The 72,089-nt window shown below is 47.2% G+C and overlaps 1 protein-coding gene across 4 annotated transcripts; it reads right to left on the bottom strand.

Moving 5' to 3' along the window:
• Positions 1-25,127: 25,127 nt before the first annotated feature.
• On the bottom strand, positions 25,128-64,935 carry LOC132833949 (sialic acid-binding Ig-like lectin 13). Of its 4 annotated transcripts, none has more exons than XM_060852637.1 (10): positions 64,831-64,935; positions 52,156-52,223; positions 47,824-48,189; positions 42,163-42,531; positions 41,075-41,368; positions 39,048-39,329; positions 38,212-38,308; positions 35,589-35,673; positions 34,830-34,919; positions 25,128-30,018 (listed from the first exon to the last, which is right to left on the bottom strand). In XM_060852637.1, exons 2-10 carry the CDS (start codon positions 52,193-52,195, stop codon positions 29,911-29,913), a joined length of 1,731 nt encoding a protein of 576 aa, XP_060708620.1. In that variant the 5' UTR covers positions 52,196-52,223; positions 64,831-64,935; the 3' UTR covers positions 25,128-29,910. The 4 variants fall into 4 exon arrangements, with proteins under 4 accessions (XP_060708620.1, XP_060708621.1, XP_060708619.1 ...); XM_060852638.1 differs by lacking the exon at positions 64,831-64,935 and adding an exon at positions 58,403-58,484; XM_060852636.1 differs by lacking the exon at positions 64,831-64,935 and adding an exon at positions 52,930-53,016.
• Positions 64,936-72,089: the final 7,154 nt, after the last annotated feature.

Genomic DNA, 72,089 nt, shown 5'->3' with positions numbered 1-72,089 from the left:
TTAAAAAAAATGAAACTGAAAACCTTCTCTTTAAGTGACATCATGGCATCTGATGAGTTTTAACATTTAAAAACAGAGGTGAGCGGTTCCATAGGTTAGGAAAATAAACTACTATGGCATCCAATAAAACAGAAATTCAGAACCAACTGGAAGCAGCAGTCATGGTGGGCGGCACGGTGGCACAGTGGTTAGCACTGCTGCCTCACAGCGCCAGGGACCTGGGTTCAATTCCCGACTCAGGCGAGTGACTGTGTGGAGTTTGCACATTCTCCCCGTGTCTGCGTGGGTTTCCTCCGGGTGCTCCGGTTTCCTCCCACAGTCCAAAGATGTGCGGGTCAGGTGAATTGGCCATGCTAAATTGCCCATAGTGTTAGGTAAAGGGATAAATGTAGTGGTATGGGTGGGTTGCGCTTCGGCGGGTCTGTATGGACTTGTTGGGCCAAAGGGCCTGTTTCCACACTAAGTAATCTAATCAGGTAGTGTGCAAGTTTATTCATCCAGCAGGGGTCAATGACAAATGTGCTGTTGATAGCAGCAGTACTGGGGGAAAAAAGTAACTGGACTTTGTTAACTATGGTGTAATTTCAATTTCAAATAAAACAATTAAATGTCAACTAATGTTCATGTAAAAATGGTCCACTGCTATCCTGCACCTATGGTCTTATTGTTTCATCTTTGCGATTAGTCATAAAACCCCAACACCGTCCTGCAGGGAAGGAAATATACTGGAACATATACAAGTTCAAACTCACAACAATGGGATCAATTCTTAACTGCTAGGCCATTTCAGCAGGCAAAGTCACTCAGTAGTATCAAACTATTAAGACATGTCAGAAAAGGACCAGTCAGAGTACCGGACATCAATCTCAGCTAAAGTACTCCTCACCAAGACCAAGTAATGTGTACCAAAATTGGAAGAGATATTTTACAGAGCTGTCACTCAACAGGCTACTTCAAGTCATTGTACCTTATGGAAGCTATCCCAGACACCACCTGAGGTCCCCAAGGTGGTAGCACAGTGGTATACAGTCAGGAGGAAGTTACCTTTGGAGTCCTCAACATTGACTCTGAACTCTATGATGTCTTATGACAGCAGGTCAAAAATGGGCAAGGATAGCTCTTATTCATTAACATTAACTACTCTCACTCGGCTGATGAGTTAATATTGCTCCATGTGAAACACCACTGAGGGTGTCTAGTGATTGGAACCAGGTGGATCTTATTAACTAAAAGATCCTTGATTTGGGCCAATCAGGGAGCCTGGCTCACAGATATAAACTCGGGATTGAGCAGTGTCAAGGTTCCCCCCATATGTAAATAAAGGGGGACTGGGTGATAGGATATCAGCCTCTGTGGTGTCATTTCAAAATGTGTGCACTCCCTGAGTTAAAAAAATAAACTAGGGATTGCCCTTTGATGTGAAAGGCACTCAGGTGTTTCCTTTCTTCCTGATGGTGGAAATTGAATAAAGATTCATGCACTTTGTGTCTCACACCTGCACACACACACACACACACACACACACCATGAGTGCTGCGGGAAAAAATAAGCGCTATCTCAGTTAGGCGGGAGTGTGGGGGTTAATAAAAAAGAGAAAAGAAAAGAAAAAAAAGAGGAGTGTCAGGGCACTGCTTGTCACTGGCCACTTGGGTGTTTTCCCGGTTAGGAGTTGGACCAGTGGCAGTGTGTGCCTGTGGAAGAAGGAAGAAGGAGAAAGAGAAGAACAAGAAGGAGGTGGAGGAAGGAGGTGAGAGCTGTGTGTTCTGGGCCTAGCTTTGGAGCTGCAGTGGGGCCCACTCCCGCTGCTGGTCTCTGGGACCCCGCCTGGGCCTGCCTCCACCACCGCAGCCTGGGACTCGCCTGAGGCCCCTTTCCCACAACCTCCACCACTGGTGTGACCTGAGGCCTACCTCCACTACTGCAGCCTGGGACTCGCCTGAAGCCCCCTCCCCACAACCTCCACCACTGCTGCAACCTGCGGCCTACCTCCACCGCCGCTGCCTGGGACTTACCTGGAAGTCCCTCCCCAACCGAGGGCCAGCCTGGGGACTCGACAGAGGCTGCCTCAACTGCTGTCGCCTGAGGCCTGCCTCCACCACCGCAGCGTGGGACTCGCCTGAGGCCACTCCCCACAACCTCCACCACTGCTGCGACCCGAGGCCCACCTCCACCGCTGCTGCCCAGGACTCAATTTTGGGGCTGCCTGGGACTTGTCTTGGGGAACCCCCCCAACAGGCCTGCCCCCAACACTGCAATTGAGGGCCTGCTGAGGACTTGCCTGAGCCCTGCCTAGGACTCGCCTCGGGTGACTGGCCTCGGGCACCTCCCCAAGGACTCCACCGCTACTACTACCAGAGGCCCACCTCCACTGCTGCTGCCGGGGGCCGACGGAGTATGGCGAGCCCGAAAGTCGCAGGGCCCAGCCAGACCTACGCCGGGGTAGCTGCTGCCTTAGGCTCGGCTGGCCCAACCCTGGCCGCAACCGCATCACCTTCAGGCACCTGACCAAATGCCTGGGGGTAAAGGCCTATCCCCATCCCAATATGACCATCGAGGCCTACAGCAAAGCCATGGCTAGTGTGGTCGGCCCACTGGCCATCGTCGCTGCGGCCCGCATGTACGGGAAGGCCGTATTCTCTCAGGACCGAGCAGGCGGTCCACCTGGCCGTGGAGAGGGGGCTCACTGTGGGCGGGACACATTTGCCAGTCGACCCTTTGGAGGTCACGGCCCAGAGGGTTGTAATCTCCAACGTCCCGCCCTTTATTGCCAGCGAGCTCCTTCTTCCCCACCTCAACACCTTGGGGGAGATCCGGTCAGGTGTTCAACCGTTCCTGCTCGGTCTTAAGGACTCCGCCCTCCGTCACGTATACTTCTTCCAACGCCAGGTGTTTATTTGCCTGGCCCGGGAGGAGGTCACGGAGGGCTCGTTCACTGTCCTCCACGAGGGCGCGGCATACCGCGCCTTCTGGATGGCGGACGGTGTGCGGTGCCACCTGTGCCGCGAGGTGGGGTATATTAGAAAGAACTGCCCCACCCAGAAGGCTGCCCAGCCCACACCAACGGCTGCGGGTGGTGCCGCCGCACCCACTCCCCCTCCCCCAAAGTCAACATCAAAAGCCCCAGCACCAGGGGCTAAGCCGGAGGCTCCCAATGCCTCAGCCTCTGGCAGGGAGGGGGGTGAGCATCCGACCGGACAGAAGGCGCTCAGGAAGATGCAACGCGTCAAGCCCGCCCACGGGGAGATTCCCCTTCCCCCTTCCCCCTGCGGCCGTGCCAGCGTCGCCCTGGCGCGGGAACCCGGACCCCCAAACCCGTATCTCATCCCAGTCCCATTGACCCTGACCCCAACCCCAACCCCGACCCCGACCTCGACCCCGTTACAGAAACACCTGGGGCTTCAACCCCTCTTCCGGAAACCGAGCCCCGCCCCACCCCACCCCACCCCACCCAGCCACCCCCTGGCACTAACCTGGGGGGAACCACCGCTGCTCTACTTCCTGCAGCCACCGTGTCTCTGGGTCCCGGAGAGGGAACTGGGCCCCTGCCCTGCCTGCCAGCCATCACCTGATAAACCAGGGGCGGGGCAGGGCAGGAAGTGACACGGCTGACCCTCCCCACCCTGGCCACGCCCCCTGCCTTCCCCCAGCCAATCGTATTCCAGGAAAGGCTGGGGGGGCGTGACCTCGGGCCACATGACCACCAGGGCGGGGAGGGGAAGACCCATAAATTCCCCCCTGTCTCTCTGGGGAAGAGGTGCCGGCCCTTGGAGGGGGGGGAAGGAATCCCATCAGCGCGCCGGCGGCGCTTCCCCTCTCCAGGGCATGAGCCGACTGTGCCTCCCCACTGTCCTGCACCATGGCTCGACCTGCCCAAAACCCCAGGGCGACAGCCGGGCCTTCCACCGCCATAACTCCTCCAGCCCCTGGGGAGGATTTTAACAACAGCACGGGCCATGGTGCAGACGACCCCCCTCCCTTTATCTTTTTTTAAAAAAACAACATTTGTTTGTTTTTCTTTTCTTTTTTTCTTTTTTCTCTTTTTTTCTGCTTATTATTTTTATCCCCAGCACCCATGGTGTGTGTGTGTGTGCAGCTGTGAGACACAGTGAGAGACAAGGTGTACAAATCTTTATTCAATTTCCACCACCAGGAAAAGTAGGAAAAACACCCGAGTGGCCTGTGACAAGCAGTGCCCTTCACATCAAAGGGCAATGCTGTGTGATCAAAACAGTGAAGGGGAGGGCAAGGACTAAATTAAAATAGAGTTGGAGGGGGAAATGATGCACTCCACTCCCTGCGGCGCCCACCTCTCCCTGAACAACTCCAGGGTGTTGGTCGACACCGCATGCTCCTTCTCCAAGGACACCCGGGCCCTAACGTAACCACGGAAGAGGGGCAGGCAGTTAACCCTAACGACCCCCTCCACGGCCCGCTGCCTGGACCTGTTTATGGCCAGTTTGGCCAGGCCCAGGAGCAGACCCACGAGGAGGTCTTCAGACCTGCCCTCCCTCCTCCGCACCGGGTGCCCGAAGATCAGGAGTGTGGGACTGAAGTGCAACCAAAAGCAGAGGAGGAGGTTTTTTAGAAAATCAAAAAGGGAGTGCAAACGCCCACACCCAACATACACATGGTCCACGGACTCCACAGCATCACAGAACAAGCAGTTGGGCTGGGAGTCCGTGAACCACCGCAATCTGCGGTTGCAGGGGACTGCTGCGTGCAGCACCCTCCACCCCAGATCCCCGAGAGAAAGGGGGAGGACTCCAGCGTAGAGGGCCCTCCACTGGGGATCCCCACTGCCCGGTGGCAAATGGGCACGCCAGGGCGTGTCCGGGCGGTGGATGAGGGAGAAGAGGTGGACGGTGTGCAGCAGCAGTCGATATAGGGCACGCCTTTTAACGTCCTTGAACGGGACAAAATTAAAATTTCGGAGGTGGCTCAGGTTGTGGGGCACAGGCTCCCGCGGGAAGTACGGGACCTTGGGGCCGATGTGAAATTCCGTCCGGGCAGGGGTGAGTGTGGACAGGATCCCACCACACACCTGAGCGTCCTCCAACTGGTGCACTACGTCGGGTCCGAGCACCGCCGTTTTAAGGCGTCGGATGCCGGTGGCCAGATCCCCCTTTATTCACTGCTGGGTCGTCAAGCTGTGGAGGCGAGGAAGGTGTCATCCTCGCTCCTCTCTCCCAGACTGTTTTTCCGGGAGCCTTGGCCCTGGGGGAGGACCTTTTCCCCGAGGAGCCGGGCGTCCCGGTGTTGGGAGAGGAGCGGGACCCCGAGCCTCTGCCGCCCGGCGACCCGAACTCGGGGCGTTCCGGGAAGGGGTGCGCCGAGGAAGGTACTGAAGGTGACCCTGGGGGTGGGATCACTGGAGGTTTGAGGCCAGTTGGCGGTGCCGGACCAGCCCCCATTCTCTCGGTGGGGGAGGGGTCGGTGACCGAAGGCGACCTCCCAGAGGAGGGTTCCGGATCGGTGGCGGACACCGGGGACGGCGCGGAGTCAGTCTCCAGCGACATTTTCAAGTCCCAGGTGCCCCCCACGATTTCCCCCTCATCCCCCTCGAGGAACTCCGGGAATTTGTCGAGGAAACTCGGAGTCGCCGGGATAGAGCCCAACTGGCACTCGACCGCTGGAGCTCCTTCGAAAGAGTCTACTGGTCGGCCCACGCTGCGCGCCAGGCGCCCGGGCTTGCCGTCAATGAGCGAAAGCGAGTCAGGAACTTCCTGGGAGCACTCCTGGTGAGGGCGAGGGACTTCTGTGCCCCTCTCTCGTCCTCCCAGTAAATATGTACATAGTTTTTGTTAACTGTTTACTGGTGGTGGTTGCACTATACTTCCGACATGGAGACAACTATAGCCAGCCTCAACATCAACGGCAGCAGGGAGTCACAGCGCAGATTCCAGACCCACTTGGTCCTTCGGGACGGGAGGTATGCGGTGTGCTTCCTGCGAGAAACCCACACTACCCCGGGAGACGAAGCCACCTGGCTCCTGGAGTGGCGAGGGGGGGTCTACATGAGTCACCTCACCCGCAGATCTGGCGGGGTGGCTATCCTGTTGGCCCCGCATTTTCAGCCGGAGATCTTGGGGGTCAGGGAGCCAGTGCCAGGCCGTTTGCTTCACCTGACGGTTCGGCTGGGGGGCGCGGTGCTTCACTTGGTGAACGTCTACGCTCCCCTGGCCGGGCCGAGGCAAGCGAGCTTCTTCGAAGAAGTGTCCGCTCATCTCGCTTCCATCGACGAGAACCAGTGCGTCGTCCTCGGGGGAGATTTTAACTGCGTCCTCGAGGACAGGGACCACGGCGGTGCCTGCACGAGTTCGACGTTGGGGAGAAGGTTGGGGGACTTGATCAAGTCCTTGGACCTGGTGGACGTCCGGCGGAATCTCCATCCTGACTCCATCGCCTTCACCTTCGTGAGGCCTGGGGTCGGAGCGTCCAGAATCGACCGCCTGTACGTTTCGCGGGCGTACGCCTCCTGTTTTCCGAAGGCCTCCACGCGGCAGGTGTCGTGCACGGACAATCACCTGGTGTGGGCGGAACTCCTTCCGTTCGGCGCCAGGTTGGGCTCCGCGTACTGGCACTTTAACAACCTGCTGCTGGAGGACGAGCGGTTCCGGGACTCGTTTCGTCGTTTCTGGGCCGGCTGGAGAAGGAAGCGGGGAAGCTTCCCCTCCCTGAGGCTATGGTGGGACGTGGGCAAGGCTCACGCCCGCGTCTTCTGTCAGGAGTACGAGAGGGGGTCGACAAAGAGGCGGAAATCCAGGATCGGGGAGTTGGAGAGGGAGATGCTCGACCTGGAGTCACGCCTCGGTCAGCCCGACGCGGACCCGGCCCTGCGCGGGGTGTACGAAGAGAAGAAGGCCGCGCTCCGGGACCTGCAGCTCGTCGGGGCTCGGGGCGCGTACGTGAGGTCGCGGCTCCAGCTCCTCCAGGACCTGGACCGCGGCTCCCCCTTCTTCTACTCGCTGGAAAAAAGGCGCGGCACCCGTCAGCAGCTCCTTGTGCTGCTGGCCGACGACGGGTCCCTCGTCTCGGATCCGGAGGGTATCAGGGCCCACGTCCGATCCTATTACACGGCCCTGTTCTCTCCGGATCCGTCCAGCGAGGATGCTCGCAGAGTTCTGTGGGAGGACCTGCCGCAGCTCAGCCCGGAGGACGCCGGAAGGCTCGACGCTCCCGTCACCTTAGAGGAGCTGACCGGCGCCCTCGACCGGCTCTCGAGGGGCAAATCCCCGGGGCTGGACGGGCTGACTGTGGAGTTCTTCAGGGCGTTCTGGGACGTCCTGGGGAGCGACTACGCACAGGTCCTGGGGGAGTGTCTAAATGCCGGAGAGCTGCTCCTTTCTTGGCGCAGGGCGGTCATCGTCCTGCTGCCAAAGAAGGGGGACCTTCGTTCCTTGAAGAACTGGCGTCCGGTCTCCCTCCTCAGCACGGACAACAAAATTTTTGCCAGGGTATTGTCTTCTCGCCTGGCTTCCGTGCTGGCCCACATGATTCACCCGGACCAGTCCTACACGGTCCCGGGCCGGAGGATACAAGACAACGTCCATCTGGTCCGGGACCTGATCCATTTCTGTCGACGGGCTGGTCTGCCGAGCGCCTTCCTGTCTCTCGACCAGGAGAAGGCGTTCGACAGGGTCGATCACGAGTACCTGCTCGGGACTCTGCGGGCGTTCGGGTTCGGGACGCAGTTCGTCGCCCGGATCCGACTTTTGTACGCCGCCGCAGAGTGTCTGGTTAAAGTTAACGGGTCCCTGACGGCGCCCCTTCGCTTCGGGAGAGGAGTGCGTCAAGGCTGCCCCCTGTCCGGCCAGCTGTATTCCCTGTGCGTGGAGCCTTTCCTGCGCCTCTTGCGGAGGAGGTTGTCGGGGCTGGTTCTGCGCGGCGCGGGCGCGGGGGTGGTCCTCTCGGCCTACGCCGACGACGTGCTCCTCACTTTCACCGACCCGGCTGACCTGGGGAGGATGCGCGAGTGCCAGGCCGTGTACTCGGCGGCGTCTTCCGCCAGGATCAACTGGGCCAAATGTTCCGGGCTACTGGTGGGTCCGTGGCGGGTGGACTCCCTGCCGGAGGAGTTTCGGGGGTTCAGCTGGAGTACCACCCATCTCCTCTACCTGGGGGTCTACCTCAGCCCGACCGAGGAATCCTGGCCGGCCAACTGGCAGGAGCTGGAGGCCAAAGTCTCGGCTCGCCTAGGCCGCTGGACAGGACTGCTCCGAGTGCTATCTTACAGGAGCCGAGTGCTGGTCATAAACCAGCTGGTGGCCGCCATGCTGTGGTACCGGCTGGTCACTTTGGTCCCTCCTCCTGGCTTTGTCGCTGACATCCAGAGAACGTTGGTCGACTTCTTCTGGGACAAAAAGATGCACTGGGTCGCTGCGCAGGTTCTGAGTCTCCCCATTGAGGAGGGCGGTCAGTCGCTGGTGTGCGTCCGCACCCAGGTCGCGACCTTCCGCCTTCAGACCTTGCAGCGATACCTTTACGTCGAGCCTCCTCCTAGGTGGTGCGCCCTGGCGACGTATTTTTTCCGCCAGGTGCGTAACCTCAACTACGACACGCAGCTCTTGTTCGTCGACCGTGACGGTTTGGAGGTCGCCCTCAAGGTGCTGCCTGTCTTTTACCAGGACCTGATCACTGTCTGGAACATGGTCGAATCGCGTCGCGCCTACCCTCCGGCAGGAGTAGCGGCTGTCGTCAGGGAGCCGTTGCTCAGGAATCCGCACCTCCGTGCTCGCGGGTTCGAGTGGCTGTCGGAGGGGAGGGCCGTGGCGGCGAGGGTGACCAGGGTCGGGGACGTGCTGGGTGCCGGGGGGCTGGGCTGGACGTTGCCGCAAGACATAGCGAGCAGGGCAGCGGTAGACGTCCGGTACGTGGCCACCGGCATCCGACGCCTTAAAACGGCGGTGCTCGGACCCGACGTAGTGCACCAGTTGGAGGACGCTCAGGTGTGCGGTGGGATCCCGTCCGCGCTCACCCCTGCCCGGACGGAATTTCACATCGGCCCCAGGGTCCCGTACTTCCCGCGGGAGCCTGTGCCCCACAACCTGAGCCGCCTCCGTAATTTTAGTTTTGTCCCGTTCAAGGACGTTAAAAGGCGGGTCCTGTACAGACTGCTGCTGCACACCGTCCACCTCTTCTCCCTCATCCACCGCCCGGACACGCCCTGGCGTGCCCATTTGCCACCGGGCGGTGGGGATCCCCAGTGGAGGGCTCTCTACGCAGGAGTCCTCCCCCTTTCTCTCGGGGATCTGGGGTGGAGGGTGCTGCACGCAGCAGTCCCCTGCAACCGCAGATTGCGGTGGTTCACGGACTCCCAGCCCAACTGCTTGTTCTGTGGCGCTGTGGAGTCCATGGACCATGTGTATATTGGGTGTGGGTGTTTGCACTCCCTTTTTGATTTTCTGAAAAACCTTCTCCTCTGCTTTTGGTTGCACTTCAGTCCCACGCTCCTGATCTTCGGGCACCCGGTGCGGAGGAGGGAGGGCAGGTCTGAAGACCTCCTCGTGGGTCTGCTCCTGGGCCTGGCCAAACTGGCCATAAACAGGTCCAGGCAGCGGGCCGTGGAGGGGGTCGTTAGGGCCGACTGCCTGCCCCTCTTCCGCGGTTACGTTAGGGCCCGGGTGTCCTTGGAGAAGGAGCACGCGGTGTCCACCAACACCCTGGAGTTGTTCAGGGAGAGGTGGGCGCCGCAGGGAGTGGAGTGCATCATTTCCCCCTCCAACTCTATTTTGATTTAGTCCCTGCCCTCCCCTTCACTGTTTTGATCACACAGCATTGCCCTTTGATGTGAAGGGCACTGCTCGTCACAGGCCACTCGGGTGTTTTCCTACTGTTCCTGGTGGTGGAAATTGAATAAAGATTTGTACACCTTGTCTCTCACTGTGTCTCACACCTGCGCGCACACACCATGGGTGCTGGGGTTAAAAATAATAAGCACTACCGCAGTTAGGCGGTATTGTGGGGGTTAATATAAAAAAAAATAAACTCGGGATTGTTCACACAGCATTGCCCTTTGATGTGAAGGGCATGGCTTGTCACAGGCCACTTGGGTGTTTTGCCTGTTAAGAGTTGGACCAGTGGCAGTGTTGTGCCTGTGGGAGAAGGGAGAAGGGAGAAGGGAGAAGGGAGAAGGGATGAGGACGAGGACGAGGACGAAGGAGGTGAGAGCTTTGTGCTCTGGGCCTAGTGTTTGAGCTGACCTGGGGCCCACTCCCACTGCTGGTCTCTGGGACCCCGCCTGGGCCTGCCTCCACCACCACAGCCTGGGACTCGCCTGAGGCCCCTTCTCACAACCTCCTCCACTGGTGTGACCTGAGGCCTACCTCCACTGCTGGGACCAAGGGCCAGCCTGGGACTTGCCAGAGGCCTGCCTCAACTTCTGCTGCAGCCAGAGGCCTGCCTCCACCAGTGCTGCCTGGGACTTGCCTGGGAGTCCCTCCCCAACTGAGGGCCTGCCTGGGACTTGCCAGAGGCCTGCCTCCACCACTGCAGCCTGGGACTCGCCTGAGGCCACTCCCCACAGCCTCCACCACTGCTGTGACCTGAGGTCCACCTCCACTGCTGCTGCCCAGGACTTAATTTGGGGCTGCCTGGGACTTGTCTTGGGGACCCCCCCCCAAACAAGCCTGCCCCCAACACTGCAATTGAGGGCCTGCCGAGGACTTGCCTGAGGCCTGCCTACACCACCGCTGCCTAGGACTCTCCTTGGGCACCTCCCCAAGGGCTCCACTGCTAATACTGCCAGAGGCCCACCTCCACCGCTGCTGCCAGGGGCCGGAGTATGGCGAGCCCGAAGGTCGCAGGGCCCAGCTGGACCTACGCCGGGGTAGCCGCTGCCTTAGGCTCGGCTGGCCCAACCCCGGCCGCAACCGCATCCCCCTTCAGGCACCTGACCAAACGCCTGGGGGTCAAGGCCTATCCCCATCCCAACATGACCATCGAGGCCTGCAGTAAGGCCATGGCTGGTGTGGTCGGCCCACTGGCCATCGTCGCTGCGGCCCGCATGTATGGGAAGGCCGTCTTCTTCCTTAAGACCGAGCAGGCGGTCCACCTGGCCGTGGAGAGGGGGCTCACTGTGGGCGGGACATATTTGCCAGTCGACCCTTTGGAGGTCACGGCCCAGAGAGTCGTGATCTCCAACGTCCCGCCCTTCATTGCCAGCGAGCTCCTTCTTCCCCACCTCAACACCTTGGGGGAGATCCGGTCAGGTGTTCAACCGCTCCTGCTCGGTCTTAAGGACCCCACCCTCCGTCATGTATACTCCTTCCGACGCCAGGTATTCATTTGCCTGGCCCGGGAGGAGGTCACGGAGGGGTCCTTCACCATCCTCCACGAGGGCGCGGCCTACTGTGCCTTCTGGACGGCGGACGGCGTGCGGTGCCACCTGTGCCGCGAGGTGGGGCATATTAGGAAAAACTGCCCCACCCAGAAAGCTGCCCAGCCCACACCAACGGCTGCGGGTGGTGCCGCCGCACCCACTCCCCCTCCCCCAAAGTCAACACAAGCCCCGGCACCGGGGGCTAAGCCGGAGGCTCCCAATGCCTCAGCCTCTGGCAGGGAGGGGGGTGAGCGTCCGACCGAACGGAAGGCACTCAGGAAGACGCAACGTGTCAAGCCCGCCCACGGGGAGACCACCCTATCCCCATCCCCATCCCCATCCCCATCCCCTTCCCCTCCACGTAGCCCACGACCTGCCCTGCCCCGGCACGACAATGCCCCTGCGGCCGTGCCAGCGTCGCCCCGGCGCGGGAACCCTGACCCCCGAACACGTACCTGATCCCGGTCCCACTGACCCCGACCCCAACCCCCACCTCGTTAAGGAAACTCCTGGGGCTCCAACCCCCTCTTCTGGAAACTGAGCCCAGCCACCCCCTGGCACTAACCTGGAGGGAACCACTGCTGCTCCACTTCCTGCCCTGCCTGCCATCACCTGATAAACCAGGGGCGGGGCAGGAAGTGACAGCTTACCTTCCCCACCCTGGCCACGCCCCCTGCATTCCCCCAGCCAATCATATTCCAGGAAAGGCTGGGGGGAGGGACCTCGGGCCCCATGACCACCAAGGCGGGCGGGGAGGGGAAGACCCATAAATCACCCCCTGTCTCTCTGGGGAAGAGGCGCTGGCCCTTGGAGGGGGGAGAAATCCCATCAGCGCGCCGGTGGCGCTTCCCCTCTCCGGGGGATGAGCCGACGGTGTCTCCCCACTGTCCTGCACCATGGCCTGACCTGCCCAAACCCCCAGGGGCGACAGCCGGGCCTTCCACCGCCATAACTCCTCCAGCCCCTGGGGAGGATTTTAATACCATCACGGGCCATGGTGCAGGCGACCGCGTTCTTTTTACCATTGGGTCGTCGAGCGGTGGAGGGGAGGAAGGTGTTATCCTCGCTCCTCCCTCCCAGACTGTTTTTCCGGGGGCCTTGGCCCTGGGGGAGGACCTTTTCCCCGAGGAGCCGGGCGTCCCGGTGTCGGGAGAGGAGCGGGGCCCCGAGCCTCTGCCGCCCGGCGACCCGAACTCGGGGCGTTCCGGGAAGGGGTGCGCCGAGGAAGATACGGAAGGTGACCCTGGGGGTGGGGTCACTGGAGGTTTGAGGCCAGTTGGCGGTGCCGGACCAGCCCCCATCCTCTCGGTGGGGGAGGGGTCGGTGACCGAAGGCGACCTCCCGGAGGAGGGTTCTGGATCGGTGGCGGACACCGGGGACGACGCGGAGTCCGTCTCCAGCGACATTTTCGAGTCCCAGGTGCCCCCCACCGATCTCCCCCTCATCCCCCTCGAGGAACTCCGGGAATTTGTCGAGGAAACTCGGAGTCGCCGGGATAGAGCCCAACTGGCGCTCGACCGCTGGAGCTCCTTCGAAAGAGTCTACTGGTCGGCCCACGCTGCGCGCCAGGCGCCCGGGCTTGACGTCAATGAGCGAAAGCGAGTCAGGAACTTCCTGGGAGCACTCCTGGTGAGGGCGAGGGACTTCTGTGCCCCTCTCTCGTCCTCCCAGTAAATATGTACATAGTTTAACTGTGTGTACTGGTGGTGGTTGCACTATACTTCCGACATGGAGACAACTATAGCCAGCCTCAACATCAACGGCAGCAGGGAGTCACAGCGCAGATTCCAGACCCTCTCGGTCCTTCGGGACGGGAGGTATGCGGTGTGCTTCCTGCAAGAAACCCACACTACCCCGGGAGACGAAGCCACCTGGCTCCTGGAGTGGCGAGGGGGGGTCTACATGAGTCACCTCACCCGCAGATCTGGCGGGGTGGCTATCTTGTTGGCCCCGCATTTTCAGCCGGAGATCTTGGGGGTCAGGGAGCCAGTGCCAGGCCGTTTGCTTCACCTGACGGTTCGGCTGGGGGGCGCGGTGCTTCACTTGGTGAACGTCTACGCTCCCCTGGCCGGGCCGAGGCAAGCGAGCTTCTTTGAAGAAGTGTCCGCTCATCTCGCTTCCATCGACGAGAACCAGTGCGTCGTCCTCGGGGGAGATTTTAACTGCGTCCTCGAGGACAGGGACCACGGCGGTGCCCGCACGAGTTCGACGTCGGGGAGGAGGTTGGAGGACTTGGTCAAGTCCTTGGACCTGGTGGACGTCTGGCGGAATCTCCATCCTGACTCCATCGCCTTCACCTTCGTGAGGCCTGGGGTCGGAGCGTCCAGAATCGACCGCCTGTACGTTTCGCGGGCGTACGCCTCCTGCTTTCCGAAGGCCTCCACGCGGCAGGTGTCGTGCACGGACCATCACCTGGTGTGGGCGGAACTCCTTCCGTTCGGCGCCAGGTTGGGCTCCGCGTACTGGCACTTTAATAACCTGCTGCTGGAGGACGAGCGGTTCCGGGACTCGTTTCGTCGTTTCTGGGCCGGCTGGAGAAGGAAGCGGGGAAGCTTCCCCTCCCTGAGGCTATGGTGGGACGTGGGCAAGGCTCACGTCCGCGTCTTCTGTCAGGAGTACGCGAGGGAGTCAACAAAGAGGCGGAAATCCAGGATCGGGGAGTTGGAGAGGGAGATGCTCGACCTGGAGTCACGCCTCGGTCAGCCCGACGCGGACCCGGCCCTGCGCGGGGTGTACGAAGAGAAGAAGGCCGCGCTCCGGGACCTGCAGCTCGTCGGGGCTCGGGGCGCGTACGTGAGGTCGCGGCTCCAGCTCCTCCAGGACCTGGACCGCGGCTCCCCCTTCTACTCGCTGGAAAAAAGGCGTGGCACCCGTCAGCAGCTCCTTGTGCTGCTGGCCGACGACGGGTCCCTCGTCTCGGATCCGGAGGGTATCAGGGCCCACGTCCGATCCTATTACACGGCCCTGTTCTCTCCGGATCCGTCCAGCGAGGACGCTCGCAGAGTTCTGTGGGAGGACCTGCCGCAGCTCAGCCCGGAGGACGCCGGAAGGCTCGACGCTCCTGTCACCTTAGAGGAGCTGACCGGCGCCCTCGACCGGCTCTCGAGGGGCAAATCCCCGGGGCTGGACGGGCTGACTGTGGAGTTCTTCAGGGCGTTCTGGGACGTCCTGGGGAGCGACTACGCACAGGTCCTGGGGGAGTGTCTAAATGCCGGAGAGCTGCCCCTTTCTTGGCGCAGGGCGGTCATCGTCCTGCTGCCAAAGAAGGGGGACCTTCGTTCGTTGAAGAACTGGCGTCCGGTCTCCCTCCTCAGCACGGACTACAAAATTTTTGCCAGGGTGTTGTCTTCTCGCCTGGCTTCCGTGCTGGCCCACATGATTCACCCGGACCAGTCCTACACGGTCCCGGGCCGGAGGATACAAGACAACGTCCATCTGGTCCGGGACCTGATCCATTTCTGTCGACGGGCTGGTCTGCCGAGCGCCTTCCTGTCTCTCGACCAGGAGAAGGCGTTCGACAGGGTCGATCACGAGTACCTGCTCGGGACTCTGCGGGCGTTCGGGTTCGGGACGCAGTTCGTCGCCCGGATCCGACTTTTGTACGCCGCCGCAGAGTGTCTGGTTAAAGTTAACGGGTCCCTGACGGCGCCCCTTCGCTTCGGGAGAGGAGTGCGTCAAGGCTGCCCCCTGTCCGGCCAGCTGTATTCCCTGTGCGTGGAGCCTTTCCTGCGCCTCTTGCGGAGGAGGTTGTCGGGGCTGGTTCTGCGCGGCGCGGGCGCGGGGGTGGTCCTCTCGGCCTACGCCGACGACGTGCTCCTCACTTTCACCGACCCGGCTGACCTGGGGAGGATGCGCGAGTGCCAGGCCGTGTACTCGGCGGCGTCTTCCGCCAGGATCAACTGGGCCAAATGTTCCGGGCTACTGGTGGGTCCGTGGCGGGTGGACTCCCTGCCGGAGGAGTTTCGGGGGTTCAGCTGGAGTACCACCCATCTCCTCTACCTGGGGGTCTACCTCAGCCCGACCGAGGAATCCTGGCCGGCCAACTGGCAGGAGCTGGAGGCCAAAGTCTCGGCTCGCCTAGGCCGCTGGACAGGACTGCTCCGAGTGCTATCTTACAGGAGCCGAGTGCTGGTCATAAACCAGCTGGTGGCCGCCATGCTGTGGTACCGGCTGGTCACTTTGGTCCCTCCTCCTGGCTTTGTCGCTGACATCCAGAGAACGTTGGTCGACTTCTTCTGGGACAAAAAGATGCACTGGGTCGCTGCGCAGGTTCTGAGTCTCCCCATTGAGGAGGGCGGTCAGTCGCTGGTGTGCGTCCGCACCCAGGTCGCGACCTTCCGCCTTCAGACCTTGCAGCGATACCTTTACGTCGAGCCTCCTCCTAGGTGGTGCGCCCTGGCGACGTATTTTTTCCGCCAGGTGCGTAACCTCAACTACGACACGCAGCTCTTGTTCGTCGACCGTGACGGTTTGGAGGTCGCCCTCAAGGTGCTGCCTGTCTTTTACCAGGACCTGATCACTGTCTGGAACATGGTCGAATCGCGTCGCGCCTACCCTCCGGCAGGAGTAGCGGCTGCCGTCAGGGAGCCGTTGCTCAGGAATCCGCACCTCCGTGCTCGCGGGTTCGAGTGGCTGTCGGAGGGGAGGGCCGTGGCGGCGAGGGTGACCAGGGTCGGGGACGTGCTGGGTGCCGGGGGGCTGGGCTGGACGTTGCCGCAAGACATAGCGAGCAGGGCAGCGGTAGACGTCCGGTACGTGGCCACCGGCATCCGACGCCTTAAAACGGCGGTGCTCGGACCCGACGTAGTGCACCAGTTGGAGGACGCCCAGGTGTGCGGTGGGATCCCGTCCACGCTCACCCCTGCCCGGACGGAATTTCACATCGGCCCCAAGGTCCCGTACTTCCCGCGGGAGCCTGTGCCCCACAACCTGAGCCGCCTCCGAAATTTTAGTTTTGTCCCGTTCAAGGACGTTAAAAGGTGTGCCCTATATCGACTGCTGCTGCACACCGTCCACCTCTTCTCCCTCATCCACCACCCAGACACGCCCTGGCGTGCCCATTTGCCACCGGGCGGTGGGGATCCCCAGTGGAGGGCCCTCTACGCAGGAGTCCTCCCCCTTTCTTTCGGGGATCTGGGGTGGAGGGTGTTGCACGCAGCAGTCCCCTGCAACCGCAGATTGCGGTGGTTCACGGACTCCCAGCCCAACTGCTTGTTCTGTGGTGCTGTGGAGTCCGTGAACCATGTGTATGTTGGGTGTGGGCGTTTGCACTCCCTTTTTGATTTTCTTAAAAACCTTCTCCTCTGCTTTTGGTTGCATTTCAGTCCCACGCTCCTGATCTTCGGGCACCCGGTGCGGAGGAGGGAGGGCAGGTCTGAAGACCTCCTCGTGGGTCTGCTCCTGGGCCTGGCCAAACTGGCCATAAACAGGTCCAGGCAGCGGGCCGTGGAGGGGGTCGTTAGGGCCGACTGCCTGCCCCTCTTCCGCGGTTACGTTAGGGCCCGGCTGTCCTTGGAGAAGGAGCACGTGGTGTCCACCAACACCCTGGAGTTGTTCAGGGAGAGGTGGGCGCCGCAGGGAGTGGAGTGCATCATTTCCCCCTCCAACTCTATTTTGATTTAGTCCCTGCCCTCCCCTTCACTGTTTGTTCACACAGCATTGCCCTTTGATGCGAAGGGCACTGCTTGTCACAGGCCACTCGGGTGTTTTCCTACTTTTCCTGGTGGTGGAAATTGAATAAAGATTTGTGCACTTTGTGTCTCTCACTGTGTCTCACACCTGCACACACACACCATGGGTGCTGGGGAAAATAAGCACTACCGCAGTTAGGCGGTAGTGTAGGGGTTAATAAAAAAAATATAAAAAGCTCTGCTCTCAGCTTAAAATTAGTCTAAATCTAACATTGAAAAGATTCTGACATAATCTATCAGAAAGCCATTTTATGGTCAAAAGTTTGCCCTCCTTGCTAAGCAACCATTTTGTAAAACAATGATATCAGACATGCGGCACAGGTCTGGCCTATTCCCAGAACCTGTGCCGCCACAGTCACCCAGGCCATCTTCCACTTCCTGTGGAGATCAAAGATGGACCGGGTCCGATGTATAAAGATCTGGGCAACGGGGGAAAAGGAAAACACTCCCAATGCCACCCTCACCCTGATGGCCACCTTTGTGTGTGGCTGTGCCTGGATCCCTGGTATGCAAACACCAAGTGTCACTACGTACTGAGGTTCTACCTGTCCCCGGTGTTGCGGAGGATGGGCCTGGCCTCGCTGCCGCGGAATACTCCAAGTAGTTTGACCGTTCATATCACCTGTCCTTCGTGGAGAAGTTTATGAAGAAAAACATGAGTCCATCAGGAGACTGTCACACACCTCGTTCTGGAATGTGTCTACACAAAGGAAGTCTGGAGAGGAGTGTTTGTCGAGGTTCGTCCTGAGTAGTTCCATTAAGCTGGACTCCATGTTCTATGGTCTGTTCCCAGGAATGCACACTGAGATGAACATCAACTGTGCCTGGAGGATCATCAACTCAGTCAAAGATGCTCTTTGGTCTGTCCCAAAACCTGTTGATCTTCCAGCTGAAGGAGTTGACCCAGAGTGAGTGTTGCAGACTGGCACATTCCAAGGTTCAGGACTACGTGTTGAGGGACGCGCTGAAGCTTGGGGCAGCTGCTGCCAAGGCACGGTGGGGAAAGACCACTGTGTAACGTCTGCCTGCCTAAGAAGAACAGGGGGCCCATTCAGAAATTGAGCCCCCCACTGCTGACTGGATGGTCATTGTACAGACTTGTATGTACAAATGATTAATTCCAACCTCTGTATATCAAGAAATGGAATGTATTCATATGTATGGCATGACCAATTGTATAGATATCAAAGTAATTTTATGAATAAAGTATATTTCTGAAATTTAAAAAAATGATTTCAGACATGCTAGCTATGCAAGGTTACCTTATGGCATTTGAAACCGTGTTGCTGGAAAAGCACAGCAGGTCAGGCAGTATCCAAGGAGCAGGAGAATCGACGTTTCGGACATAAGCCCTTCTCCTGAAGAAAAGCTTATGTCCGAAACATCGATTCTCCTGTTCCTTGGAAGCTGCCTGACCTGCTGCGCTTTTCCAGCAACACATTTTCAGCTCTGATTTCCAGAATCTGCAGTCCTCACTTTCTCCTCTACCTTATGGAATCTCCCACTTAAACTTAGACTGGTACTTCAGACGCTTAACTTGGCTGGATTTCATTTTCCCACCTGCTGGATAGCTCAAGGCCTGTAGGAGTGATCAGACAAGTGCACAGGCCTGTCAATTAACTTTTTTTCCTTACGAATTATTGTCTTTCACTGTTATCTGTCTAATTAAGAACATGCATTGATTTTGTATAAAGGAAGTCACCTTTTATCAGTACATCGAAGTAGCCTGCTGGGGCACCTAAAGAGCTGTATACTACTCTTCTAGGTTATTAGAAGCTAGCTAGTTTGGCTCATAGGTGTCAGTGTTATGTTGGAACAGTGATGCTATTAGTGAATAAAGGGGATGACTGAAAGTAAACTAAACGGTGTAAGAGGTTTTTATTCTAGACTTCCAAACAGTACGATCTCTGAGAGAGACTTTACAGGTCCGAGTCCACAATGGATTCCCTAGGCCGTCTCAAATCTCCATTTTAACACCATGTTAACGTAGTGCCGAATCACACACTGTTACAGATTGTCCTCAACAACAGAAACTGATTACACAAAAGAAGAAATAAATAAAAATCAAGCATTATGCCTCACTCGGGTAGCATGCTAGAAATTAAGCTTCATTATTCCTGCAGTTGTCACAAAAGTTCAAAACCTTTTATACAGAGAAGCAACATTCCCCAATGTAAGTTTTGAGCAGATTTGTAGCTCAGGTTGAGGTTCTGGATGTAGGATGTTTGCGCGCTGAGCTGGTAGGTTGGTTTTCACGTGAAAACGAACCTTCCAGCTCAGTGAGCAATCCTACATCCATTCCCCATTGTGCTTGACAGAAAGCAAAAACCAGATATCTTTACTTAACGATGATTATTTATTATAGATAAATAGATTCTAGCATCAGATAAACAATTATGAAAATTGATATATATATTGACTGGTTAAAATGCTAAACCCCTTATAAAACCTCCCTGCTCATACATAGAGAGAAACAAAAAATGATATCTTGGGCATAGGAAAAGACTCAGAAGGTGGTTCTATGTCCCTTCAATGCAGCACTCACTGATATCATCCCTCTTTCTCAACTTTTTTTTTAAGCTGTTGTGAACCCAGCTGATGGGACTGCTGGACAAGTTAGCTCCCAGGCTGAAAACTGACTTGACAGATCAGATTTCAGTTTATTTTCAATTTTAACGAGGTGGTGTTTTACTGAGACACAAGCACGCAAATGTCGTAGATTTGGGTTTATGAAGTTTATAACACAGAAGATCTAAAGATAAAAAATAGAATAAATCAAATTATTTGCATATTAAACATTTTCAAACACAATAAACATGGTTAAAGTGTAAGGCCATTCATCCCCAAAACATTATTTACAGCATCCAAAAGCACCCATTTATAAACATGCCCAGCATTCCACAAGAAAGCCAAATGAAATGCACTGGTATTTTGCTCACTCAAACTTTCCCAATGAGAATAAAAACCCATGATTCTTGGAGACTACCGCACTCAAACTGTTTTACCACATGGTTACTCAGAAATGAATCATTAAACTCATTCTGTCTCACAGAAAACCCATTTACCACTAGTTAATAGTTCAAAAATCATATTTCAAAATAAAAATCACATACCATACATCACACGGCTTTATTAACTCTCTACAGCTTTTATTTTTCAATGTGGGGACAATGAGCCTTTTCCAAATCTGCCAACATGAAATCTTACATATATTTGAGAGTCAACGTGTTCTCAATTCCAATAACCTGCACATTTTTAACTAAGCTCCTCCACACTTAAACGTTTCACAATCTACTGTGGTGGTAACTTATTCCCTGAGCTGCCTGAATCTTTCTTCAAGGAGAAAAACTATACTGGCCTCTAAAACTCAATACTAGTGTGTGCTGAACTGAATTTTAAAAAAAACAAATTGTTTCTGAACTAAGTTTAAAAGAACAGCTGATGACTAGTTCACCTGAACTGAAATCTGTTCCTCAGATGCTGCCTGACGGGCTGTGCTTTTCCAGCACCACACTCTTCAACTCTGATCTCCAGCATCAACGGTCCTCACTTCCTCTATATTTATCCAATCTGTCACAAATCCAAGGCTGAAACATTGTATTCCATTAAAACTCCATGGTTTCACAGTCATCTGCAATTTGATACTTACTGCATTAGAAGATTCTCTGATCATGTTTTTCCTCAGAAATCCCCTCACAAATGTCACCAACACACGTGCCATTTTTTATTACTTCAGAAATAGACTTTATTCACAAAAAAATGTAATATACAGGTAAACTCACAAATGCAGTTCAGTTCTACATGTCTAATAAACAAACATTTGAGTTAGACTCTATCTCAATAAACTAACAGCATCTTTTGCACATACAAGACTATATTTACATGCACTGGGGCCCTAGGAAGATCCAATAACCGAATAGACCCCTAATTAACTTCAGCAGGAAGACCTCAGTGATCATATGCCACTGCGCCTTGCCCCAGGATGCATAAAAGCTTGGGGCATCTGCTGCCAAGGTACAGTGGGGAAAGACCACTGACTGAGGTCTTCATGAAATTATCTGAGGGTGCTTTCGGTTATCAAACCCTCCTAGTGCCTCAACTTGTGCATGAAATAGTTGCCTTTGGTTTGTTGAGATAAAGTCAAACTCATTCATTTGTTTGTTTACTTGATATCCTACTGTACAGAACCAGACTGAATTTGTGACAATGTTTATATGATTAGAATTTCTTTTTTTGAAAGCTCCAGTTTCCTCTCGCAGTCTAAAGATGTGCAGGTGAGGTGAATTGGCCAGGCTAAATTGCTCATAGTGTTAGATGAAGATGTAAATGTAGGGGAATGGGTCTGGGTGGGTTGCTCTTCGGAGGGTCGGTGTGGACTTGTTGGGCCGAAGGGCCTGTTTTCACACTGTAAGTAATCTAATCTAATATTTTTGAAATTAAAAATACAGTTTTGAAATCTAAACTTCAAAATGATAACATATGCAAAGGAGAGGGGGAGGAGAGCTTCACAAATCCAAACTGGAAGGACTTGACCCAGAAGTCTTACCTGCATACACACACTCTCATTCGCAGTCGCATTCAGCAAAAGCCCATCCCCTGGCTAATACTTGGCTGAAAAGGACTGGAATCTTGCTGAAACAAGTGACAAGGCGTCAAGTTTTTCATCTTGCACTCATCAGGACAGATGCAGGAATACCAAGTTTCAAAGGGAACAACAATTTATACTGTATGAAAATATAGGGACCAGTTGGTTAGCAGTGTGTTGAAATGTTGCCACAGAGAATACACCAGGGAACAGCTGCCTTTTTACCTTGCCCTTTTGTTTAAAGAATGTGTCACCTCCTTCCCTCTCAGACACATCCCAACAAAAAGCACCCATCCCTCACAAAGCCTACACCTCACCACACCTTTCTCCTCACCCCCACCCCAAACACCACACAGCACCCTCCTCAACAGCACCAGTCCTTTCACTGACACCATTGTGAGAAACACAGCTCACACACTTCAATAATTTCAGTCCGAGACAAGATCTGAATCAGTAGTGTCATTTATTTTACTCTTGCAAGAGGGTGTGGTGTCCACTGTCCACAAAGCAGGGACACACACACACACTGAATTCAACTTGTACACAACATTTATATAATTTGGTTCCTATTCTCTCCTCCCATTGCTCCTCCTCTGTTTACACCTCCCATCTCTCTAAGACCGGCGCCCATTGCTCTTGTTCATCTCTTACCTTATCCGGTCTTGTCTGTGACAGAATGCTTATTTCTGGCCTCAAAAGGCCATTTGACCACATCCTGCTGTGGGCCACTGTTAGATACATCCTCCTTTATTTGTCATGACCTTATGACCTCATGATTTCTTGATTGTGGTTTGTTCTTGCTTTTGCAGAAGTGGGAAACAGATGCTTACAACGACTGTTTGTACAGGCGTATGTAGCTTAACCCCTTCCCCTCACAGCACCTTATCTGTTTGTCTGTAACATCTAGTGGGCAGCATGGTGGCACAGTGGTTAGCGCTGCTGCCTCACAGCGCCTGAGGACCCGGGTTCAATTCCCGACTCGGGCGACTGACTGTGTGGAGTTTGTACGTTCTCCCCGTGTCTGCGTGGATTTCCTCCGGGTGCTCCGGTTTCCTCCCACAGTCCAAAGATGAGAGGGTCAGGTGAATTGGCCATACTAAATTGCCCTTAGTGTTAGGTAGGGGTAAATGTAGGGGTATGGGTGGGTTGCGCTTCGGCAGGTCGGTGTGGACTTGTTGGGCCGAAGGACCTGTTTCCACACTGTAAGTCTAATCATTCTTTGCAGGCACATTTCAGCTAATACAAAAACAATTATGTATTTCCTTCGCATCGTTTCCATTCTTGTTGACTCAGCTCTTGGCTGAAACAATTATACACTGGTGTGAGTTCATTTACCTTGCATGAGTAAATATGATTGCAGAAGTAACACTACTATACCTATATCCCACACCATCCCCATGACACCCTCCTCCTTCCTGCTCCCTGACATTCCCTCTGTCCTCCCCCTCATGCACCTTCCTCCTCATTTCCCTCATCCTCAGTGCTTCCCCCTCCCCCTCTGTTCCATACTTCACGCTCATCTTCCCCTCCATGACGCTCCCTCCCTCACATCCATTCCATCCTCGATTCCCTCATGGTCATCATCCTCACATCCCACCCCTCGACTACACCCACCCTTAGGTCCCTCTCTTTCCCTCACATCCTCCTCCCTCGCTCACTTCGAAATGAACGCACACATACACTTTGAGGGTCAAAGTGTGCTCAATTCCAATCACCTGCCAATTTCCAAACAAACTCCTCCAATGTTTTAAAGGTTCACAATCGGCTGTGCGAACACTCTCTGCCCTCATACCAACCTCCGCACCCCCACCTCTCCATCAGCTCCCGTTCTCTGGGGTGAAGGGGAACTCTCTCCCGCGAAAAAAAAACCCTCCTAAATGGCGGGTGGGGCCAGAGGTGACGGTTGGCTTCCATCACACACACCCAGCGGCCATGTTTGTTACAGGTTCAAACTTTCCCACCCATCCCCACTACCAACCGACTCGGAATGGCCCCTTGGCACCAACGGCGAGGCGGATTTCCTCAGCAAACTCCGAATGAGGGTCAACCCAATCCCAATAGAGATTGAAAAACCAAGGCGTCCCTCCATCTACTCTCCCTCCTCAGTTATCATGTTGAAGATTGGAGGTGTTGCCATTGACCAGTGGGCGAGAAATGCCCAGTTGTGGGGGGCATGGCTCTGAGGTCAGTCACAATCAGTGACTAATGGGAATGCCAGGAGAGCTTGGAGTTGGCAGGAGTCAATGGTTGGTTCAAAGTGCAAAAGTCAGCGGATTTCACCTGCAGGAACATGGCCAGCTAGAATTGGCAAACGTTACCAGTTGAATGGGATGGTGAGGCCAATGGACTTTTATCCTTAAGGCCCAACCCATTCCTTCCAGGGGAGAGAGCTCTGTCGACACTTGAGGGAAACTTGAAATGATTCAGGAAGGGGAAGCTGAATGGATTCAGTGTAAGCTCCAATAACGATGGAGAAAACAACCAGACTGAAACTGGTAAACTATTCTGGATCTAATGATTTCCCGTTTAGGATTCCATGAGAACTCTATGAGAAAATTGTGACTCTTTATCTTTCGAATGTTCATTATTCAGGAATGGCTGCATTGACTGACAAAAATGAACAAGGTCACTGCAACGTTTAAGAGAATGGTCTGGTCATGGGTGGGTCACCCATAACCAGAGTTCGAGTTGCTCATCTTTTCTGGCTTTCATCAAACCTCCCTCAGTCCACACCTCAATGTTATCCAACCATCTGATTTTTTTCTGCTCTTACTTCTGCTTTTATTCCCAAGGTCTCTTTCAGTTGTTAGCTTTGAAGTTTACTGAACTTTAAGAGTACAGAGTACTTTGAAATTATTAACCTGGTCATGAACAGCTTCTCTGGAGACATGACACAAAACAACTACTGAGCGACTGGGAACTTTGGGGGAATCTGAGATTGCCAGAGAGAATTCATAAAAGGTAGGTCTTAGCCAATGAATATTGTTGAATGTTTTGAGCAGGAGTGGATGACAAAGGATAGCATATGACTTTTACAATTACGGACTTCCAGAAGTCACTGCATTTGGATCCACAAGAGAGACTGATAGCAAAAGTGAAAGCCCAATGAATTGGAGATAACCTCCTGATGTATGTAGGGAGGAGACAGAGAGTGGGAGTAATGTGTGTGCGTGTTGGATGACAGGCTGTGATGAGGTGGTGGCAAGAAAGACTGGCAGCAGCCATCTCTATCAAGATAGCGCACTCAACATCAAGGCCCTAATCACCCAGATATCTCCAACAATATCTCCACTGGCAACCCGATTCCCACCAGAGATCCCCAGATGAACAGTGGAAACACTGTGGGTAGATAAATCTCAAGGTCCTGATGGACTTTATTCCAGGGTCTTAAAGGAGGTAGTGAATGAAATAGTAATGTGATGGTATCAATTTCCAAAATTGTTAGATTCTGGAAAGGTTTGTTTTGAAACAGACCAAACGCTCTCAAAATATATTAAGAAGATAGTCTTTGCTGTATTTTTTTCTTCTTATTTAAAGGCAAGTGTCAGGTGTTGCATTCCAGGACCAATTCAATTGGTCAAACTACCGGTCACTAAGCACAACACACTTTATTCATATACTCTAGTCAAAATACAACAAAATAAAGATGAAATTGGAATAACAAATCTATTGGACAACTTAACAGATAAGAGATTATTTAAATATTAAGCAGTATAGTACAATATAGTAACATCCCATAAACCTAGGCAGTAAAATGGACTGTCTTCCATACAGTTCTCCTGTCTAGGAGGAAAAACATCAACAGCAAATTCTCAGGGAGAAAGCAGCAGGAAATGACATCTTCGAAACCCAGCTTCAACACTCCAGAAAATGCTACTGATTGGCACCTTTCTTCATTTTAAAATAAAGGACAAAATATATCTCTTAAAGACAAAGTATCATCACAGGTTCCACTTGACTGGTAAGTTGCAAGTATAACTGCAGTGTTCAAGAAGAGAGGGAGGCTGAAAACAGGGGACTGCAGGCCAGTTAGATTAAAATCTCTAGTGAGGAAGGGGTTTCGATCAGTCATTGAGCAAGTTATAGCTGGACATGTGAATATTTCAAAGTGATCACAAACATTCAGCATGGTTTTGTGGAGCGGAAATTGTGTTTAAACAATTTATTGTTCTTTGAAAGAAATGTAGATAAAGGTGAGCTTGTTAATGTTCTGAACTTGGACTTCCACAAGGCATGTGGCAAGGTGTCATACAAAATGTTAACTTACACACACCCTCCCACACACAAACGCAAAAAAGACAGAGTCCCCATTGTCCTCACCTACCACCCCACCAGGCACTACATCATGCTTAAACACTTCCGCCAACTCCAACTAGACCCCACTACCAAGGACGCCTTTCCCTCCCAACCCCTCTCTGCCTTCCACAAAGACCATTTCCTTTGCCAATCCTTGGTTTGTGTCCCTCTCCCCATCAACATCCCTGAAATCCCAGGTACCTTCACCTGCAACCGGCAAAGATATAAAACCTGCCGCACACCATCCCCTTCATCTCCATCTGGGGCCCCAAACATTCCTTCCAAGTGAAACAGAGGTTCATCTGCCTCTCCTCCAACGTAGTTTACTGTATCTGGTTATCCTGATGTGATCTCTACATTGTGAGACCAAACGTAAACTTAGGGAATGGTTCGCTGAGCATCTTAGCTGGGCCAGGGGCTGACTGAACCTCCCAGTCACCATCCATTTTAATTCCCCTTCCTACTTCCTTTCTGACTTGACCATCCTTGGTTTCCTCCATTGCCACAACAAGTCAAACCACAAATTGGAAGAACAACATCTCATCTTCCGCCTGGGCAGCCTGCATTGAGTTCTCAAATTTCAAAATAAAACCTCCCTCCGCCTCCCTTCCATTTCTCTCAGCCACCTATCTGATTCATCCCTCACATCAACCAACCAGATTGCACCCTGTACCTGTCTCCATCTCACTAACTTCTCCCCTCATCCCCTTTATCTGCAGCTCCCCTTACACTCACCCCCAGTCCTCAAGATGGGTTATATCTGAAACAGCGACTTCTGTACCTCCTGATGCTGCCTCACTTGCTAAATTCTCCCAGCTTCCTGTTCGTCTACTGTACACATAAACTTATGACAAAAAAACGAAGCATATTAGCATGGATAACACAAAGTTAAAGTCATTATAATTTTAGCAGAACAAAGACTGCTCTTGCTTAGCTCATTGGCTGATCAGTTGATTAGAATGGATAGAAGACTGGCTGGCCAGTTGAAATCAGAGTTTGCATGAAAAGGTCCTTTAATAATTGACAGGATGTGATGCATGGAGTTTGTTGGGGACTGTAGTGATGCCTCAACACTTTACATTTTACATAAATGATTTAGATGAGAGGACCCAAGGCATGAATTTGAGAGTGGCAAAAAGACAGGTCAGAAAGTATAGTGTGGAATGGTCATGAGGAGGTTTCAGGCTGAGCGAGGGGCAAAGGGCTGGCAAATGTAATACAATGTGGGAAAATGTAAATTTGTTTCCTTTGGCAGGAAGAATAACAAAAGTAGCTTAAACAGAGAACAACTGCAGAATTCAGGAGTGCAGAGGGATCTCAGTGTTGTGATGCCTGACTCAAAAAGTATGAATATGCAAGCACAGCATGTAATTTGGGAGGCTAATGAAACACCGTCCTGTATTATGAAAGGACTTGGATGCAAAGTTAAGAATATTATGCTTCAATTATACAGAGCATTGGTGAGACCGCATCTCAATGTAGAGTATAGACTGAGTGAGTGCTACACTACTGAGGATCATTACTAAGATAGTGGTGCGTTATTGGTGGGTCAGTACTGCTATTGGCTTAATTCTTTGATCCTCAATTTATCCACCGTGACTTCAAAATTATTAAATACAAAATTGCAAACTTGATCTGAGTGCATTGCTACGAGTAGTCTGTAATGAGAACGTTCTTCAGAGCTTAAGACGTAGGAGCAGAAATTAGGCCATTCAGCCCATTGAGTCTGCTCCACCATTCAATCATGGTGGATAAGTTTCTTAATCCATTCTCCCACTTTCTCCCCATAACCCTTGATCCTTTTGATATTCAAGAACCTATCTGTCTCAGTCTTAAACATATTCAATAACCTGCCTTCCACAGCCTTCTGTAGCAATGAATTCACGACTCTCTGGCTGAAGAAGTTTTTCTTCATCTCGGTTTTAAAAGGTCTTTCCTTTACTCTAAGGCTATGCCCTCGCATTCTAATCTCTCCTACTAATGGAAGCAACCCCCAACATCTACTCTGTCCAGGCCCTTCAGTATTCTGTCAGTTTCGATTAGAACCCCTCATCTTTCTAAACTCAGAGTCGTCAAATGATCCTCATACGTTAAGCTCTTCATTCCTAGGACCATTCTCGTGAACTTCCTTTGAACACCCCCCAGGGCAGTACATCCTTCCTGAGATATGGGGCCCAAAACTGTGCACAGTACTCCAAATGTGGTCTGATCATACTTGATTTGTTCATTACTATTTCAACTGAGATTGTCTCCAAAAGGATGGTCTTAGGAAGTGATTTATAGAATCATAGAGTTATACAGAATGGACGCAGACCCTTTGGTCCAACTCGTGCATGCCAACTAGATATCTGAAACTGATCTCATCTCATTTACCCTTATTCCCTTAAACCTTCTTATTCATGTATCCTCTTAAATGTTGTAATTGTACCTGCTTCTATGTCTTCTGGCAGCTTCTTCCATACACACACCACCCTCTGTGTGAAAAAGTTGCCCCTTAGGTTCCCTTTGAATCTTTCCCCTCTCAACTTAAACTTATGCCTTCTATTTTTGGACTTTTCTGCCCTGGGAAAAAGACCTTGGCTACTCAACCTGTCCATGCCCCATATAATTGTTTATATCTCTATCAGGTCACCCCTCAGCCATAGTCATAATAATAAGAATATGATGGTGTCCTGTTTTTAAAAATTAATTCACAGAATGAAGATGTTGCTGGCTAGATAATTTCAACATCATCATTAGATTCCTAATTCCAGATTTTATTCAAATTGTACCATCCACCTGGCAGGATTTGAACGTGGGTCCACAAATATTATCTGGAGGAATAGTCTAGTGATAGTACCACTAGGCCACCATGTCCCTGACTGATTTGGTGATGATCCTGTCTATTTAGTAACATCAGACAGAATGGTTCTGCGATATCTGGTATGCAGATTGAAAGTGCTGATTTGATTACATGTTGAGGTTCACCCACAATGTTGCAAGGATGGTATGATTTAAAAAAAAATGCACCACATCATTGTGAATGCCCATCCAGTAAAAATGAGGGCTTATCAATGTTTGAGATTTCCATGATCTTTACCTCATATCAGAGAAATTTGATCTGCTGCCAACAAGATCTCCTTGTGGTATCCAGATGGTATCAGTATCTGAGGGACAACCGTCCATTCTTCTTTGCGAAGTCTGTGAGGAAGTCTTCACTGACTAATATTAACCTGTTGAACTCAGGAGAGAGATTGACTGCAAACCACAAAGGTTTACTTCCACAGAATAATTGGTTTTTGAATTGAAAAGCAAGATTATAAAGAGTTGCTGGACAATCATTAATATAGAGTTGAAAGGAAAGGACAGGTTAGGTTATAGGAGAATCTTGAAGGAGGAGAGGGAGAAGCAGGAGTTTTAAGAAGGTGAAGAGTTGATGTTTAGAGGGGAAGGGAGTGAATAGGAGACTTAAAAGAGAAAGGACCAGTTCCTGAACAGAGAACCATCACACTGTTGACTGGAATGAGAACCAGGAGGTTATGTTGGGTGATCAATGGTTTAGTGGGAACTGAATCCAAGGAACTGGAGCAGGCTTTCATTGACGGTGAGCTCGGAGAGGACTTGAGAGACCATAGGAGGGAAATAGTGAGAAAGGAGAGTTCTGGGCGAGGGGAATAGTCACAGATCATTCATCCAGTAGATGAGTGAAAGAGAGGGAACCAGCACGGAGTTGAATGTGTCTGTCTAATCCTGATAGAAGTTTGATAAAATTCAAAAGACATTGACAAGCATAATGGAGAGATGGGACCTTGCTGTTGGAAGCAAAGTTGTTTAAAATTAAATCCAGACAGAAATATCTCAGATGCCAACACTCAACTCTGTGAAATGACACCACCTCTAAGAAACTCCAGTATATGATCTCGAGAGATTTCAAACTATTTCTTGGGGGTGATTTCAGCAGATTTTAGGAAGATAAGTTGGAGTTTTGAATGGTTCCCTCGATCTGTGTTGCCCCACATGAGTGTTATTTAGTTTTGCTCTGTTTAAATATTCCCATACACAGCCTCCTCATGAAAATTCCAGTTCGCATAGATATCATTGTCCTGATTTGCATTGCTATGATGATTCGTTTTCATTTCCTCAACTTTCCTCTGAAATAGAAACAGAGGGGAGAGAAGCAACAACCAGAATGATCAGTGTTCAATATTATTGACCGCAATAAATATTAATTATCAATACTGACTGAGGGTGAATATCGATACTAAATGTTTGGGGGGGTGGGGGGCAGGTGTTGATTATCAGTACTGAACGGTGTGGGCTTTGATGAGCGATTCTGAACAGTGTGGATTTTATTATCAATACTGAACGGTATCGGGTTTGATGATCGATACTGCACAGTCTGGGATTTGATTATCCATACCGAATGGGGTATGATTACCAATATTGAACAGTGTGTGGTTTGATGCGTGCTCCTGAACATGTGTGGCCATAAATTAATGAGTGGGAGAATGAATTTTGAGACTGAATAGTGTGGGAATGATTATCGATACTGAATGCTTTATGGTTTGATTATCGATGTTGATCATTGTGAGATTTACCAATACTGAAGTAGGTTTAATTATTGATACTGAAACAGATTTGATTATCGAATTATGTGGCCTTGACTATTTATAAAGGCTGGTATGGGGTTAGGATGTTCATGCTGTATGGTCTGGGTTTTGTTTGTTGATATGGAACAGTGTGGGGTTTGATTATTTATACTGAATTGGGTTTGTTGATTGATACTGAATGGGCTTTGATTTTCAATACTGAATGGGGTGTGATTATCAGTACTGAACTGTATGGGATTCGGTTATCACTACAGAATACAGTTCCTTTATTGATACTGAATGAGCTTTGATTGGCGTTACTGAATGGTGTGGAGATGATTATTGATTCTGAACAGAGTAGGGTTTGTTAACCGATATTGAATGGAGTTCAATTATTGACACTGATCGAACTTTCATTATATACTGAACACCATGGGATTTGATTATTGGTACTGAACAGTATGGCGTTTGATTATCAATACTGAACAGTGTGGCGTTTCATTATCAATACTGAACAGTGTGGGTTTGATTATCAATACTGAACAGTATGGCGTTTGATTATCAATACTGAACAGTACGGCGTTTGATTATCAATACTGAACAGTGTGGGATTTGATTATCAATACTGAACAGTATGGTGTTTGATTATCGATACTGAACAGTATGGCGTTTGATTATCAATACTGAACAGTGTGGGTTTGATTATCAATACTGAACAGTATGGCGTTTCATTATCAATACTGAACAGTGTGGGTTTGATTATCAATACTGAACAGTGTGGTGTTTGATTATCAATACTGAACAGTATGGTGTTTGATTATCAATACTGAACAGTATGGCGTTTGATTATCAATACTGAACAGTGTGGTGTTTGATTATCAATACTGAACAGTATGGTGTTTGATTATCAATACTGAACAGTGTGGCGTTTGATTATCAATACTGAACAGTATGGCGTTTGATTATCAATACTGAACAGTGTGGTGTTTGATTATCAATACTGAACAGTGTGGTGTTTGATTATCAATACTGAACAGTATGGTGTTTGATTATCAATACTGAACAGTGTGGCGTTTGATTATCAATACTGAACAGTATGGCGTTTGATTATCAATACTGAACAGTGTGGGTTTGATTATCGATACTGAACAGTATGGCGTTTGATTATCAATACTGAACAGTATGGCGTTTGATTATCAATACTGAACAGTATGGTGTTTGATTATCGATACTGAACAGTATGGTGTTTGATTATCAATACTGAACAGTATGGCGTTTGATTATCAATACTGAACAGTGTGGGATTTGATTATCAATACTGAACAGTATGGTGTTTGATTATCAATACTGAACAGTGTGGTGTTTGATTATCAATACTGAACAGTGTGGGTTTGATTATCAATACTGAACAGTATGGCGTTTGATTATCAATACTGAACAGTGTGGGTTTGATTATCAATACTGAACAGTATGGCGTTTGATTATCAATACTGAACAGTGTGGGATTTGATTATCAATACTGAACAGTATGGTGTTTGATTATCGATACTGAACAGTATGGCGTTTGATTATCAATACTGAACAGTGTGGGTTTGATTATCAATACTGAACAGTGTGGGTTTGATTATCAATACTGAACAGTATGGCGTTTCATTATCAATACTGAACAGTGTGGGTTTGATTATCAATACTGAACAGTGTGGTGTTTGATTATCAATACTGAACAGTATGGCGTTTGATTATCAATACTGAACAGTGTGGTGTTTGATTATCAATACTGAACAGTGTGGCGTTTGATTATCAATACTGAACAGTGTGGTGTTTGATTATCAATACTGAACAGTGTGGTGTTTGATTATCAATACTGAACAGTATGGTGTTTGATTATCAATACTGAACAGTGTGGCGTTTGATTATCAATACTGAACAGTATGGCGTTTGATTATCAATACTGAACAGTGTGGTGTTTGATTATCAATACTGAACAGTATGGTGTTTGATTATCAATACTGAACAGTGTGGCGTTTGATTATCAATACTGAACAGTATGGCGTTTGATTATCAATACTGAACAGTGTGGGTTTGATTATCGATACTGAACAGTATGGCGTTTGATTATCAATACTGAACAGTATGGTGTTTGATTATCGATACTGAACAGTATGGTGTTTGATTATCAATACTGAACAGTATGGCGTTTGATTATCAATACTGAACAGTGTGGGATTTGATTATCAATACTGAACAGTATGGTGTTTGATTATCAATACTGAACAGTGTGGGTTTGATTATCAATACTGAACAGTATGGCGTTTGATTATCAATACTGAACAGTGTGGGTTTGATTATCAATACTGAACAGTATGGCGTTTGATTATCAATACTGAACAGTGTGGGATTTGATTATCAATACTGAACAGTATGGTGTTTGATTATCGATACTGAACAGTATGGCGTTTGATTATCAATACTGAACAGTGTGGGTTTGATTATCAATACTGAACAGTATGGCGTTTCATTATCAATACTGAACAGTGTGGTTTTGATTATCAATACTGAACAGTGTGGTGTTTGATTATCAATACTGAACAGTATGGTGTTTGATTATCAATACTGAACAGTATGGCGTTTGATTATCAATACTGAACAGTGTGGTGTTTGATTATCAATACTGAACAGTATGGTGTTTGATTATCAATACTGAACAGTGTGGCGTTTGATTATCAATACTGAACAGTATGGCGTTTGATTATCAATACTGAACAGTGTGGGTTTGATTATCGATACTGAACGGTATGGCGTTTGATTATCAATACTGAACAGTATGGTGTTTGATTATCGATACTGAACAGTATGGTGTTTGATTATCAATACTGAACAGTATGGCGTTTGATTATCAATACTGAACAGTGTGGGATTTGATTATCAATACTGAACAGTATGGTGTTTGATTATCAATACTGAACAGTGTGGGATTTGATTATCAATACTGAACAGTATGGTGTTTGATTATCAATACTGAACAGTGTGGGATTTGATTATTTATATTGAATAGTGTATGATTATTGTTAGAAAACAGCATGGAGTTTGATTATCGATAGTGAATCAGGTTTAATTATCGATACTGAACAATGTGGCTTTGAATATTCATAAAGATCAGGTTGGTATATAAATATCACTGCTGTACAGTGTGGATTTTGATTATTGATAAATGTCAGTGTGCGATTTGATTATTAATAATGACAGGCTGAGGTTTAATTATTGAAACAGAACAATATGGAGTTTAATTAATGATACTGAATGGTATGGAGTTTGATTATCGATATTGAACGGTGTGGGGAGTGATTTTCAATACTGATTGGATTTGATTATTGATACTGAATGAACTTGATTATTGAACTGTGTGGAGATGATTATCAATTCTAAATGGGATATGATTATCGATATTGAACGGGTTGGGGTCTGATGCGTGCTCCTGAACATGTGTGGAGTTAGATTAACGATACTCAGGGGAAGATGATTACCAATATTAAATGGTTTGGGGTTTGGTTGTCAATACTGAATGGTTTGGGGTTTTCTTATCAACACTAAATGGTTTGAGGCTTGGTTTTAATGCTGAACAGTTTGAGGTTTGGTTATCAACACTGAATGGTGTGGGATTTGATTATCGATACTAAATCAGGTTTGATTATCCGTACTGAAAGATGTGGCCTTGACTGTTAGTGCATAAAGGTCCATATGCACTTTGAATATTAATATTGTATGGTCTGGTAATTATTGATAGATAATGGTGTGGAGTTTGATTGTCAATACAGAACAGTATTCGGGTTTAATGATCTATATTGAATGGAGTTTGTTGACTCAATTTTGAATGTTATGGTTTTAATTATCGACACTGAATGGACTTTGGTTTTCAATACTGGGTGGGTGAAGTTGTTGATCCTGAACAATATTGGATTTGACTGTCAACACTGAGCAGTGTTGGGTTTGACTAGCAATACTGAGCAGTTGAGTTTGATTATCGATACTGACAGTGATGGGTTGGATTATCAACACTGAATGCTGTAGGGTGTGATTATCAACACTGAACGGTGTAGGGTGTGATTATCAACACTGAACGCTGTAGGGTGTGATTATCAACACTGAATGGTGTGGGGTGTGATTATTGATACTGAATAGTGTGAACTTTGATTATCATGTACAGAACAAGGTGGGGTTTGATTATTGATTCTGAATAGTGTACATTCCGCATTTTGTTTTGAGTTAGGGTTGAGCTGTGCCATTGATTCCAGACACATGATTAGACCACACACTTCAATATCAGACCCAGAAGAGGAGGTAAGCAACGTTGTATCCTATGGTATGTGACTCACCTTCTGACTCTCACAGTTTTCAGAAGCAATTTCTTGATATTCATGTGTACAGCGTCTAGCTTTAGTTTCTTCTTTCATCATCCTTCTCTCCTGTATTACAAACAGAATGGACACAGCAAAAATGAGCAGGATCTGGATCTGAAAATGTGTTGCTCCAAAGGCGCAGCAGGTCAGGCAGCATCGAAGGAGCAGGAGAATCGACGTTTCGGGCATAAGCCCTTCTTCAGGAAAGGGCTCATACCCTAAACGTCAAATCTCCTGCTCCTTGGATGCTGCCTGACCTGCTGCGCTTTTCGATTAACACATTTTCAGCTCTGATCTCCAGCATCTGCAGTCCTCACTTTCTCCTAGGATCTGGATCTGCTCTAGTTATTGTTAGAAGAAGTTCCAGATGATCTAACTCCCCTTCTTGTAAAGAAATGCTTCCTGACATCACACCTGTATGCCCTGGCTGTGATTTTTAAGGATCCTGTTCTTGATCCAGACTTTTCCCTAGACCTCTTCATCTGATGGGATAGACTCTGCACTCTGGAGTCCTTAAATAATTGGAAACATTTTGGTTTGGTCACAAGGAAACCCGTCCATGAAATTTGAATAGAATGATGTTCTGCTGGATAAACTTGAGCTCTACACCCAGATCACATGAACAACTAGAAACCTTTGAAGACGTCCAACATTGGAAATTGCCTTTGCAAGTCACAACATCAACAAAGGAAAATGTTGGTCATGTCAATGAATTCCAATAATTATATTACTTACCTTTGACCTGTCTGACTGTTCTCCTGGGGTGTTTCTGTTATCATCCTTGGTGTGGGCTGAATGGTCTCTTCCTGTGGTTCTCATTCTGTGTGTATTGAATTGAAAACAGTAGATGTTTCATTCTGGGTCAGATCAGGAAGTTGGGAAGGAAGTGACATGCTTTTATGCTGATATGCAGGATCTTTATCTTTCGTTTTTTGTAAAATGTTAAGCCTTGCATCCTGACTCTGTGACGATATTGCAGTGCACAATGTACAACTTACAGATTGGCCAAGGGCCAAAGACTAAAATACTTAGTAGAAGACTCACTTCACCCAAGGATTCCTGAAGACCATCAAAGACACTTAAATAGAAGAGGATGAAATAATGGTCTCCTTTGATGTAACAGCCCTGTTCGCATCAATCAACATCAACCTGGCCAAGGAAGACGACACTATTCGAAGACCCAAAGGCACATACACCAAACACCACCAACTTCATCAGCAAGGACAGTTTAGTCAAGCTAGTGGACCTATGCCTTACCACTCACTTCACCTTCAACTACAAAACATACAGACAAATCAACAAAACTCCCATGGGATCTCCAATATCCGGGTTCTTAGCAGAGACAGTAATGCAGAGACTCAAACAAATACTCTGCCAACTGTCAACCCCAAACTTTGGGTCCACTACATGGATGGCACCTTTGTCATCACTAAATGAAACAAATTAGAGGAAACCTTCAAGACCATCAATAATACCCTTTAGTGGCATAAAATTCACTAAAGAGGAGGAAAACAACAACAAAATGCTATTCCTAGATGTCACAGTTGAACGAACAGCCAATGGGGAACTTCAAACCAACACCTACAGGAAAACAGCACATGTGGACCAAATATTGAACAACAGGAGCTCTTGCCCCAACATCCACAAGTGAGGCAGCACCAGAACATTATTCCAATGAGCCACCACACACTTCAGCACAGAGCAGAAGAAAATCACCTACACAGAGTATTCAAAAAGAACGAGTAACCAATGGACACAGTCCACCAATTTCTCAGCAGCAAACCCAAACAAGCAGACAAAACATGTCCAGAAACCCTAGCCACTCTCCCCTACATCTCGGAAATGACTGCCAGACTACTCAGACCCCTTAGCATCATGATAGCCCACAAACACACCAACACACTAAAGGAGCAGCTCATGAATTTGAAAGACCCTATACAGACAACAAGCAAAACTAATGTCATTTACAAAATACCGCGCAAGGAGTGTAACAAACACTACATTGAACAAACAGGCAGAAAACTAGCCACCAGGATACATGAACATCAACTAGCCACAAAATAACCTGACCCTCTCTCATTAGTACCCTCACATACAGATGAGGAAGGACACCACTTCGACTGGGACAACACATCCATCCTAGGACAAGCCAAACTGAGACAAGCATGAGAATTCTTAGAAGCATAGCATTCCAACCGAAACTCTATCAACAACACACTGATTTGGACCCGATTTTCTACCCCCTGAGAAAAAGAACAGGATGTGACATCACTATAGGACATGACGTCACCACAGGAAATGACATCACCAACCCAAATAAACCCAAACCTATAAATAGAAAGCAGGAATCATCAGCAATGCTTCGTCTGGAGGCTCAGTGAAGATGTTACCTAGTATGATGACAAGATGTCTGAAAATAAACCTTCTAGCTCAGTGAGCCAACCTATACCCATTGCAGCGTAAGGCTAGACAGTCATTGACATTGAGTTTAAGAAGTAAAAATCACACAATCAGGTAGCTAGCAAATGAAGGAGAAGTGCTGTGAAAGCTTGGACTTCCAAATAAAGCTGTCAGATTATAATCTGATGTGGTGTGACATTTAACGTTGTCTATCCCAGTCTAACATTGGCACCTCCACATCACTGTGTTTCAGTTCACTGCTCACTCCAGAAGATGAAGAAGAAATTTCCCAAAGATCAGTGCTGTTTAACACAGTGAGAAACTGGACAATGTGCAAGAGGGTGAGGGAGAGACAGAGAGAGTGAGAAAGAGAAAGAGGGAGAAACAGATAGCAGCAGTAGAAAAAGGAAGTTGAATGAGTCAGGGATAATGGAAAGGGATGCATCCAGTTAAGAAAGAGAGGCTTGCATTTATATCATTCCTTTCACAACCTCGTGATGTTATAAGACATTTTATAATCTGGCTGGCTGACTTGGGAAGTTACAGTACTGAGGGTGGGCTGCATTGTTGGATAAGATGTGAAACCAACCCCCCAAGCGTTGTTGTGAATGATCTTGTGACCACAATTTGAACGAAGTGCAGTGGGTTGTCTCCGGACCCTGCAGCAATATTGCTATGTAAGGCCGGACAGACACTGACATTGAGTTATAGTTCACAGCCCCCTCCAGAGGGCGAAGAAAGATCAGAAACCAAAATAGATCCATCTACCAGCATCACTAGAAACTGATTATCTGGATCATTGTCACTTCGCTACTTTTGGAAGGTTGCTGCATGTAAATTGACTGCTATGTTTCCTCTAACACAACACATGAGAAATACTTTATGGACTGAGAGATGCTATGAGATAAAACTGTAGAATTGCAAATTCAAAAACAGCAAATTGAAGCTTGGCACTTACTTTCTCACACACTTGTAGATGAAGAATCCACTCAGTCCAATACTCAAAGTGATTCCAGCTACTAAAAATCCTAGTTTCCATTCACGAAAATCTCTACCTGGAAAAGCAGGCAGTGGGTGACTCCAAAACAGTTTTAAAATGATGCTCAGTCTTACACGTAATTGTTCTATTGTGCCTTACTATTCACAAATGTTAAAAGTTAAATAAAAAATGTAAAATCCCAAACCACCTATTTTAGACCCGGGTTAATAGAAAGCAGGGACCAGGTGTTTGTATTTCACAAGAAACACTATTTCTTACAAGTCATGATTTGGGGATGGCGGTGTTGGGCTAGGGTGTTCAAAGTTAAAAATCACACAACACCAGCTTATAGTCCAACAGGTTTAATTGGAAGCACACTAGCTTTCGGAGCACGATACGTTTCTTGCATGGAGTCAGCTCCTGTTTCTTACAGTCTCACTTTCTCCCCCAGTAGCTGTCAAACTGATTCAAACTTAAACAGATTCAGAAATTATCTGAGTGAGATATTAAAAATGTTGCAGCAAACCCTGCCTTTACTTCTCAGCATTATTGTAAGTAGCTGCCATTGACATTCTTATTCCACTGACACAAATCAAATTTCATCACAAATAAATGTACAACTCAGGGGGCAGGTGCCCGCAAATTCCATGTAGCATTTTCTTAACAAAGAGTTTCCATTCTATCCACATTGAATTAAAGCTCATATTCATAGTTCAGTGCACCAGAGAGAGAGAGGACCAATCACTTTCCTCTATAGGGAAATACAAATGTATTCATATGTGTGTGAGCAATTTTGAAGTCTTGTGTATACTCACATTCCACAGCGATAGTTAAGGATCCCTCCATTATTCCATGTTCATTCTCTGCCACACACTGATAGTCTCCCGTCTCCATACACGTAATGGAAGAAATCTCCAACCACAGCTCATTGTTGGAACTTGTTCTGTTCAATGTGACATTAAGATGTCTCCACGTCAGGTTAGAAGCTGGGAAGCTCTCAACAGAGCAGGTTATCACTGCGGAATTCCCCTCAATTATGTTGATTGATGAAGCTTTAATCACAGCAGGAGAAGTAATTGAGAGATTCTGTGGCGAGTCTAAAAGCAAGGGAAGAGAATATTGTGAGCAAAGTGTGCAGCAAGTCTCCATATCTATCTAGTAATTGAGAGATCCTGCAGTGCATCTGAAAGCAAAAAGAGATCAGCTCACACATTTTCAGTGAAAGGAACTTTGAGAGACTATGAGAACAATAAAAAAAGTGACATCAGTGTCAGTTACTTCATGCATATAATGCAGACTGACACTTTAGTTCAGTATCAGAGGTTCAGTACTGAAGGAGTGCCACGTTGTCAGAAGGTCAGTACTGAGACAGCACTGCCCTGTCAGAAAGTCAGTACTGAGGGACTGCTGCGCTGTCTGTTGGTCAGTTCTGAGGGGATGGCATATTGTCAGAGGGTTATTGTTGAGGGAGTGCTGCACACCTTAGTCATCGATCATAGTCCCAGATGCTTTCTCAAGAAATTTAACTGATCCTTTGGCACCATTCAGTCCTGAGTTCTTAATGTAAAACTGAGAATAGAGTGCCAGATGCTCTGAAGAGTGGCAATCTCATACACGACGCCATTTTATTCTTTCTTTACAGAAGGACAATGTATTTCTGACAAGAGATTCTGATCAACACTGCTTCAGGAATGAGACCAAACTGCCATTCTGACTGAAAATATGCTGCTGGAAAAGCGCAGCAGGTCAGGCAGCTTCCAAGGAGCAGGAGAGTCGACGTTTCAGGCAAGAGCCCTTCTTCAGCTATTCTGACTGCCTATGAAGATCAGATTCAGAGACGAGGAAGGAAGCAGTGGGTTTGGTGTGGGTGAAATATGGTGTCAGGTCCTGAGTGAGGGAATGGGGGGAGCAGGGCAAAGAATGAGCATGTGAAAGAGAGGTGTCAGATCAGGATTGGGGCTGGGAGAGAGCGCGGGTGACCGGTCAGGGACTGGAACTGGCGATAAGTGTATTTGTTGATGGGGGAGGTGATGTGGAGGTGGGTAAGTATAGAGTCAATTGAATTGTTCCTCAGGAAAAAGGTCAGTAAATAATCTAACTTTCCCTCAATAACTATTTTACTTAATTCCATCAGAATCTTTGACTTCTCCAATGTAAATAGGTAAGTTCAAAGGTTACGTGAAGAGGCAAATTACTGAATCAAATCTTGAATTTCCAAGATAGTACTGTTGGAGTCTTGTCCCTATGAGCAATGTCCATCTGTGCTGCAGTAATAACTGTCTGGCCAGCAGCTATCCGAGCCTTAGTGTACAGCATTAAATATGGCTCCACTGATGGACAATATTGAAGCAATAATCTTGACTGAGCTAACAACTACATAGGAAATAAGTTTGGAATAGGTTTGCCCACATGCTGTGGTCACATGATCAACTCAAATGGGCACAACATTTTCAATTAGAAAGATTTGTGGAAATCTTTGCTGAATCCCAGGAAAACGTGCTGAGCAATCAGAGTCATTTTGCCAGTTCTCAATGTTATCTGTTAAATGAGACATTTAACGGTTCCTGCTGCCAGGACATAGTCAGTGCAAACCACCATCCTCCATTCAGCAGCCCTTTCACTTGCTTTGGGAATTGTTTTTTACCTTGATAGAGTATTTTCTTGTGTTTCAGTCCTAATGAGTGCAAGAGGCAAGACTTCATATAGATGCCTCTTTTCAGCAATTATTACAGTTCTCAATGGTCACTTTTTATTTGTAAAAAACTAGAGTGCTGCTTGTGGGACGTGGCTTTGCCTATTTAGCTTATTGTTCCATTGTAGAATGAATGAAGTCCATACTTACATTGCACTGTCAGTGTGAGGGTCTCCTCTGATGAAACAGTTGGATAACTCACTTTGCAGGTGAGAGTTTGTCCCTGGTGTCTGGGGGATGGGATCAGGCTCAGAACAGAAGTATAGATCAGAGTGACTCCGTGCTGAGTTTCAGTGTTTGAGACTGATCCAGGTACGGCAGTGGGAGTATCCCAGGTTAAGACAGGAGCTATCCCACTGCACGTTGTGTTGAAGGTGCAGCTTAGGTTCACACGCTTCCCCGCGATAATTTCCTCAGGGACTATCATGGGTTTATCTGTGAAATCTAACACAATAGATCCTTTTAGGTAAATATAACATGAAGCATCAACTCAAATAGAAATCACAGTCCTATGCGAGAAAGCACTTTTCCCAGCATGATATAAGAACTGAGCACAATTAATACAAGTAAAGACTTCCTTTGTTTCTGACTTGAAGTGTATGTCACTCGGTTAAACGCACCTTCACTCTGACACCCATGAGTGAACAGTACTGGGTGAGGTGGGGGAACAGCTCAGAGCCCATGGAGAACAGGCTCCTCACATTCTTCAAGATCTGCCATATTCCAATTAACTCCTGCATGCAGCAGGGCAGCACCTATTTGTAACAATCTCAGCCAGAAAAATGGAACATGCAATCAGATTTTTGTCAAAGTTCTGGTTTTAGGGCTTGCCATGTAATATTTGGCTGTTGTGAATTCTTCATGGCAGCAGCAACTCCAATTAAAGAATTACATTATTATCTATGGAACTCTTTGGAATACCCTGAGATGGTGAAAGGCGAGACAGAAATGTGAGTCTATTTTGTCTTTTTAAGACCTTTACACAGGGTTAGAGGAATAAGTAAGAGTGGATTACCTTATTGCATTGATGGACTTAGTCAATACATTGAATCATTAACCTTCAAGTCAGTATCAGAGGTTTATCCAGGACTGAACTGGAAGCTACCTCCCGGTTACTGAAAATCAGACGTGGCGTGATCACACACTGTGTTTTGTGTTACTATCACATGTCACAATTTATGTTGTTTCCCGTTGAGCGTTGGATGCGAGCTATTGAGCAATTATAACACAGCACTTACGGGAAACATGAAGCTGGGTTGCAGGATAATAGTTAAAACTGGGGCCATTTTCAAATTCTACTCTGAAAAAATAAGGTCCTGCATCTTCTCGTCTGATGTTGGTTATATTCAGAGAACAGTCTCCATCTTTGAGGTTTCCAGATAGCCGGATCCGATTGCGTAACCGTGGTAACTCATGATTGTGATCCTTGGAGTGAAAGGCTATGGGAGCCCTGGGCTTCTGGTTCTCACTGTTAAACCAGACTCCGTTGCGTGGTTCATTTTCCAGACATGATGGATAATTGTAATGACAAGGAATCTGTGCACAGGAACCTTCCTGCACTGTCACCTCTCCAGGAGTATCACGTTTCCATTCCTGTGACAGTCCAGCTAGGAAGAGAAACATTCAGATTTAGCACCAAGTGGCTTGTAGACTCCAAATTTACAGATGAGATTGGATTGGAGGGATGGTCAGTGTTGAGGTGGATTAGAACAAATTATTAGAGGGCACGATAAACTTGCAGATCACACTTGTAATTAGCAAAATGTGTTCCAACATTGTATTTATATGACACATTCAATCTACAAAATATAGAACATAGAACCGTTCTGAGGAAAGGTCACCAGGACTGAAAGTTAACACTGATTTCTCTGCACAGGTGCTGCCAGATCTGCTGAGCTTTTCCAGCAATTTCTCTTTTTTATAGAACAGTACAGCACAAGAACAGAGTCTTCAACCCACAATGTTGTACTGAACATGACACCAAATTACACTCGTCCCTTCTGTCTGCCCTTGGCCCATATCCCTTCATTTCTTGCATATTTATGTGCTATCGAAAAGTCCCTTAAACACCCCGATTGCATCTGCTCCACCACCATACCTGGCACCGCATTCCAGATTCTTATCTCTCAATGTGTAAAAAACTTGCCCCTCACATCTCTTTTGAACTTTGCCCACCTCACCATTAAATTCATACTCCCTGGTATTAGATATTTCAACTCTAGGAAAAAGCATTCTGACCATCAACCCTATCTATGCATCTTATAAATTCATAGAATTCTGTCAAGACTCCCCTCAGCCTCCGCTGCTCCAGAGAAAGAAAACTGAATTTTTCTGGCCTCTCCTAGTAGCTCACACCAGGCTGCATCCTGATAAATCTCCTGAACCTACTCTCTAAAGCCTCTGCATCCTTCTTGGGATCTGGCAATTAGAATTGAACACAATCCTCCATGTGTGGCCCAAACAAAGTCTTACAAAGCTGCATCATGTACTCAATTCCCCAACAAATAAAGGCAAGCATGCCATATGCCTTCTTCACCACCCTATCCATTCACCACCACTTTCGGGGAGTTAAGGATTTGAACTTCAAGATCCCTCTCTACTGCTGTTCAGAGTCCTGCCATTAACTGTATGCTTTCCTGAACATTTAACCTCCGAAAATAGTACCCTACACTTACTCAGATTAAGCTTCATCTTCCATTTCTTCATCCATATCTGCAATTGATCTGCATCCTGCTGTATCCTTTGACAACATTCTACGCTGTCCACAACTCCACTGAACTTTGTGCCTTCTGCAAACTTAGTAACCCGCCCCCCACCCCCCACCACCCCCCCACCAATTCAATATTTTTATCCAAGTCATTTTATATAAATTACAAACAACAGAGGTCCTCATATCGATCCTTGCTGACTTCCACCACTATCCTCTGCCTTGTATGGCCAAGCCAATTCTTAATCCAAGCAGCCAAGATACCATGTATCCCATGAATCTTAATCATCTTGATGAGCCTACCATGAGGGACCCTGCTGAAAGCAATGTAGACAACATCCACTCCTCTACCTTCTTTGATCAACTTCATCACCCCCTTGAAAAATTCAGTCAAGTTAGTCAGACAAGACCTGCTCCGCACAAAGCCATGCTGACTGTCCCTAATTAGGCCATGCTTTTCCAAATGCACACAAATCTCACTCTTAAGAAATCTCTCTAATAGTTTCCCAACCACTGATATGAAACTCACCAGTCTATAGTTTCCTAGATTATCCCCCAAGAAGGGATTCTTGAACAGAGGAACAATATTAGCTACTCGTCAGCCCTCTGACCTCTCCAGTGACTAGTGAGGATGCAAAGATCTTGGTCAAGACCCCAGCAGTCTCCTCGCTTAGCTTTCACAATAACTTGAGGGAAGATATCATTGGACCCTGGGGACATATCCATGATAATGTTCTTCAAGAGAACCAACACCAACATTGATCTCAATGTGTTCTGGAATATTAGCATGCTCCACACTAATCTCACTGTCCCAAGTTATTTTTAAAAAAACCAGAGCTGAAAATGTGTTGCTGGTTAAAGCACAGCAGGTTAGGCAGCATCCAAGGAACAGGAAATTCGACGTTTCGGGCCAGAGCCCTTCATCAGGAATGAGGAGAGTGTGCCAGGCAGGCTAAGATAAAAGGTAGGGAGGAGGGACTTGGGGGAGGGGCAATGGAGATGTGATAGGTGGAAGGAGGTCAAGGTGAGGGTGATAGGCCGGAGTGGGGTGGGGGCGGAGAGGTCAGGAAGAAGATTGCAGGTTAGGAGGGCGGTCAGGAAAAGTATACCAAGTCACATGAAGTGACGTTAGGGCAACTGATGAAAAGCCAAGGTGGTATTGGTGGAAAGGCAGATTACGAGAGAGATGCAAACAGTTTGCATCGAGTTATTGATTTGTTAAGTCAGTGGACGAAAGTTTGGCAAATGGAATATGTTGTGGGAAAATGCAAAAGTGTTCACTCTGGAAGAGAGAACTGGAGAACAGAGTATTTTTAAATGGATAAAAATTGCAGAAAACTGCAACACAAAGGATCGTACGGATTTTTCTGCACAAAACGCAGAAAGCTAACAGACATGGGCAGCAAAGGATCAGGAAGGCAAATGGAATGTTGGCCCTTATGTTAAGGGGGTAGGAGGATAAGAGTAGGGAAGTCTTACTGAAAATGTACAAGGTGTTGGTGAGATCACATCTGGAGCACTGCAAGCAGATTAGATCCTCTCATGTAAGGAAATATATCATTTCATTAGAGGTAGTTCAGAGAAGGTTCACTAGGATGATCCTTGGTATGGCGAGGTTGTTTTTGGGGAAAAGGCTGAACAGTTTGGGACTCTCCTCACTGTTGTTTTCAAAAAAGAGGTCATCTCATTGAAAGAAATAAGAAAGGACTTCTCAGGTAAATACTGAGATAACGTTTCCTCTCATAAGAAAGTCTGAGACAAGAGGGCCTAGTTGCAGAATAAAAAGGCACCTATTTAAGACTCAGATAAGGACGAATTTCTTATGTTGGAGGGTTGGAGGCTGAAATGTGTAGATTTTTGATTAGTTGAGGAATCAAGGGTTACAGAGAAAATTCAGGAAGTGGACATGAGGAATATTGAATCCGCCATGATCTTCCTGAATGGCAGAGCAGGCTCAATGGGCAGAATGGCCAACTCCTGTTCTAATTTCTTATGGTCTTAAGCAGGATATCAGAAGAGAATGGTGGGGGGGTGAGGGAGGGAATTCCTGAACTCCAGGCTCCAGGCAGCTAGAATGTCAATCCACCAATGGTGGGACGAGTAAAGACAAGTCTCTACCCAAGGACAGAACTCTGGATCTCCCATGGAGCTGAAGGAGATGATAAGAAGAGGGAAGCAACAAGGATGTGAATTAGAGAGCATAATTTAAGCTGAGAGGAGAAAGATTCAAAAGGGGCCAGAGGGGTGACTTTTTCACACAGTGGGTGGTTTGTATGTGGAATGAACTGCCAGAGGAAACAACAGTTACCACAGTAAAAAGGCTTTTGGACAGGTACATAAATTGGAAAAGTTTAGAGGGATATGGGCCAAATGCAGGCAAATGGGACTAGTCTTTATGAAATTTGGTCAGTATGGACGAGTTGGACTGAAAGATCTTTTCCCGTAGTATGACTCTGTGATTCTACGCTTGATGAGGAATGAGTGTAGGGCAGCAAATGCAATGGATGGTAGCAGGTCAGGACTTGCTGTAAAATGAGATTTGGGTTGTCTGGACTTCCTAGAGGGTAGAATGTGGAAGACCAGCCAGGAGTGTGTTAGAGCAGTGACACATGATGAGCCTGACACGGAGTTTGAAATTTCTGAGGAGTGGGAAGTCTTTTGTTGCAGATGCTGAGGGAGGGAAGCAGTGAAGATATCCTGGTGAGAGCAATCTTATGGCATTCTTATGGCGATGGAAAAGGACTTTGAAATAAAGGTGAAAGCGCTTAAATATTCAAAGGAGGAGAGCGTTCCAGAGGAGGCGGTCAGGTCGCAGTGCAGCAAAGAACGAAGACAATTACAGCACAGAAACAGGCCCTTTGGCCCTCCAAGCCTGCACCCATCCAGAGCCTCTGTCTAAACCTGTTGCCTACTTTCTAAGGGTCTGTATTCCTTTGCTCCCTGCCCATTCATATATCTGTCAAGAAATGATAGTATCATCTGCCACCGCTGCTGACAACGCATTATAGGCATCCACTACACTCTGCGTAAAGAACACTCCATGCATATCTCCCTTAAACTTTTCCCCTCTCACCTTGAACTCGTGACCCCTAAAAATCAAGACCCCACTCTGGGAAAAAGCTTCTTGCTATCCATCTGCCTATACCTCTCTAGGCCTCAATCAGGTCCCCCCCTCAATTTCCATCTTTCCAATGAAACTAATTCTAACCTACTCAACCTCCCTTCATAGCTAGCTCCCTCCATACCTGGCAACATCCTGGTGAACCCCCCCTCTGCACCCTCTCCAAAACACTCACATCTATTTGGTTACGTTGCGACCAGTATTCCAAATGTGGCCGAGTCAAAGTCCGACACAACTGTAACATGACCTGCCAGCTCGTGTACTCAATGCTCCATCCAATGAAGGAAAGCATGCCGTATGCCGTCTTGACCACTATCGACCTGCATTGTCACCTTCAGGGAACAATGGGCCTGAACACTCTGATCTCTCTGTACATCAATTTCCCCCAGGACTTTTCCATTTACTGCACAGTTCGCTCCTGAATTGGATCTTCCAAAATGCATCACCTCGCATTTGCCTGGATTGAACTCCATCTGTCATTTCTCTGCCCAACTCTCCAATCTATCTATATTTTGCTGTATTTTGTGACAATCCCCTTCATCTTCTGCTATCCACCAATCTTAGCGTCATCTACAAACTTGCTAATCAAACCACCTATACCTTCCTTGAAATCATTTATGTACATCACAAACAACAGTGGTGCCAGAAGGAATCCCCATGGAAACCACTGGTCACAGTTTTCCATTTTGAGAACCTCTCTTCCACTTCTATTCTGTCTCCTATTGCCCAGCCAGTTCTCTATCCATCTAGCTAGTACACCCTGGACCCCATGTGACTTCACCTTCTCCATCAGCCTACCAGGCTGATCTGATGATAAATGCCACATGGTCACCACACGTGTCTTTGGGGATGATGTTGCTGGATGACGCAAGGAAGGGAGGATGCATTAAAATTCATTGTCTGCAGCTCAGGTTCTAAGTTTATGGATCTGGTTAGAACAAATAGGTGAAACCCTCAAAGCCGCGTCACCTGATTAACGCAGCTATGAAACTAACAATTCTGACCTGACAGTGTGTCCTTTCCCTTTGAATGTACAATAGGGTTGTCAAGTAATTATAACTTAGCACTTACCAGAAACGTGAAGCCGGGTTACAGGTAAGTAGTTGTAACTATTCACATTGTCAAATTCTATCCTGAAATAATAAGGTCCTGCATCTTCCAGTGTGATGTCTTTTATAATCAAGGAACAATCTCCATCTTTCAGGTCTCCAGACAACCAGGTTCGATGGCGGAACCGTGCCAACTCGCGACTATGGTCCTTGGAGTGAAAGGCTGTTGATGATGTTTCCCCTTTGTCATTATTAAACCAGATTCCAATCCGCGGTTGGTTTGTCAGATGAGAAGGGTAAGTATAATGACATGGAATTTGTGCACAGGAACCTTTGTGTACCATCACCTCATCTGGAATGCGGACTTTCCACTCTTGTGCCAGTCCAGCTGGGGGGAGAAATATCAGTATTTAGCACTGGATGCCCTGTAGATCCACCAGACTTGATATTCACATCTTCCATCACTGGTACAAAGTGTCTGCAGTGTGGACCATCTACAGGACACACAAAAATCTGACCAAGGTTATGCAGTTAATGGAGGGAACCCTGGACACAGGAGTGGACAACTTCATTCTACATTGGCTCAAAGTTCTCATGCCCCTGTTTAGTAGTGCCAGTTTTCCATCCAACAGAGTGTCTAAAACATGTGCCGATGGAAATACATTCTAGGCTGATTTACAGGGCAGCACAATGAATGAGGAACCCTCAGAAGCCACAACTTATCAGCATAATTAATCACTAATTTGTCACACCTCCCAGATACCTTTAAAATGTTGTAATTGTACCAGCCTCCGCCACTTCCCCTGGCAGCTCATTCCATACTCATACCACCCTCTGTGTGGAAAAGTTGCCCCTTTGGTCCCTTTTATATCTTTCTCCTCTCACCCTGAACCTACGTCTTCTAGTCCTGGATTCCCTCACCGCAGGGGAAAGACCTTGTCTGTGTATCCTATCCATTCCCCTCATGATTTTATAAACCTCTGTAAGGTCACCCCTCAGTCTCCGATGCTCCAGGGAACACAGCCCAGCCTATTCAGCCTCTCCCTGCAGCTAAAATCCTCCAACCCTGGCAACATCCTTATAAATCTTTTCTGAACCTTTTCAAGTTTCACAAGTTTCTGTTAGGAAGGAGACCAGAATTCCAAAAGTGCCTAGCCAATGCCTTGTTCAGCCACTACATGATCTCCCAATTCCGATACTCAATGCTCTGACTAATAAAGGAAAGGATGCCAAATGCCTTCTTCACTATCCTTCCTACCTGTGACTCTGCTTCTAAGGAACCAAGAACCTGCACTACAAGGTCTCTTTGTTCAGCAACACTCCCTAGGACCTTACCATTAAGTGTACAAGTCCTGCCCTGATTTGCTTTTCCAAAATGCAACACCTCGCATTTATTTAAATTAAACTCCATCTGCCACTCCTCAGCCCATTAGACAACCTGATCAAGATTCCCTTATAATCTGAGGTCTGCTTCTTTGCTGTCCTCTACATCTCCAATTTTGGTGTCACCTGCAATCTTACTAACTATGTCTCTTTTGTTCACACCCAAATCATTTATATGAATGAACAACAGCATTGGACTCAGCACCGATCCTTGTGGTACACCACTGGTCACAGGCCTCCAGTCTGAAAAGCAACCCTCCACCACCACCCTCTGTCTTCTACCTTCGAGCCGGTTCTGTATCCAAATGGCTAGTCCTCCCTGTAGTCCATGAGATCTAACCTTGCTAATCAGTCTTCCACGGGGAACCTTGTCGAATGCCTTACTCATGATCTAAGGCAGTGATTCTTAAACTGTTTTGCTTGAAGAACTCTTTTTTAGATGGTTTCACAACTCCAGACTCTCAATCACATTTTATGATGCAGTTTCATATTCCTAACATAAGTGTACTGTCTTGAAGACAGTTTTAATTGTGGGATTTAGGAAGCCAGCAATCACTTGGAGGACTATTTGAGGACAATGTCATTGATGTAAACAATGACGAGAATGACTAGAGAGACTAAGAATTGCAGATAATTGTGAATCCATTGGATTAGATATAACAGTTATCTGATGAAAGAGCAGCGTTCCAAAGCCTACCAGGTGGAAGTAGTCATGGGTCTGGGAGGTGGTGTCTGAGAATCTTTGGTGAATTTCTGCAGTGCATCTTGCAGATAGTACACGCTGCTGCTACTGAGCGTTGGGGATGGATGGAGTGGAACTGCTATTCAAGACCGAAATAAGGAAGAATTTTGAATGTTTGGACATATCCACACCTGAGAGTGGTGATAGATGGGTCATTCAATATATTCAGTGCTAAGACAGGAAAAGCTTTGATTGACAAGAAAGACATTGGGGTGGGGGCAGGGTGGGGCAGGCAGGAAAGTAGAGTGCATTTCACAATTGGATCAACTTATTGGCTTATTTCTCAGGCTGGAGAGGCTCCACTTGCTACCTGATGAAGAAGCAGTGCTCCAAAAGCTTGTATTTCCAAATAAACCTATTGGACTATAACCTGATGTTGTATGATTTTTAACTTCATCCACCCCAGTTCAACACTGGCACTTCCACATCATGGCTTCCATCTCGAAGTACAAGGGCAGCAGGTACCGAACACCACCACCTTCATGTTCCCCTCCAAAGTTACTCACTTTCATGCCTTGATAATATATCACCATTCCTTCAGTATCACTGTGTCAAAATTCTGGAATTCCCTCCCAAGGGCGTTGTAAATCTACCTACAGCATATGGACTGCAGCAACTCAAGAAGGCAGCTCGCCCAGACCTTCAGAAGGAGCAGTGAGGGGTGGCAATAAATGGTGGACTCATCCAGCAATGCCCATGTCTCATGAGTCATTGAAAAAATTGCTGATTTGGAAGCTCTCGTTCTTGATTGACGTATCCAAACTGAGTGCTCCCCTCATCCCCAAGTATCTGTGCTGTCAGCCTCCTAGTGTACTGCATCACCACCACTCGACTGGAAGGAAATCAGAGGGTGGTTGCTGAAAACCATGATAACTGAGAGATTCTGTCATTTTAAAAAGGGGCAAGTGTTGGGGAGTTCTGGGAGAGGATATCTTCCGAGCTACACTTCCATTAGTTAATCCAAAATTAAGTTTTTCATTTCTCCTGTCTTCAACTCCCGCTTCCTTGTTTCGCACTCACTCTCAGTTTCTCTCACTCTCGCTCCCAGTGATAGAATGAATCTACTGAGGACCCCTTGGAAATTATTGCCCTCAATTTGATCATATTGCCTGTTTGTAACCGCTTTGGATTCTCATTGACTGAGGGATTTCTCTGAGTCTTCATTATCTGAGGAGTGTATTTGGAACTCCATATACTAAGGGATCTCTTAATCCTCATTGTCTGGGGGAATCTATTTGGCTTATTACTATTTAAGGGATCCCTTTGGATTCCCTTTGTCTGAAAAATTTCTTTTGGTCTTCATTGACTACTTACTCTCTTTGGATCCTCATTATTTCTGTGGGATCTCTTTGGATCCTCATTGCCTCAGGGATTATTTCTGATCCAACCCCCATATTGTTGTATTGCTGATTTTGATATGGCTTTGGAGACTGACTGTTCCCCAAGCTCAGGACTGGTAAGGAACTTAAATTACTGGATTTCAGAATCATATGGCATAGATGGAGACCATTCCATCCATTTTCCCTGAGTCAGATCTTTGAAAGGACTCTCAAATTAACCCCCATGATATCGTCTTTCCCCCACTGCCCTGAAAATGTATTCCTTTGCAATGTTCTTTTAATTTGTGCTCTTCAAACTTCCTCTCCACTCTGATTCCACTGCCCTCTCACGCAGCAACTAATTGATCTCCTCTGGAGCTGCAATGTTTTCAGAGTCTGCAAATTTACACAGTGCAGCAGATCAGAGACCATCAGGATAACTCCTCTCTTGTCTATTCTAGGAGCTGCTGGAGGTCATTCAGAATAAAATTGGCAAAAGACACAAACTTCAGGCAGAGTTAACAAAGTTCTGGCTACATGATCCACATTACCCTTCAGTTTTTATCCAATTGTCCCTGTCACTCCACATGCACTGACCTACATTTGTACCTTTTCTGTCAACACCTCAGTTTTATGATCTCCATCTATTTCCAAGCCCTCCACTGTCCTACTCCCTATCTCTGTAACTTCACCAACTGTTGGACCCTTTGAGATCTCTTTCCCTCCTCTATTGCTGTTGTTAGACTAGGAGCCAATGTATATCAGTGATCATGGAGTGACGTGTGAACCAGACTTGGTGTGAATTTGTATGCTGGTTCACTGCAAAATTGGTTCCCAACCAGAGCTCAATAAGAATGATCATTTTCAAAACTATTAACCACAAAGCTGTCTGCACTGACAATGACATTACCTTGAAGAAGTAACAACAGGAAGTGAGCTTTCCCAATCATTGTGCACTCCCAGATATTTTATCAGCTTCTGAAAAAGAAAGAAATTAACAAGACCTTACCTATTGAGAGATCAGAACTGCTTTGAGACAGTGTCTTCACAGACTTGAGCCATATGCCCTGATGTTACTCAAAGTAAAAATGTTTCAAAGACATCAATCACTCGAATCTGTTCTTAAGTTAAGACCGCAAGAAAGAGGAGCATGAGTAGGCTTTTTGCCCACTTCAGTCTGCTCCACCATTTAATGTGATAATGGCTAATCCAGCATTTCTCACATTCACTTCCCCGTGTTTTGTCTGTCACCCTCGATCCCCTGATTGATGAAGAATCTGTTTCAGCCTTTGATATACACAATGACTCTGCCCCCACAGCTCACTGGCAAGGAGTTACAAAGACTCTCAACCTTCTGAAAGAAGAAATTTCTCCTTATCAGAGTTTAAATTTGTATCCATTTATTCTGAGACTGTGCCCTCTGGTTCTATAAGAGGGGAAACATCCACACACCCTGCCAAACCCATTAAAAATCTATTTGTTTCAATCAGATCACTTCTCATTCTTTTGAACTACGGTGAATACAGTTTAGCCTTTGCTCATAAGACAATCCCTTCGTACCAGAAATTATCCTGGTGAGCCTTCTCTGAACTGCCTCCAGTAAAACAATACATTTAAAGATTGACAGTACCAAAAAAGGATGATGGTGGTTGTGGAAGTGAATTCCAAACATTGTGTTACTTACCCAGGACCTGCCTGACAGTTTGTCTGGGGAGTATGTGCCGAGATGCTCTGCTCGGGCTGGGTGTCACTTTCCTGTGCTGTTCCATTCGTGTTTTAAATTAGAAAAGGATGACACACCAATTCAAAATGAGGAAGTAAGAAGCCAGTGATAAGGAAAGTGGAGTCGAGAGTGCGGTGCTGGAAAAGGACAGCTGGTCAGGCAGCATTACTTTCGCCTAGGATAAGGAAATTGTTGAACATTTGAATCACACTCCGAGTTAGGCAATTGGTCATATGTCGTATCCACCCTGGTCCCATGTGGAAATTCAATTGGTACAGTCCTCAGTTCAGAGTCTGTATCTGCCATGAAGCAGGTTGACAATCCACACAGGCTATTTGGGTATTTATTCCACAGTGTGTAAGCGTCACTGTCTGTCCTAACTGCCCCATGAAGGTGCTGTCCACGTGTTGTAGCTAAACCTACAATTCTGTCAGAGAAGGACCTCCAGGATTTTGAGAGTGACACTGAAGGCACACCAATTTATTTCCAAGCCCAAATGGAGAATGACCCTATCACCATAAGAATTAAGAACAGGAGTAGGCCTTTCGGTCCCTTGAGCCAGCTCTGTTGTTCAAAAAGAACAATGCTGATTAGACATTCCTCAGATCTACTTTACCATTTCCCTAAGTGCACAGGAGAGAAACATAGAGGATGGTGTCCCGATGTATCTGATTCCGTGGTCCTTCCAGATGAAAGTGTTCGTGGGTTTTGGTGTCTTGGTGTAGGATGCACCAGAGCAGTGGAAACATTTTATTTTTGGTGGATCAGTACTGAGAGAGTGTTGCACTGTCAGAGGGTCAGGACTGAGAGAGTGCCACACTGTTGGAGGGTCACAACTAAGTCAGGACAATTCTGTTACAAATATAATGTAGATTTATCTGCTTTCCCAAAAACCTTTTCAGCATGGCTATGTTCATGAACAACTGCCAACTAAATGCTACAATCTAGTGAGAGGCCAGCAACTTTTGCTTTACAGGAGACAGAGTGTCATAGCTAAAGACATGCCAAAAATACAAAATACAACATATCTCGGTTTTAGACAAGTAAAAATAAACATTATATTGCAACATTTGATAAGTAGTACAATACATGTAGAACATGAATTCTAACTGTGCGTTAAAAAGATGTGATAAGCAAATCATCAATGTGATTATGACACTCATGCTTCTGAATTTATACTCGTATATTTTATTGACATGCTGGATCAGTGCATCTCATTTATCTTGAAATAGATTGCAATTCTTCACTTTTCCTAACCTTACCTTGAAATGTCCTACGGAGACATTGCATCATGCTGTACATGATTTTATTTGATTTATTTATTGTCACATACTGAATTACACTGCGAAACTTGGTTTACAAGCCATACAGGCAGATAATAGTGAACAAGGATGTACGGAGGAATACAGGTTTCATTGCACAGGGAGTGCATCATGTGAGAGCAACGTGAGCAAGGTCAATATTATTTGAGGCCAGAGAGTTCATTCATCATTCTAATAATGGCTGGGAAGAAGTTGTTCCTGAACCTGCTGGTGCTTGTGTTCAGCTTCTGTACTTTCTGCCTGATGGAAGGAGATCATTAATGAGGTGTGATGGTCCTTGATCATGTCAGTCACCTTTCTGCATCAACGAGCCATGTAAATGGAGTCCAATAGCTTCTGTGATGGTCTGGGCTGTGCACACCATCTTCGGTAGTTTTACAGTCCTTGGCAGGACAGTTGCAAAGTAGCATTTTCTGTCAATGTAATCCCAGTACAGGTATACACCTCCCAAGGTCTTTCATTTCTTGGATTACCCAAGTGAAAATGTGAAGCATCCTTGAAAGTTAAAGGGAGTTGTTTTGCTATGAAACACTGTGTTAGTGGTTCTCTAACATAATGATCTCACGCTATCCCCTTTCTGGAAGGAGAATTTGCAAACTGACTTTATTAAAACATGTTAAAACGTTGCAAACCTTTATTTACTTTGCACACATCACTACCTTATGAAGTGAAGCATATAACCTCACAGAGCTGGTATTGTGCTTTTAACTGTTTAAAATGTGTCCTCCCAACCCCTCTGTATCTTTTAAATAAGGTTAGCAAAACTGTGCATAGCTGTCGAAGTTTCAAAGCTATTTTCACATAAGTTTATGACTGTTCATTTTCAAGGTATAGTTTTCCCTCAGCAAGTTGTGGTAGTGATGTGAAAGTTAATAATCTGTGGAACATGATTTGCCCAGCCAGTGATACTCACATTCTGTAAATGACTATGCAAGGCAGTAATGTTTAACTATCAGATATGGATAGCAATTGAAAATAACCATGAGCTACAGACAACTGCAAGTTTACTATGTGTATAAACTGTGCTGGTCCCTGACCCACAGATAATTTTACACAGAATTACAACAGAACTACAATACAGGAACATTCCCCTCCACTCCGTGGCAGTGTTTCTGCCCACACCAGCCCTCTCTGCATCTGCACTCCCCCTCCCCACCCTGACCCCTCCCCCAACCCCCTTCCCCACCATCACCGTCTCTCTATTTCTCTCTCGGCTGTTGTTCCAACTTCACCCACTTAAATACGCCAACACGATTCAGCCCAACACACCCCATAAGAGCAAGTCCCACATTTTCCCCGACTCTTGTCAGAGCGAGTCCTACATTCTCCCTCACTCCCTGTGGGACCAAGTCGCAAATTCTCCCCTCACTGCCTGTGGAAATGGGTCCCATATTCCTACCCCACTTCCTATGGGGGTATGTCCCACATTCTCTGTGAGAGCAAGTCCCACATTCACCACCTCCCCAACTCCCTGTGGAAGCGAGTCCCACATTCCCCCCATTTCCTGTGGGGAGCAAGGCTCACATTCTTCCCCTACACTCCCCGTGAGAGGGAGTTCCATATTTAACTTCCTGCCCAGTTTCTCCTGAATTCCCTGTTGGATTTATGAGGGTCTGCCTTCTACAGATGACCCCTTGTTCTGGTCTCCCCCTCCTCCCACAAGTGGGAACATCTTCTCTACATCTTCCTGATTTAAAATCCTTCCAGAATATTAAAGACCTCAATCTGGTCATCCTTCAACTTCCTCTTTTCAAGAGAAAAAAAAGCCTCAGACTGTTCTGTCTGAGCGAATGTCAGTCACTGTCACTAACAGGCACGTTGAAGTCCCCTTTAATTCTACTAGCCGTGTTGCTCCATTGAAAGAAATGTCTCCAAAAACAGCGCCTTTTTCAATCGAGACCACGTTATTTAAAAATAGCGATTACATTAGTTGGCTCCTCACGAGATGAACCCTTCACCCATTTCTGGAGAAACTACTCTGAGAGCTGTATTCAAGTTATGAATTATATCCACAAGGAGGCAGCCCCTCAGAACTCACCCTCCAAATATGCAGCATGCCCTCATTACTGACCCTCTGAGAATACTGCATTCCCTGAGTAATTACCCTCCGACAGTGAGGCACTCCCTCAGCATTCAGCCTCCGACAGTGCGGTGCTCACTTAGTACTGACCCTGTCATAATGCAGCACTCCCTGGCTTTCTGACAGTGCGGCATTCCCTCAGTGTGGACCCTCTGACAGTGCAGCACTCCCTCAGCACTGACCCTCTGACAGTGCAGCACTCCCTCAGCACTGACCCTCTGACAGTGCAGCACTCCCTCAGCACTGACCCTCTGACAGTGCGGCATTCCCTCAGTGTGGACCCTCTGACAGTGCAGCACTCCCTCAGCACTGACCCTCTGATAGTGCAGCACTCCCTCAATAATGACCCTCTGACAGTGCAGCACTCCCTCATTAATGACCCTCTGACAGTGTAGCACTCCCTCAGTACTGAACCGTTGACAGTTTGGCGCTCCCTCAGCACTGACCATTTGACAGTGCGGCATTCCCTCAACACTCACCCTCCGACAGTGCAGCAATCTCTGTGTACTGACCCATCACAGTGCAGAACTCTCTCAGTACTGAGCCTCTGACACTGATGCACTCTCTCAGTACTGACTCTCTGACAATATGGCACTCCGTCAGCACTGAATCTCTCACAGTGTATCTCTGCCTCACCACTGACCATCTGACAGCGCAGCAGTCCCTCAGCGCTGACCCTCCAACAGTGTAGCACTCCCTCAAAACCGACCCTCTGACAGTGCGGCACTCTCTCAGTCCTGATCTTCCATACATGTGTCCCTCCCTTGCACAAATGTTTAATAAAGTTTAGTTCCTGGTGGACAGTAGTGTGTACTGCCTGCCCCTAAATGCCTTTTCTGGGTTCAGTTAAGTGGAAATGGAGCCAGGTGAAACAATATCCTATGTAATCTGCCTCTAGAAGGTCTGAGCTCAGCAAGTGAAATAATTGTATTGTTCCTAGCGATCCCATGCCTCGGAAATTGCAGGAGAAACTGATGATGTTACCAAGGTTAGATCGGATGAGGATGGCTGGTTCCTGACTGTGTTAGTCAGATCACTAACAGGCACATTAAAGTCACAAATCGCGGAAATCACTTCAATTTTACAAGCTGCACTGCTCCATCGAAAGTGATGTCTCCAAAAGCAGCACTTTCCTCAATCGGGCCCACATTATTTAAAAAATATTGATTTCCTCACGAGATGAACCCTTCACCCATTTCTGGAGAAACTATTCTGAAAGCTGTATTCAAGTTATTAATTATATAGACAAGGAGGCAGCCCCTCAGAACTCACCCTCCAAATATGCATGCCCTCATTCCTGTTGGAGGATGAGTCCTGAGGGGATATTGCACTGTCGGAGGCCAGTGCTGACAGAATGCTGCGCTGTGAGACAGTCTCTCCTGAGAGAGTGCGACACTGACAGACGGTCAGTACTGAGGGAGCGCTGCACTGATGGAGGTTCAGTACTGAGCCCTCATTACTGACCCTCTGAGAATACTGCACTCCCTGAGTACTTACTCTCTGACAGTGCAACTCCCTCAGCACCGATCCTCCGACAGTGCAGTGTTCACTCAATACTCCCCTGTCACAATGCAGCATTCCTTGAGTACTGATGTTCTGGTAGTGCGGCGCTCCCTCAGTATGGACCCTCTGACAGTGCAGCAATCCCTGTACTGACCATTCAACAGTGCAGCACTCCCTCAGCGCTGACCCTCTGACAGTGCTGCGGACACTGTTGCACTCTCTCAATACTGACTCTCCAACAATGTGGCACTCCCTCAGTACTGACCGTCTGTCAGTGTCGCACTCTCTCAGGACAGACCGTCTCACAGCGCAGCATTCTGTCAGCACTGACCTCCGACAGTGCAATATCCCCTTCAGGGCTGACCCTCCAACAGTGCGATACTCTCTCAGTGACAACCCTCAAACAGTATATCACTCCTTCACCACTGACCATCCAGCAGTGCGGCAGCCCCTCAGCACTGACCCTCTGACAGTGTAGCATCCCTTTAGTACAGACGCTCCATAAGTGCAGCACTCTTTCAAAACTGACCTCTGACAGTGCTGCACTCCCTCAGTACCGATTCTCCAACAGTGCAGCACTCCCTCAGCACTGATCTTCCGTAAGTGTGTCTCTGCCAAGAATATTTTTTAAATAAAGTGTAGTTCCTGGTGAACACTAGTGTGTACTGCCTGTCCTAATTGCCTTTTTTGGAGAATCTCAGCCTGAGGTCAGAGGAAATAGAGTCAGGTAGAACAATATCCTGTGTTATCTGCCCCAGAGGGTCTGAGCTCAGCAAGTGAAAGAATTGCATTGTCCCCAGCATTGATCCCAGGCCTTGGATCTTGCCTCTGTGCAGGGGAAAGTGAAGGAGGAGCCCATGTTACCAAAGTGGTTAGGTCAGTTGAGGATGGCTGGTTGCTGGCTGTGTAATATTGCCAACAAAATGACATTCGTCAGTAACTGTTGAGCAATTCTCACTCATGTCACACACAGGCACGTGCAAACCATGGTGCAGAAATTGCCTTTAATTCTACCAGCTGCACTGCTCCATCGAAAGTAATGTTTCCAAAAACAGCACCTTCCTCAATTGAGCCCACATTGTAGTGATTTCACCAGTCGGTTTCTCACGAAATGAAACCTCTGCCCATTTGTGGAGAAACTAATCTGAGAACAGTATTCAAGTTATTAATTATATCAACAAGGAGGTAGTCTATCAGTACTCACCCTCTGAATATGCGGCATGTCCTCATTACTGACCCTCTGAGAATGCTGCACTATCTGAATACCCACCCTCCTACAGTGTGGCACTCCCTCAGCACTGATCCTCCAACAGTGTGGCATTCATTTAGCACTGACCCTCCGACAGTGTGGCACTCCCTCAGCACTGACCCTCCGATAGTGCGGCACTCCCTCAGCACTGACCCTCCAACAGTGCGGCACTCCCTCAGCACTGACCCTCCAACAGTGTGGCACTCCCTCAGCACTGACCCTCCAACAGTGCGGCACTCCCTCAGTACTGACCCTCTGACAGTGCGGCACTCCCTCAGCACTGACCCTCTGACCGTGCGGCACTCCCTCAGCACTGACCCTCCAACAGTCCGGCACTCCCTCAGCACTGACCCTCCAACAGTGCGGCACTCCCTTAGCACTGACCTTCCGACAGTGTGGCATTCATTTAGCACTGACCCTCCAACAATGTGACACTCCTTCAGCACTGATCCTCCAACAGTGCGGTGTTCCCTCATTACTGACCCTCCGACAGTGCGGCACTCCCTCAGTACTGACCCTCCGACAGTGCGGCACTCCTTCAGCACTGACCCTCCGACAGTGTGGCATTCATTTAGCACTGACCCTCCAACAATGCGACACTCCTTCAGCACTGATCCTCCAACAGTGCGGTGTTCCCTCATTACTGACCCTTTGACAGTGCGGCACTCCCTCAGTACTGACCCTCCGACAGTGTGGCACTCCTTTGGCACTGACACTCCAACAGTCCGGCACTCCCTCAGCACTGACCCTTCGACAGTGCGGCACTCCCTTAGCACTGACCCTCCGACAGTGTGGCATTCATTTAGCACTGACCCTCCAACAGTGCGACACTCCTTCAGCACTGATCCTCCAACAGTGCGGTGATCCCTCATTACTGACCCTTCGACAGTGCGGCACTCCCTCAGTACTGACCCTCCGACAGTGCGGCACTCCCTCAGTACTGACCCTCCGACAGTGTGGCACTCCTTTGGCACTGACACTCCAACAGTGTGGCACTTGTTTAGCACTGATCCTCCGATAGTGCGGCACAGCCTCATTACTCCTCCGCTGAGAATATCGCACCCGCTGAGAACCGAGCTTCCAACAGTGCTTCACGTCCTCCATATCGATCCTCCTATAATGCTCCGCTCCCTCATCAGCGACCCTCTGACCGCGTGGCACTCCTTCAGTACTGATTGTGCAATAGTGCCGCACGGCCTCATTACTGAATCTCTGACAATACGGCATTCCTTCTTGATATTGGAGAATCTTAGCCTGAGCTCTAAGGTCAAGTCTGAACCTGGTTGTAATCTGCCTTTGAGAAAAGCTGACGCAGGAGGAGCAAGCGAGAGAAAGAGAGCAAAATCAAAGGAGAACAGGAGACAAAGCAAGTTGGACAGAGATAGTCAGAAGGACCGTGCTGACTGTCCCTAATCATTCATTGCCTCTCCAAATGGCTCTAAATCCTATCTTTCAGAACCACCTCCAACAATTTAGCCACCACCTACAGGTCTATAGTTCCCAGGCTTCTCCTTGCAGCCTTTCTTAAACAATGGCACATCATTAGCCACTCTCCAGTCATCCGGTACCCCACCTGTAGTTATAGATGATATAAGTTTTCTGAAATGGACACCACAATGTCTCCCCTAACCTCCCACAGCATGCTGGATACACTACATCAAGTCTTGGAAATGTATCCACTTTTATGCCTGTGTTAAAATTACAGGTTCGAGGAGAAAGTGAGGTCTGCAGATGTTGGAGATCAGAGCTGAAAAATGTGTTGCTGGAAAAGGGCCTGAAGAAGGGCTTATGCCCGAAACGTCATATCTCCTGTTCCTTGGATGCTGCCTGACCTGCTGCGCTTTTCCAGCAACACATTTTCAGTTAAAATTACAGGTTGCCTTTTTAAAACAGAGTGTGTGTGACTTTGGGACTCATTGCCTGAGAAGCTGGTGGAGGTGTGACCTGTGAGTATATTTAAGATGGGGTAGATTCTTGTTGGCCTGGGGAATCAGCGGTTATTGAGGATAGATGGGAATGTGAAATTCTAAACATAAACAGATCAGGCATGACCTTATTGAATGGTGGAACAGGATCAAGGGGCTGAATGGCCAACTTCTGTTCCAGATTCAGATGTTCATTCGCACTCATGTGCTGTTATCCATGTTAAAGGTCAGCCAGCCTCCTCTGTACTCAGTCTCCTAAATTCAATCATATTTGGCTGTATAATGCCCTGTACCTCTCTCTATTTCTCTCTCACACATACATACTCAGATATGGCGACAGAAGAATGGACAATGACAATTGCAACTTGAAGGACGGTACCCTATACCTTCGACTTTCTGTCCCACCCTTACAAGGCCGTGCAGGGAGTTTGGTTTAAATACTAGTATTACTGGAAATACACTGTTGCCTACAACAAATTTGTGGGCGGCACGGTGGCACAGTGGTTAGCACTGCTGCCTCACAGCGTCGGAGACCCGGGTTCAATTCCCGACTCAGGCGACTGACTGTGTGGAGTTTGCACGTTCTCCCCGTGTCTGCGTGGGTTTCCTCCGGGTGCTCCGGTTTCCTCCCACAGTCCAAAGATGTGCGGGTTAGGTGAATTGACCATGCTAAATTGCCCGTAGTGTTAGGTTAGGGGTATGGGTGGGTTGCGTTTCGGCGAGTCGGTGTGGACTTGTTGGGCTGAAGGGCCTGTTTCCACACTGTAAGTCTAATCTAATCTAAAGATCCCAATTATAGGATGTCCTATGTTTAATGCACAGATATAATTATAGACTTGGAGGAAAAGGATTGTTTCTTGAAACTCAGACTCGAGGACAGTGACAATCATTACTTTTATGTTGATGTGGAGGGATTCAAGATCACTCCTTCAAAGAAACAGTTCATCTATAGGTTCTAGGTAAGCCCCAGCCCCTCTGACAGTCCCTTCGTCCAAGGGGATATGGGTCATGCCTCTCAGACTGAAGGTCTCAGTGCTGGAGATATGAACTCCAAACTGGCTTCATCACAAGGTGCTACGCTGCGGGAGAGTCAGTACTGAGGGCGTGCTGCACTGTTGGAAGGTCAGCACTGAGGCAGTGCCACACTTTGGGACTATTATTAGGGAGAGCTGCACTGTCTGAGAGTCAGTGCTGAGGGAGCACCATACTGTCAGACGGTCAGCACTGGGGAGTGCAGTATTGTCAGAGGTTCAGTACTGAGGGAGCACGGCACTGTTGGAGGGTCAGTACTGAGGAAGTGCCACACTGCTAGAGGGTCAGTGCTGAGGGAGTGCTGCACTGTTGGAGGGGTCACTGCTCAGGGAGTGCTAAACTGTCCATTTTGTATCACGAAAGCTGACATTGTCTTCGCTCTTTCGGAACCGAAGAGTCTGTTTCCACATTGCAGGGATTATATGAAGTGACTAAAATCCCTGCTCCCAGGAACCATTCAATTCAATCTTCTCCATATCCTCTTGAAGACCCTCACATTCTTCCTAAATTGCAGTGACCAGAACTGGACACAATACCCCCTGTCTGAGTGGGTTTCCTCCGGGTGCTCCGGTTTCCTTCTACAATCCAAAAATGTGCCGGTAAGGTGAATTGGCCATGCTAAATTTCCTGTAGTGTTAGGTGAAGGGGTAAATGTAGGAATATGGATCTGGGTGGTATACGCTTCGGTGGGTCGGTGTGGACTTGTTGGGCTGAAGGGCCTGTTTCCACACTGTAAGTAATCTATTCTAATCTAATCTAATCTAATCTAATCTAATTCATGAACTAAGCAGTGCTTTATAAATACTCAATGTAACTTCCCAATTTCTGTCCTTGTCAGCTTGATCAGGCTCTTACCCTCTACATCAACACAAACAGCAATTTGCAAGCAGAATGTCTTCAGCAAATGGAGTGCAATTAAACTTCAGCATGTTGCTTTTTAGTGTACAGAGAGAAATCTCAAACCAGAGCTTCTCCTCTTGCTCAGCAAACTGAACCTTTTCCCCATCCCTTCTGCTCCCCAGTGCTGCTTATGACCCCATCATATCCAAACTGAGTGCAGCCAACATGGTTGAACAGTCCTGATCAGAAACATGACTTCACTTAACTTTGTTATCAAACCTAAACATACTTTCTGAATGTTGCATCTTGTTCATGCAGTGAAGAATTGCAAGGAGCATGTTAGTTATGAACATTATTACATTTTTAAACAGAATAGAATAAAATACTCATGTTGATCTGCAGATAAAAGAACAACTCAATTCAATATTGATTGAAACTTGTTGGCTCAAAGATCGACTCGCATTCTCTCACATTGCTCACATTGTTTGAAATCTTGGATTAAATGTAGAATGGAAATTTCCGATGGAAACACATTGTAGCCTGTTTACTGTCTGCAAAGCTTCCATGTCATGCCTTGCTACACACACACACACACACACACACACACACACATACACACACACACACACACACACACACAAATACTCCAGTTGAGTTCGTGAAGTTGCTTAGACACAGGCGACAGGGAAATGTTCTTAAGATGATGCACACTCTGAATGTACCCAAGAGTAGGGCATCATGCACTCAGTACAGCCCTCGGACAAAGTTGCACACCATCAGTACTAACACAGCACACGAGTACAGCACTCATTCAGGACTGACCCTGTGACAAAGGCCCATACACCCTCCTTATCTCTTTAGCACCTCTTCAGTTCCGCCAGCACCTACAACCCTCCCTGTCTGTGTTCCTTTCTAAAGACACCCATATCTCACCCCACCACGATACTCCACCCCCAACTATGGATGTAACGTTGCTCCTACAGCATTCTGAAGTCTGTTTGTTTCTCGAATCCTGACCTCATGACTATATCCCATTTTTCATTGCTCCCCCATTAGTGGCCGTATCTGAGATCTGGAACTCCCTCCCCGAATCTTGTGGCTCGAGGAGGATCTCACAGTCAGAATAAAGAGTACAGATCTGACACCTTCTACCCAGTCTCCTCAGCACACAACCACAAGGAGGAAGTAAAGTCACTGACTGGTAAACAGAACACAAGCCAATTCGTATGTGAAAGTCAGAAATTTATCATTTTCCTGTGTCTTTGAACCACAGAGCAGTTAAAATTCATATCACAGAATGACCAGCATGGAACGAGGCCATTCAGCCTCTCATGCCAGTTCTGGCTATCTGATAGATCGAACCCATTGGTTCCAATCTGTCCAAATACCCTTTTGAAAGTTCCTGTTGAATCTGCTTCCACCGCCCATTCAGAACCTGTGTTCCACATCACAACAGCTCATTGTGAGTAATAAACTTGAGCCTCCATACTCAGTCACAATTACGTCAAGTCAACAGAAGTTGAAGATTACTTTCATGTATTGGATATGGTTGCAGGAGGAAATTGTGTCAATAATTAGAGTCATACAGATGTATAGCATGGAAATAGACCCTTCGGTCCAACCCGTCCATGCCGACCAGATATCCCAATCCAATCTAGTCCCACCTGCCAGCACCTGGTCTATATCCCTCCAAACCCTTCCTATTCACAAACACATCCAAATGCCTCTTAAATGTTGCAGCTGTACCAGCCTCCACCACATCCTCTATGGCAGCTCATTCCATACACGTGCCACCCTCTGTGTGAAAACGTTGCCCCATAGGTCTCTTTTATATCTTTCCTCGCTCACCCTAAACCTATGCCCTCTAGTTCTGGACTCCACAACCCCAGGGAAAAGATTTTGTCTACTTACCCTATCCATGCCCCTCAAAATTTTTTAAACCTCTATAAGGTAGTCCCACAGCCTGCGCCGCTCCAGGAAAAACAGCCCCAGCCTGTTCAGCCTCTCCCTGTAGCTCAGGTCCTCCAGCCCTGGGAACATCCTTGTAAATCTTTTCTGAACCCTTTCAAGTTTCACAACATCTTTCCGAGAGGAAGGAAACCAGAATTGTACACAATATTCCAACAGTGGCCTAGCCAATGTCCTGTACAGCTGCAACATGACCTCCCAACTCCTGTACTCAATACTCTGACCAATAAAGGAAAGCATACCAAAAGCCTTTTTCACTATCCTATCTAACTGCGACTTCACTTTCAAGGAGCTATGAACCTGCACTCCAAGGTGTCTTTGTTCAGCAACGCTCCCTAGGACCTTACTATTAAATATATAAGTCCTGCTAAAATTGACTTTCCCAAAATGCAGTACCTCACATTTATCTGAATTAAACTCCATCTGCGACTTCTCAGCCCATTGACCCATCTGATCAAGATCCTGTTGTAATCTGAGGTAACCCTCTTCGCTGTCCACTACTCCTCCAATTTTGGTGTCATCTGCAAACTTACTAACTGTATCTCTTATGCTTGTATCCAAATCATTTATGTAACTTATCAGATTCTGTGCTGTGAACTTCAATTAATAGCAAGGAAAAGAAAGTGAGAGAAGTTATTAGCGGGAGCGTTCTACAGCTACCAACAGTGACCATCGTGTGAGACAATGTGTACTTGACAAAATACTGGGTTGGAACATAGAACAAAACAGTACAGGAACAGGACCTTTGGCCTACCAAGGTTGCGCCAATACAAGTTGCCTCTCTAAACTAAAAGTCTTTTGCCTCTATGTTGTCAGTATTTCTCAATTCCCTGCTTATTCATAGGTCTGTCACAATACCTCTTAGGCATTGCTATTGTCTCCACCTCCACCACCTCCTCTGGCAGTGCATTCCAGGCACATACCACCCTCTGGAAAAACCTTGTTACTCACATCTCCTTTAAACTTATACCTTTTACCTAAATTCTATATTTCCTTGTAACCTGACTGGGAAAAAGACTCTGACTGTCCATTCTATCCAAGCCTCTCATCATTTTGTAAGGTTCTATCCCTCATGCTTTGAAGTTCAAGTGAAATTAAACCAAGTATTAGCTATGAGGTATTAGCTCCTCATAGCTAATACCCTCCAAACCCAGCAACATCCTGGTTAACTATTTCTGTGCCATCTCCAAAGCCTCCACATCCTTTTAGCAGTGTAGTGCCCAGAGGAGTACACAAGGAGAAAGTGAGGACTGCAGATGCTGGAGATCAGAGCTGAAAATGTGTTGCTGGAAAAGCGCAGCAGGTCAGGCAGCATCTGAGGAACAGGAGATTCGACGTTTCAGGCATGAGCCCTTCTTCAGGAAACACAATAAAGTAGGAGTACACAATAAAGGAACAGTAATAATCATAGGTGGTTTTAATCTTCATCTAAACTGGAAAAATCAGATTTGTAGTCGTAGCCTGGATGAATAGTTCAGAAAATAACTTTAAGATATATTCTGAGAGCAACAAATTCCAGAACAGAGCAGCCTAAACTAGAGGTGAATTGTGCAATGTGGCAGTGTTACTGATTGACCTCAGAGTGCAGACACCTCCGCAGCAGCAGTTAGTGAGATGGTTGGTTCTAGGATTTGTATTTTAAACTTAAATAAAGTCAACAATGTGGTGTGAAAGCTGAGCTAGCTGAAATGAATTTGAACAACAGGCATGGGATAGATCAATGGACACAAAGACAGGGTGGACAGAATTTAATGGGATATTTCAACATATCAAAAGTTAAGTATGCTCCTCCTATAAGGAATGATTCTAAAGGGAGGTCCCATTATCTGTGGTTAAATAAATGGGTTCAAAAATATCAAACTGAAAGCAAAGCATGTTGTAAAGCAAAGATGAGCAGGAAGTCAGTATGTATCAATTGGCAGAGAATGCCTCAAAAACTAAAGCCTCTGACTCTATAACTCCATGCCTTTATTAATCAGGAGAAAGAAATTGGAAAATTGGAGCATGAGAGGTAGCTGGCTAAAAATTGAAAATGGGTAAACAATTGTTTCTACATATATCTCAAAAGGAATAGCTTAAGTAAAGTGATCATTGGTGCTTTAGGGAGGGTGTTATTTTGGTGAAAGAGAAAGAAAATGGTGAATGAAATAAATCAATGTTCTCTATTGTCTCAAGGATACAAAAGCACTCTGGTGAAAAATGTATTGCTGTTGTCGATGGTAAAAACAGCGCAAAATGGGCAAAAAGCTGCTGATGGCTGAAAGCATCACAAAATCGATGAAAGTGATTTTCAGTTGACTTAGACTAGCTTGTTCAGTGTAATGTTAAAGTAAACCTTAAGTTAGAACACTAGTGACTTTGTAGATGGTACACATCCAAGATAACACGGTTCAGATAACACAAAAAGGGTCCAATTGCAAACACACAGGTATGAACTGAAAATGTGTTGCTAGAAAAGCGCAGCAGGTCAGGCAGCATCCAAGGAATAGGAGATTCGACGTTTCGGGCTTAAGCCCTTCTTCAGGAAACTTATGCCCGAAACGTCGAATCTCCTGTTCCTTGGATGCTGCCTGACCTGCTGCGCTTTTCCAGCAACACATTTTCAGCTCTGATCTCCAGCATCTGCAGACCTCACTTTCTCCTCAAACACACAGGTACACTTCCTTATATAGAGACAGTTTGGATAAGGACACCTTTGAGTATGCCTGTAGAAGAATTCCATACCTCATTGATTTCAAGTCTGAGTGCCATCACAAATAGTTTTGCTTCAGTTAAGATTCCCAGATCAGCATAGCGATAGACTTTGAATATATACAAATATATCTAATATTTTAAAATGCACTGAGCATTAAAAATATTCCACTGAGTAACAGTGGGTCGCCTTAGACAGTAAGGCATCCACACTGCTGATAGGGAGGACTAAATTACAGCTGCTGAACTGTATTGGAATACTGTCCCATGATTAATGTGATTGGGTGCAGATGTACTTAATTAATGATTTGATTGGCCTGTAAATACAAAAAGCAGGCTGAAAACAAGAGTATAAAAGTTTACATCTTTCCTTTGTCCATTGAAGAAGCTTCTGACCCCAAGACGTTACTTCCCACTGGTGTAATTTCAATAAATTCTTTGACGGAAGAAGGGGCGGGGACTGTGGGCATCAAGAGATTTATGTCATCATTCAACCCTAACAAAGTAAATCAAGAGGTGGAAGTGAAAGAGAACCTTAATGAAAGTACATACATTCATGTGGTAAGTGATACTGCGTAAACTGATGGAGCTGTGGGCTAACATGTCCCTGGAATCTGGTGGACTTTATCCCATGGTGTTAATGGAAGTGGTGAAAGACACAGTCAATTGGTTGTTGTTAGTTTTACAATGTTTACTGGATCTTGGAATGATTCCATCAGATTATAAAGTAGCAAATATAACCCATCTATTCAAGGGAGGAAGGCCAAAAACAGGAAACCCTCGTTCTGAGGAAACTCACACTTTCTGTCATGGTGAAGCTGTTAGAAGTTTATTACTGAGTATTTAGACAAAGCCAAAGTAATTGAGAAGAGTCGACATAGTTTTGTGAAAGGGAGATCGTGTTTAACCAATGTGTTACAGTTATTTGAAGGAATAATGTGTGCTATAGATAAAGGAGAGCCTGGAGATGTACTGTGTTTCAATTTCTAGAAAGCATTTAGCAACTGGCTAGATGAAGATTATTGTGCACAGTGGAAGCTTATGCTGGGACAAGCTGGATTGTTGGTGGGGCCTCAGCTATTTACAGATGGCAGCAATGATATAGATGATGGAATAGAAAACATTAAGAGAAAAATAGGAGAAAATCCATTAGCCCCCTGGAACCATGTTAAATGCTACCTAGGTCTGCACAGAGACAACATCAAGGCCACAAAATGGGTTAACAGTTTATTTGAAATTTTGGACAAACTGCTGCCTTCTCACTGAACAAACTCCCTGATCTCACCTACACTGATACGTTGGCAATTCTAAAGAAACACCGAAGGGGATGCAGCACAGGAAGAAAATATTCAACCCAGGCAGTGCAAATTGACAATCACTCCCCAGGCAAGGAGATAGACAGGTCCAGGGTAAGTAACATAATGACAGGAACTTGCTTCCACCATCAACATCATTTTTTTGTTGATGTTGTAAGGACAGATTCCAATAATTGATGCCTTTGAAATGTTTCTGTTTATTGTTGTGATCTGGCTATAAGGAGAAAGTGAGGTCTGCAGATGCTGGAGATCAGAGCTGAAAACGTGTTGCTGGAAAAGCGCAGCAGGTCAGGCAGCATCCAAGGAGCAGGAGATTCGACATTTCGGGCATAAGCCCTTCTTCGGGCTTATGCCCGAAACGTCAAATCTCCTGCTCCTTGGATGCTGCCTGACCTGCTGCGCTTTTCCAGCAACACGTTTTCAGATCTGGCTATAAGGTTCAAGTCAGTCGGACAGAGCATCTTTTTTGATCAAAGGATGAATAATATGCAGAGCCATGAGCTTTGGGATATTCTGAGGAGATTAAAACTCTGCAGAAATTCAAATTCTTCATTGTTTTGATTTCTTGAAGCCTTCTAATTCTCTGCAGAGCACCTATCATCCTGCAGAGATAAGGACATTGTTTAAAAGGTGCCTTAATCTCTTCACAGCTGTTGGACAAGATGTGAGGTCTCATTAACTCCTTTCTCTTCCAGACCTTGAGAGGAAGAAACTGATGAAATTTCTAGGAGCAGAAAATGATTGGGAAATCTTACTTTGTGCTGTCATTTCTCCAAGTTAATATTATCGTTATCTCACAAAGATTTATGGTTAATAGTCTTTGTTAAAGATTGTTTGCACTGAGCTCTGATTGGGAACCAATCCAGCAGTGAGCCAGTGTACAAACTCATGCCAAGTCTGGTTCACACATTCTCACTGATATACACTGGCTCCCAGTCTGACAACAGTAATGGAGCAGCAGGGAGAGTTTGCAGCGTAGATTGCAGATCTAGAGGAGGATATAGGATGAGGGAATGGAGAAGGGAGATGAGGGGATGAGAAATAACTGGAGATTGTCATAAAGCTGAAGCTTTGGTAACCAATGCAGATCAGTGAAGAATGATCTTGTCATGGGAGTGAGCCATGATTAAAAACTGGGGATTGACATTTACTCTGAAACTGCTAGTCCAATTACAATTGTCTGTAGTTTCTGTCTTATGCTGATTTTCATTAGAATTGCCCATGAAGACAACACAGCAGCTCCTAGAATAGACAGGTTGTTCAGCATCACACTTCCTGTCAAATTTCACAGTGCGACAAACCTCAATAAGGGGGCAAGATAACCAACAAAGGCAAAGCAGTCAGTGGACGTGTCAAACATTTGATTCCATATTTATCTTTACTGTGAGCACATACAGAGCTCAGGTTAGACACACTTTGTTTGACTGTTTCACAGTGCCTGCTGTAGTAGGATCAGTGCTGAGCTTGGGGAACAGTTGGTCTCCTATGCTGTATCAGAATTAACAATACAACAACATTAGATTGGGATCAAAAATAATCCCTTTCACAATGAGAATCCAAAGGGATCCCTTCATCAATGAAGATCCAGAGTGATTCCTTACAGCAGGGAAGGTGTTCGGGGCAGGTCATGTCTGAACAAGTTAGTTGAATTTTCCAAAAAGGTGACCAGGTGTGGGATGGAAGGCAATGGTTTTGAAGTCGTCTTCTTGGACTTCTGGAAGGTCATGTGTGGGAGAGTGACAGCAGATATCAAAGCCCATTTGATCCAAGGAATGATGGCAAGCTGGAGTCATAATTGACCAAGTGGCAGGCAGCAGAGGGTAATGGTTGACAGGTGTTTTCTCCTCTGGACCAGTGGGATCCCACCGGACTAAGTATTGGGATTATTGTGGCTGTGGTTCATATAAATGATTCACACTTGCAAGTCAGAGGATTGGTCAGTAAATTTGCAAATGACAGGAATGTTGGCAAGGTTAAAAATATCAAGGAGGATTTAGATGAGCTCGCCAGATTGGCAGATCAGTGAGTAATGGAGTTCAGTCCTGAAAGGTGTGAAATTATGTAAGTGGGCAGGACAAACAATGCAAAGGAATATATAATGAATAGTAGAACCCTGGGAAGCACTGAGATCAGAGGGATTTTGGTGTGCATGTACACTTATCCCATAAGATATCAAAACAGATGGATAAAATAGCTCAGAAGGTGTTAGAGTGCATGTTGATTTTTCATTATTTTTCTGTTTATTGTGTCAGTTTTGGTTTGGACCTATGAACTAAGAGTTGTGAGACAAAAATAACTTGCTCACTTTGCAATAGCTTATTCTGAGTGGAAAAGAAGAGACCAAACAATTTTTTATTTGTTTGTGATGCCAGGCCTTCAGGTTAGTTGCAGGCTGATTCTTGATTAAAAGGATTCCAACAGACACAGCGATCCCAGAAATACCAATGTGTTTAAACAGAAGTTGGTGACACATGAGGTTCGTACCTAAGAATTGGTTCTGGCTAGTCTGGAAGAGACCCTACATTCAAGCAGGTGACAGATAGTGAATGGTAATTGAGACTTTGGGCAAAGAGAATCAGCTTATCAAGGTGAAACCAGGGTTGAAGTTTTTTTTAAACTGTACTTTCTGCTGAGATTAGTTTGTTGCTGATGACATAGCATGAAGATTTAAATGCTCTCTGATGAATCTCCCATGCCAGCTTGCAGAAGAACAAAGAGTTAGAAGTATTACTATTTTTACCTAAGTAAATTCAAAAGGTGAGCCTGATTTCCAGAGAAGCAACAAGGAGTCCACATTTATACTTGGGATACAATGCATCCTGAGAACCATTTAAGTCATCTGGCTAGTTTTATTATTGTGTTTCATTCATCTGTGAATGATGTTACATTGCTTGTCTGTGTGAATGGGGCTAAAAACAAATGTTTCTGGTTTACATAATAGATATTAATTAGAGTACCATGTTGTTTGATTTTTCTCTGCTAATGTTACTATGTATTCGATCAATTCTTAAATACAAATCCAACGGTTGGAGTTAATCATTTACCAAGTCTGGAATTAGTCAAAAGTTCAGTTCAGAGTCATTGGAGTAACTATTTGGAGTCATCGACAAATTTAATTTTACTTATGGTCAGCATATGGAATACTTGCCTTTATTAGCCCAGGCATGGAGTTCAAGACCAGGGAGGTGATGCTGG

Source organism: Hemiscyllium ocellatum, chromosome 38, assembly GCF_020745735.1.
Source record: "Hemiscyllium ocellatum isolate sHemOce1 chromosome 38, sHemOce1.pat.X.cur, whole genome shotgun sequence".
NCBI lineage: Eukaryota > Metazoa > Chordata > Chondrichthyes > Orectolobiformes > Hemiscylliidae > Hemiscyllium > Hemiscyllium ocellatum.
The sequence above is the reverse complement of the archived record's forward strand: the minus strand, read 5'-3'. Positions and strand labels throughout refer to the sequence as shown.

Coding starts and splice junctions, on each gene's coding strand:
- LOC132833949 (XM_060852637.1), bottom strand. CDS start 52,195: ATGATTGGGAAAGCTCACTTCCTGTTGTTACTTCTTCAAG. Junction 35,674..38,211: donor ATCTACAAGTGTGTGAGAAA/GTAAGTGCCAAG, acceptor CAATACACACAG/AATGAGAACCACAGGAAGAG. Junction 34,920..35,588: donor AACAGTCAGACAGGTCAAAG/GTAAGTAATATA, acceptor TTTGTAATACAG/GAGAGAAGGATGATGAAAGA.